Here is a 72089-nt window from a genome sequence, read left to right as displayed (position 1 = left end):
CAATAACACCTTGAAAAGCAGAACACCTGACAACATCGGTTGTCAAGAATGTTTACGTATTCTTTATAGACCTGCTAATGACAATGGATGAGGCCTTCCCATTCACTAAGTGCAAAATCTATAAAAAAAAAAGTAGGAGGGACCATCACAGACAGACAGACACACACACACACACACACAAAGACTGACACAGAATTACACAGACAGACAGCTTGGGACTGGCAAGCTAACAAACACCTAGATTACAAGTTTTGCGCTATAGAGGGTGCGGAACAAACGCAACAAAAGTTGCCCTCCATAGCGCTGCCATTACGAGTTTTGAAAAAGCCGCCTTGTGCGTGCGATATTGCTGCGATGAGCTCCATACCGCACAAAATACAAGCGCTGCTTTGACATGCTCGTGCACACTTTGCCCATAGACATCAGTGGGAAGAAACTCAACCCCATTGATGTCTATAAGGAAAAAAAAGTTAAGTTTAAACCTAACACCCTGACATAAACCCCAAGTCTAAACACCCCAATCTGCCGCCTCTGATATCGTTGCCACTATAATAAAGTTATTAACCCCTATTCCCCCAAATAGCAATATAAAATAACAAACAAAATTATACAAAATAAAAACAATTACACCTAATCTAATAGCCCTATAAAAATAAAAAGATTCCCCAAAATAAAAAAACGTAGCTTACAATACACTACCAATAGCCCTTAAAAGGGCCTTTTGTAGGACATTGCCCTTAAGAAATCAGCTCTTTTCCCTTTAAAAAATACAAAGACCCACCCAACAGTAAAACCCACCACCCAACCAACACCCCAAAATAAAAAAACCTAACGCTAAAAAAAAACTAAGCTACCCATTGCCCTGAAATGGGCATTTGTATGGGCATTACCCTTAAAGGGCATTCATCTCTTTTTCATTGCCCTTAAAAGGGCATTTAGTTCTTTAAAAGTGAATGTAAATTTTGATGCTAAAGTGCCCGGTTTTTAAAAATTTGATTAAAAACAGGGGCACTTTAATTCATCAAAATTTACATTTCACTTGTGTTGTGAAAAAATACTTACCTTTGAATCTTGACAGCAGCTCCAGCTTCCTCTGCCTGTCGCAAAGCCTCTTCCTGGGTCTAAAATGAGGAATCCGGCTTCCTCCAATCACAGTGTTGAATCAGACACTAATTCCCCAGGGGGGGGGGGAGCCGTGATTGGAGGATGACCGATCCATCATTTCTGACGTCAGAAATGGCTAACGACAACCGGGAGATGCTGGAGCGGCTGTGAAGTTTTAAAGGTAAGTATTTTTTCACAACACGAGTGAAATGTAAATTTTGATGAATTAAAGTGCCCCTGTTTTTAATCTAATTTTTAAAAACCGGGCACTTTAGCATCAAAATTTACATTCACTTTAATAAAAACCAAAACCCTAATCTAAAAAAAAAAACACCCAAAAAAAGTTTAAAAAACTTTCAGCCAGATTATGACTTTTGGGTTATGGCTGGCTCACTAATAACTTGTAAGTTATTTTCACCGCTCACCTTTCATAGCGCTGCTTTTACAGGTTTGCAAAAGCCCAGCTTGTGCGGGCGATATGGTTGTGTTGAGCTCCATACCTCACCCAAATACAAACGGTGTTTTGACGTGCTCGTGTACGATTTCCCCATAGACATCAATGGGGAGAGCAGGCTAAAAAAAAGCCTAACACCTGTGATTGCGGAGCGTAAAGCTCCATAAAGCAGCTCCATTGATGTCTATGGGGCAAAAAAATGTATGTTTAAACCTAACACCCTAACATAAACCCTGAGTCTAAACACCCCTAATCTGCAGCCCCTAACACCGCCGCCACCTACATTACACTTATTAACCCCTAATCTGCCGCCCCCAATGTCGCCGCCACCTACCTACACTTATTAACCCCTAATCTGATGCCCCAATGTCACCGCCACCTACCTGCACTTATTAACCCCTAATCTGCCGCCCCAATGTCGTCACAGCCACCTACCTACACTTATTAACCCCTATTCTGTCGCCCCCAATGTCGCCGCCACCACTATACTAAAGTTATTAACCCCTAAACCTCTGGCCTCCCACATCACTAACACTAAATAAATATATTAACCCCTAACGTAACCCTAAGTCTAACCCTAATGTAACCCTAACCCTAACACTCCCTAACTTTAACATAATTAAAATAATTCTAAATAAAACTTACTATTAATAACTAAATAATTCCTATTTAAAACTAAATTCTTACCTGTAAAAAAAACCCTAAGCTAGCTACAATATAACTAATAGTTACATTGTAGTTAGCTTAGGTGTTATTTTTATTTCACAGGTAAGTTTGTATTTATGTTAACTAGGTAGACTAGTTAGTAAATAGTTATTTACTATCTACCTAGTTAAAATAATTACAAATTTACCTGTAATCTAAAACTTAACCAGAGTTACACTAACACCTAACATTACAATAAATTAAATAAATTAAATTAACAAAATACATATATCTAAATTACAAAAAAACAAAACACTAAATTACACAAAATAAAAAAAGAAATGATCAAAAATAAAAACGAATTACTCCAAATCTAATAGCCCTATCAAAATAAAAAAAGCCCCCCCAAAATAAAAAAAAAAACCTTAGCCTAGACTAAACTACCAATAGCTCTTAAAAGGGCCTTTTGTGGGGCATTGCCCCAAAGAAATCAGCTCTTTTACCTGTAAAATAAAATACAAACAACCCCCCAACAGTAAAACCCACCACCCACACAGCCAACCCCCCAAATAAAATCCTAACTAAAACAACCTAAGCTCCCCATTGCCCTATAAAGGGCATTTAGCTCTTTTTCAATTGCCCAAAAGCCCTAATCTAAAACTAAAACCCACCCAATAAACCCTTAAAAAACCTAACACTAACCCCCAAAGATCCACTTACAGTTTTGAAGACCGGACATCCATCCTCAACGAAGCCGGGAGAAGTCCTCAGCAAATCGGCAAGAAGTCCTCAATGAAGCCGGGAGAAGTCTTCATCCAAGCCGGCAGAAGTGGTCCATCTTCTATCTTCATCCATCTGGCGCGGAGCGGGTCCATCTTCAAGACATCCGGTGCGGAGCATCCTCTTCTTCCAACGACACTAACGACGAATGAAGGTTCCTTTAATTTACGTCATCCAAGAAGGCGTCCCTTGAATTCCGAGCTCAATTGATTGATAGGATCAGCCAATTGGATTGAAGCTCAATCCTATTGGCTGATTGCATCAGCCAATAGGATTTTTTCACCTTTAATTCCGATTGGCTGATAGAATTCTATCAGCCAATCGGAATTCAAGGGACGCCATCTTGGATGACGTCATTTAAAGGAACCTTCATTCATAGTTAGTCGTCAGAAGAAGAGGATGCTCCGCGCCGGATGTCTTGAAGATAGACCCGCTCCGCACCGGATGGATGAAGATAGAAGATGCCGTCTGGATGAAGACCGTCTGGAGGACCACTATTGCCGGCTTGGATGAAGAATTCTCCCGGCTTCATTGAGGACTTCTTGCCGCTTCACTGAGGACTTCTCCCGGCTTCGTTGAGGATGGATGTCTGGTCTTCAAAACTGTAAGTGGATCTTCGGGGGTTAGTGTTAGGTTTTTTGTTAAGGGTTTATTGGGTGGGTTTTAGTTTTAGATTAGGGTTTTTGGGCAATTGAAAAAGAGCTAAAGCCACTTTTAAGGGCAATGCCCATCCAAATGCCCTTTTCAGGGCAATGGGGAGCTTAGGTTTTTTTAGTTAGGATTTTATTTGGGGGGTTGGTTGTGTGGTTGGTGGGTTTTACTGTTGGAGGTGTTTGTATTTTTACAGATAAAAGAGCTGATTACTTTGGGGCAATGCCTGCAAAAGGCCCTTTTAAGGGCTATTGATAGTTTAGTTTAGGCTAGGTTTTTTTTATTTTGGTGGGGCTTTTTTATTTTGATAGGGCTATTAGATTAGGTGTAATTAGTTTAAAGATCTGTAATTTGTTTTTTATTTTCTGTAATTTAGTGTTTTTTTGTTGTAATTTAGCTAATTTAATTTAATTTATTTAATTGTTTTTAATTTAGTAAATGTATTTAATTATAGTGTAGTGTTAGGTGTTATTGTAACTTAGGTTAGGTTTTATTGTACAGGTACTTTTGTATTTATTTTAGCTAGGTAGTTATTAAATAGTTAATAACTATTCTACCTAGTTAAAATAAATACAAACTTGCCTGTAAAAAATAAATAAACCCTAAGCTAGATTTAGCGTTTTGCGGCCAAAGGGGTGCGTTAGCTACGCGTGTTTTTTTCCCCCCGCACCTTTTAAATAACGCTGGTATTGAGAGTTCTCTGAAGGGCTGCGTTAGGCTCCAAAAAGGGAGCGTACAGGCATATTTACCGCCACTTCAACTCTCAATACCAGCGTTGCTTACGGTAGCGGCTAGCTTGAAAAACGTGCTTGTGCACGATTCCCCCATAGGAAACAATGGGGCAGTTTGGGCTGAAAAAAAAACACCTGCAAAAAAGCAGCGTTCAGCTCCTAACGCAGCCCCATTGTTTCCTATGGGGAAACAGTTTCTAAGTCTGCACCTAACACTCTAACATGTACCCCGAGTCTAAACACCCCTAACCTTACACTTATTAACCCCTAATCTGCCGCCCCCACTATCGCTGACCCCTGCATATTATTATTAACCCCTAATCTGCCGCTCCGGACACCGCCGCAACCTACATTATACCTATGTACCCCTAATCTGCTGCCCACAACATCGCCGACCCCCATATTATATTTACCTTACCTACACTTATTAACCCCTAATCTGCCGACCGGACCTCGCCGCCACTATAATAAATGTATTAACCCCTAAACCGCCTCACTCCCGCCTCGCAAACCCTATAATAAATTTTATTAACCCCTAATCTGCCCTCCCTAACATCTGCGACACCTAACTTCAAGTATCAACCCCTAATCTGCCGACCGGACCTCGCCGCTACTCTAATAAATGTATTAACCCCTAAAGCTAAGTCTAACCCTAACACCCCCCTAAGTTAAATATAATTTTATTCTAATGAAATAAATTAAATCTTATTAAAAAAATCAATCCTATTTAAAACTAAATTCTTACCTGTAAAATAAACCCTAATATAGCTACAATATAACTAATAATTACATTGTAGCTATTTTAGGATTTATATTTATTTTACAGGCAACTTTGTATTTATTTTAACCAGGTACAATAGCTATTAAATAGTTATTTACTATTTAATAGCTACCTAGTTAAAATAATTACAAAATTACCTGTAAAATAAATCCTAACCTAAGTTACAATTAAACCTAACACTACACTATCAATAAATTAATTAACTAAACTACCTACAATTACCTACAATTAAATCAACTAAACTAAATTACAAAAAAAAAAAACACTAAATTACAAAAAATAAAAAAGATTACAAGAATTTTAAACTAATTACACCTACTCTAAGCGCCCTAAAAAAATAACAAAGCCCCCCAAAATAAAAAATGCCCTACCCTAATCTAAAATAAAAAGTTAACAGTTCTATTACCTTACCAGCCCTTAAAAGGGCTTTTTGCGGGCATGCCCCAAAGAAATCAGCTCTTTTGCCTGTAAAAAAAACATACAATACCCCCCAACATTACAACCCACCACCCACATACCCCTAATCTAACCCACCCACACCCTCCTTAAAAAACCTAACACTAAGCCCCTGAAGATCTTCCTACCTTGTCTTCACCCAGCCGGGTACCATCCGATCCGTCCAGAAGAGGGTCCGAAGTCTTCATCCTATCCGGCCAGAAGAGGTCCTCCAGAGGGTCGGAAGTCTTCATCCAGACGGCATCTTCTATCTTCTTCCATCCGGAGCGGGTCCATCTCGAAGCAGCCGGCGCGGATCCATCCTCTTCTAACGACGTCCTAACACCGAATGAAGGTTCTTTTAAGGGACGTCATCCAAGATGGCGTCCCTCGAATTCCGATTGGCTGATAGGATTCTATCAGCCAATCGGAATTAAGGTAGGAAAAATCTGATTGGCTGATTGAATCAGCCAATCAGATTCAAGTTCAATAGGATTGGCTGATCCAATATATATATATATATATATATATATATATATATATATATATATATACCTGCAGAAGGAAGCATATATATATATATATATATATATACAAAGAACAGGAATAGAAGGCACTCACAGGGTCTTGATAAGCCAAGGTTTTCAAAGTAAAATGACAGTGTAACAAATTCACCATATTTATTTGCATGCTCCCACCACCATTGTGCCGTCTCTGTAAATTTACAATGAGACTGTATAGCGCTCCATATTTGACATTTTGTCGCTGTTTTTATCTTCACGCAGTCGTCCCTGGCAAGGGATGCGGTTGCCATGGAGATCTTGACGTCTGGAACACGTGACGTGGACAACTTCCGGGACGCCTCCAGAGACATCGCAATGGTGGTGGGAGCTGCAAATAAATAGGGTGAGTTTGTTACACCATCTGTTATTTTACTTTGAAAATGGGGGAGACCCCGAAACATTAGTATTAAATTGCCTTGGCTTATCAAGACTCTATGAGTGCCTTCTGTTCCTGCTCTTTGTATATGTACTTTGAAGTGCACCTAGGGCACCTACTGGCAGCTATGCTGCAATATTGCCTGGAGTGCTTTGACCCTGCTGGATATTATATATATTATTATTATTTATATTATATATATTATTATTATTTATATTATATATATTATAGTCATTTGCAGTCAGATATGTGCCCATTTAATACTGTATATTCCTTTGAACCCTTATAAGAAAATGTATTTATATTTATATGAATATTTTTTTATTAGATAGTGTTTATATGAGTGCAACAGTATATTTTAATGTATTTATGTTGTGTTTGGTTATTTTGTTACGCGAGGTCTTGAGCCGTGCTAACCCATGTTATATTCGATTGCACTCAAGCAAAAGTGTTTACTTTCAGCTTTTAATACACACGCAAATTAACGTGCCCGCAATATTCTAATATCACTTGCGTGCGAATGTTAGCACGCCATTTGTAATCTGGCCCTTTATGAGGCTTAATGCTAAGGAATAGTGACAGCTAATATTCTCAATAGAGTGCTCTTAGTTGTGTCACATTGTATAGTAATCTAACTGGGTAGAAGATGCTGGCTCTAAAGCTACTATTTATTTATAGATTACTTTTCAAAGCTCACAAACTATTTAGACAATGGGGCCCATTTATCAAGCTCCGTATGGAGTTTGAGTACCCGTGCTTCTGGACGGACACATAATAAATAGGCCCCAATATCCTGGCTCCATAATTGTCACGCCATGCTAGGGGCGCGGCGTCTCCTTCCCTGCTCGTTGCCAGGGGCTGTGTCGGCTTAAGATGCGTGTGGGGCTGACGTCATTGCCGCACGCTCCTCTCTTCTGATGCCTCTGTGGCACGGATCCTGCACCTATGTAAGCCTAGTCAAACGATCTATCACTGCCCAAGTATAGGCGTTACTTTGTGTGTTCCTGGGTGTGATAGATTGTTACTACTGTATTGCCTTAATGTGTTTGAACCCTGCCTGTCTGACTACTCTGCCTGTTATACCCCTGAATTGCTGGATTGATATACTGCTGCTAAACTCTGCCTGTCTGTCTACTCTGCCTGTTTAACCCCTAAATTGCTGGATTGATATACTGCTGCTGGACTCTGCTTGCCTGACTACTCTGCTTATTAACCCCTGTTGTTCTGTATTGCTTCTTTGTTGCCGAACCCTGCCTGCCTGACCATTCTAGTGGTGTGCCCTTGGACTGCTTTACTGTTGCTAAATCCTGCCTGTCTGACCATTCTAGTGATTTGCCTTGGACTGCTCTGCTGTTACCGCTGGGGACTGTCCTGCCTGTGGTGAGTGCCGCCCTCCTCATCTAACTAACTTTCTCTGCTCTGGGATATTCCCTATCATTCCGGCTCGATGCTAGGATAACAAAACTACTGGCCAAGTTTGGTCTGATAGAGAAGTATCCCACGAGCATTACAATAATGTCCAAATGCTCAGGAGGGAAAAGTCTGTTTCTTTCTCAGAAGAAACTCAAATAAAATAAAAAATTATTTTGAGTATTTTGTCTCATCCAGATTTTTTAGTCTAGAAGCACATTTTGCTCCTATATTTGGAGATCTCAAGTGCAAGTGAGAAGCTGTATTAGAGGTAAACAGTCAATATTCACTCAGGTTAAACGTGATAAAAGGGCCCATTTATCAAGCTCCGAACTGAGCTTGTGGGCCGTGTTTCTGGCGAGTCTTCAGACTCGCCAGAAACACCAGTTATGAAGCAGTGGTCTAAAGACCGCTGCTCCATAACCCTGTCCGTCTGCTCTGATGAGGCGGACAGGAATCGCCGGAAATCAACCCGATCGAGTACGATCGGGTTGATTGACACCTCCCTGCTGGCGGCCGATTGGCCACGAGTCAGCAGGGGGCGGCGTTGCACCAGCAGCTCACAAGAGCTGCTGGTGCAATGTTAAATGTGGAGAGCGTATTGCGCTCCGCATTCAGCAAGGTCTTGCGGACCTGATCCGCACTGTCGGATCAGGTCCGCAAGACCTTTAATAAATAGGCCCCCATGTGTTTATTTTCCGTTTAGAATAAACCTGTCACCTTGTAATAAAATTACACTCTTTGCAAATCCTTGTTTTCTACAGAATAATAAAGAAAAGTTGGTAATTAATATATATGTGTAAATACACTGAAAGCAAAATGCTGGCCTAGTGACAATAAAACCTGTTACTAAAACAAATTAATTTAAAGAAAGTTGTGCCCGCCCCTTGTAACATCTGGGAGTTATGAATCTCAATTAAAATCAATGAAGGAGCATCTATCTCATAACCATTAACCCTTGACATATAGAACTCAAGCTCAACTGTGAAGGATATTGACATCATCAAAATGCTTTCAAAACTTTATGGAACAAATAAAAACGAGGGGGGTAAATTATTGTTTTAACTACTTAGCAATAGGTTCTTGTTTCATGTCTAACATTTCATGTATTGGGCATTTAACACAGCTACAGATGTTACTCAAAGTTTTAACCCCTAACAAATCTTTAAAAATATAGGTAAAGCATTTTAAAGCAATGTTCAATCAATTTAGAAAACAAACTCCATGATCTCTTCTTCTGTAGCTTCTCAGGCATCTATTAGTCTACCCCATTAAATCACTCCATCATTTCCAACTCTTAAGAATGTTTCTTATTACATTTTTCCTCTTAAGGACATGACAAGTCCACTGGTCTGCAGGAGGCAGCAAAGAGCACCACAGCAAAGCTGTTAAATAGCTCCTCCCTTCCCCACCAATCCAATCATTCTCTTTTCCCGCGTTAGTGATAGGAGATGGCAAAGTGAGGTGTTAGAAAAGATTCTTCAATCAAGAGTTTGTTATTTTTAAGTAGTGCCAGAGAGTGCTACTTTGACCTGGGGTGTAGCCTATACCTGATCAGTCTCTACAGCAGGGCTTGTGGTTACTTTAAAGCATTAGGAACTGGTGGGACATAATTCTCACTGCGCCTCCTAAACATGTTGCTGCCCCATTATAGATAGCCTAAGCGCATGGTAAGTCAGGCTGATCTGCTTCCACAGAGCTATGGGAGGGAGAAAAGGACCTCTTACACCTGATGGACTGTCCTGCTGTCGGGCAGCATTGAGGTAAGTGCTATTTTATTCTTTCTGGAGAGGATAGCAGAGTGATTATGGCACTTAACTTTTAGCACTTGTTACAAGTTGCAGCGCAGCTCTGAGACGATACACCCTTTCTTTCTCTTCAAAAGGGGTTTAATATTGGCAGCATTGTACAGGCACTGGGGCTTTTGTGGGGAGACTGCTTACACTTTATTAGGGGATATAGCGTACTTATGGCATCCCTGACGTATTTTTGAGGCAATTAAGATGATGTCCACAATGGTTGGGGCCTATTTTCGTGCGCTTCCATTTCCTGACTACAGCCCATGTTGAGTTAGAGATCGCATGGGGCTCTATTACCGCATGTCTGGTGATTGGAAAAATTAGACAGGTGGTGGTAGCGCTTACTGCAGAAGCGGTTCCTGTTTTCTTCTCCTGCTTACATCTGGCATCAGAGTCCGTTTTTTCTGTGAGAAGATAGGCGGTTGTTGGTGGGCACGTAGGCACCTCAGCAGGCTGCTGAGGTGTAAGTTGTCTGGAATTATGTTTTTGATGTACAAATAATGTAATCTAGCAGACAAAAAGATTAACGTTTAAAATTTAAAGGTACAGGTTCGTTATTTCTAATAACGTTGAAATTTAATTCCTTATATCTCAAATTATTACCCATTGGGAGTGAGTTTTTCTAAGGTATTGTTTTTTTTTATGCTTTAAAGACACAGTAGTGCATTAAAAAGAAAAACAAACAAAACAAAAAAAATACGTTTTTTATTGTGGAATTTTTTTCTGTGATTTGAGATGGACATAGGAGCTAATCAATCTGGTATTTGCTCTATGTGCTTGAATGCTCAGGGGAGGTAAGGGTTTGAACCACCTACTCCTTTTTTTGTCCCTCTTCTGTTGAGAGGGCCTTAAGTTTCAAAGGAAAAGATGTTTCATGAGTGAAGCTCTTCTAAGGCCGTTTTTTTCTCAGGGGTCTCAGGATAAGATTCAGAGCGCCGCAGCTATCTCCCCAAATGTCCCAGGAATTACCGCCTGCTCAAGCAGTGCCCTGTACTCCTGTTCTAGCTTCGGCTGGAATTACTTTAATGGACATAGCTAGGGCTATGTTTTCTACTATTTCAGACGCGTTATCTGCCCTTCCTATGTTTAAAGGCAGGCGTAAAAGAAAGAGTAACCATGGGGTCAGTGAGGTTGCTGACACAATAGTATCATTTTCTGATATACCCTCTCAGGGACCTGAGTTAGAGGGTTCGGAATTTTTATCAGATGGTGAAGTTTCTGATTCTGAAGGTTCAGCACCTTTAACAGATCAGAGGTGGTTTCTTTCAGGTTTAAGTTAGAACACCTCCGTCTTTTACTCAGGGAGGTATTAGCAACTTTAGATGATTGTGACTCTACAGTAGTAGTGGCTCCTGAGAAGTTGTGCAAAATGGATAGATATTTTGAAGTTCCCTCGTATTCAGATATTTTTCCAGTACCTAAGAAAATGTTGGAGATTATTTCTAAGGAATGGGATAGACTAGGTATTCCTTTTTCTCCATCCCCTGTTTTCAAGAAGATGTTTCCTGTAGCGGATGCTATAAAGGAAACTTGTCAGACGGTCCCTAAAGTGAAAGGAGCTGTTTCCACTCTGGCCAATCGTACTACTATTCCTATTGAAAATAGCTGTGCTTTTAAGGATCCTATGGACAAGAAGTTGGAAGGATTACTTAAGAGGGTTATTTTCATCAGGGATTACTGTTGCTGCCTGCTGCATGCATTACTACGGTTACTAGTGCAGCAACTTACTGGTTTGACACTCTGTCTGAGTCCCTCAGAACTGAAACATCTTTTGAGGAAATCCGCCGCCACCTTCATTATACCTATTAACCCCTAATCTGCCGCCCCCTATACCGCCGCCACCTATATTAAAGTTATTAACCCCTATCCTGCGGATCCCGGACCCCGTCGCAACTAAATAAATTGTTTAGCCCCTAAACCACCACTCCCGGACCCCGCCGCAACTAAATTAAATGTTTAACCCCTAAACCGCCGCTCCCATGACCCCGCCGCCATCTATATTAAACTTATTAACCCCTAAACTTAAGTATAACACTAACACCCCCCTAACTTAAATATTATTTAAATAAATCTAAATACACTTTACAATTATTAACCAACGCCTAGATTTGGAGTTTTGTAGGTAAAGACCTGCGGTGCTAACAAGGCTTTTTTTTCCAGCGCACCCTTAAGACAACGCTGGTATTTAGAGTTTCCTGAATGGCTGCGTTAGCCTCAGAAAAAAGAGCGTTGAGCAACATTTAGCTCTACTTCAACCCTCAATACCAGCGTTGCCTACGGTAGCGGTAAGCTGGAAAAACGTGCTTGTGCACGATATCCCCATAGGAAACAATGGGGCTGAGCTGGCTGAAAAAAAACTAACACCTGCAAAAAAGCAGTGTTCAGCTTCTAGCGCAGCCCCATTGTTTCCTATGGGGAAACACTCTCTAAGTCTGCACCTAACACCCTAACATGAACCCTGAGTCTAAACACCCCTAATCTTACACTTATTAACCTCTAATCTGCCTCCCCCGCTATCGCTGACTCCTACATTATAATATTAACCCCTAATCTTCCGCTCCGGACACCGCCGCCACCTACATTATAGCTATGAACCCCTAATCTACTGCCCCTAACATCGCCGACACCTATATTATATTTATTACCCCCTAATCTGCCCCCCCCACGTCGCCGCCACCTACCTACACTTATTAACCCCTAATCTGCTGCCACTATAATAAATGTATTAACCGCTACACCGCCGCACTCTCGCCTCGCAAACACTATAATTGCGGGCGGGAGATTAGGGGTTAATAATTGTAGGTAGGTGGCGGCGATGTTAGGGAGGGCAGATTAGGGGTTAATACAATTTATTATAGGGTTTGCGAGGCGGGAGTGCGGCGGTTTAGTGGTTAATACATTTATTATAGTGGCGGCGAGGTCCGGTCGGCAGATTAGGGGTTAATAAGTGTAGTTAGGTAGCGACGACGTTGGGTGGGGGGCAGATTAGGGGGTAATAAATATAATATAGGTGTCAGCGATGTTAGGGACAGCAGATTAGGGGTTCATAGCTATAATGTAGGTGGCAGCAGTGTCCGGTCGGCAGATTAGGGGTTAAAAAATTGTATTAGAGAGTTTGCGATGTGGGGGGGCCTCGGTTTAGGGGTACATAGGTAGTTTATGGATATTAGTGTACTTTATAGCACAGTAATTAAGAGCTTTATGTTCCGGCGTTAGCCCATAAAGCTCTTAACTACTGACTTTTTTTGGCGGTAGGAGTCTTGTCGGTAGAGGCTCTACCGCTCACTTCTTCCAAGACTCCAAATACCAGCATAAGGCAAATCCCATTGAAAAGATAGGATACGCAATTGACGTAAGGGGATCTGCGGTAGCCTGGAGTCGCGGAAAGAAAGTGAGACCCTTTCCTGGCTGACTCTAAATACCAGCAGGCGGTCAAAAGCAGCTTTAGGACCCCTTAACGCTGCTTTTGACGGCTAACGCCAAACTCTAAATCTAGCTGCAAATTATTCCTATTTAAAACTAAATCAGCTCTTTTACCATCCCTTAAAAGGGCTTTTTGTGGGGCAAAGCTCTTTTACCTGTAAAAAAAAATACAACCCCCCCAACATTACAACCCACCACCCACACATCCCTACTCTAAAACCCACCCAACCCCCCTTAAAAAACCTAACTCTAACCCCCTGAAGATCACCCTACCTTGAGCCGTCTTTACCCAGCCGGGCCGAATTCTTCATCCATGTGGGGCAGAAGAGGTCCTCCATCCGGCCGAAGTCTTCATCCAAGCGGCATCTTGTATCTTCAATCATCCGGAGCAGAGCGGAGCCATCCAGCCGACACGGAGCCATCTTCTTCCAACGACGTCCTAACACTGAATGCCTGGTCCTTTAAATGACGTCATCCAAGATGGCGTCCCTCGAATTCCGATTGGCTGATAGGATTCTATTAGTCAATCGGAATTAAGGTAGGAAAAATCTGATTGGTTGATGTAATCAGCCAATCGGATTGAAGTTCAATCCAATTGGCTTATTGGATCAGCCAATAGAATTGACCTCGCATTCTATTGGCTGATCCAATCTGTTGGCAGTCCTGAGACCATGGGGCATTGCGGTAGCACCTTACTTAGACAATATTCTAATCCAGGCACCGTCTTGTCTTCAAGTCTCATACCGACATTGTCATATCCTTCCTGAGGGCTCACGAGTGGAAGGTAAATCTGGAAAAGAGTTCTTTAGTTCCAAGGACAAGGGTGTCCTTCTTGGGAACTCTAAGGCATTCTGTTCTAATGAAGATTTTTTTGACAGAAGTCAGGCAATCAAGGATTATAAATACCTGTCGAATACTCCAATCCACTCTGAGGCCGTTAGTGGCTCAGTGTATGGAGGTACTCGGACTGATGGTGAGGACGATGGACATCATTCCATTTGCTCGGTTCCATCTCAGACCTCTGCAGCTAAACATGCTCAGACAGTGGAATGGAGATTATGCGGACTTGTCTCCTCAAATAATCATGGAAGAGGAGACGAGGGACCCTCTTCAATGGTGGTTGTCTCTGGATCATCTCTCTAAGGGAACCTACTTTCGCAGACCACCCTGGGTGATTGTAACAACAGACGCTAGTCTTTTAGGATGGTGAACCGTCTGGGGTTCTTTGAAGGCTCAGGGAGTGTGGACTCGTTCTGAGTTTCTCCTTTCTATCAATATTCTGGAATTGAGAGCAATTTTCAAGGCTCTTCTGGCCGGGCCTCAGTTAGCCTTGGCCCAGTTCATCGGATTCCAGTCGGACAATATAATGACTGTAGCTTACATCAATCATCAGACAGTGGGCGGAGACTCGCTCTTGTCACCTGTCAGCAATCCACATCCCAGGGGTGGACAACTGGGAGGCGGAATTTCTGAGCAGACAGGCTTTCTATCCGGGCGAGTGGGAACTTCATTTGGAAGTGTTCTCAAGTCTGATCCTCAAATGGGGTCAACCGGAGTTGGACCTTATGGCATCTTGGCAGAATGCCAAGCTCCCGAGGTACGGGTCGAGGTCCAGGGATCTGCAGGCGGAACTGATAGATGCTCTGACGGTCCCTTGGTTCTTTAAGCTTGCATTCCTGTTTTCCTCCGTTTGCACTTTTTCCTAGGGTCATTGCTCAAATTAAACAGGAGAGGGCTCCAGTGATCCTCAATGTTCCTGCCTGGCCTCGCAGGACTTGGTATGCGGACCTGGTAGACATGTCGTCTCTGACACCCTGGAGACTTCCATTGAGGAAGGACCTTCTCTTTCAAAGTTCATTTCGTCACCCAAATCTAGTTTCTCTGAAGCTGACTGCTTGGAGATTGAACGTTTAATTTTGTCAAAACGAGGTTTTTCTGATGCGGTCATAGATATGGCGTATATATCTTTATTGGTGCGAATCTAAGGGCTACTCATGGAGTAGAGTTAGGATTCCAAGAATTTTGCCTTTCTTCAAGAGGGTTTGGAAAAGCTTTTCTCAACAAGTTCCTTAAAGGGTCAGATTTCGTCCGTGTCTATTTTGTTACATAAACGTCTGACAGATGTTCCAGATGTTCAGTCTTTTTGTCAGGCTCTGGTCAGGATTAGGCCTATGTTTAAGCCTATTGCTCCTCCATGGAGTCTTAATTTGGCTATCAATGTTCTTCAAGGGGTTCCGTTTGAACCTAGGCATTCCTTAGATACTAAGTTACTATCTTGGAAAGTTTTATTTCTTGTAGCTATTTCTTCTGTTCGCAGAGTGTCCGAACTCTCGGCTTTGCAGTGCTCTTCTCCTTATTTTATTTTTCATGCTGATAAGGTAGTTTTGCGTACTAACTTAGGTTTTATTCCTAAAGTAGTTTCTGATCGAAACATTAATAAGGAAATTGTGGTACCTTCTTTATGTCCTAATCCTTCTTCTCAGAAGGAACGTCTTCTGCACAATCTTGATGTGGTTCGTGCTTTAAGGTTTTATTTGCAGACGACGAAGGATTTTCGTCAGTCATCTTCTTTGTTTGTTGTTTTCTTCGGAAATCGAAGGGGTCAGAAGGCTACAGCTACTTTGTATTCTATTTGGCTGAAGAGTGTCATTCGTTTTGCTTATGAGACCACTGGGAAGCAGCCTCCTGAGGGGATTACGGCTCATTCTACTTGGGCCGTGGCTTCTTCATGGGCATCCAAGAATGAAGCATCTGTTGAACAGATTTATAAGGCTGTTACTTGGTCCTCTCTGCACATTTTTTCTACATTCTATAAATTTGATATTTTTGCCTCAGCTGAGGCGGCTTTTAGGAGAAAGGTTCTTCAAGCAGTGGTGCCTTCTGTTTAGGTATCCTGTCTTGTCCCTCCCGTATCATCTGTGTCCTCAAAGCTTGGGTATTGTATCCCATAAGTAATGAAGATGATCCGTGGACTCGTCATATCCTTAAGAGGAAAAGAAAATGTATGCTTACCTGATAAATTTGTTTCCTCTTGGACATGACGAGTCCACGGCCTGCCCTGTTTTTTTTTCAGACAGGATGTTTCTTTTTCTAAACTTCAGACACCTCTGCACCTTTAGTTTTTCCTTTCTCTTACTAACTTCGGTCGTATGACTGGATTGGTGGGGAAGGGAGGAGCTATTTAACAGCTTTGCTGTGGTGCTCTTTGCCGCCTCCTGCAGACCAGGAGGTGAATATCCAATAAGTAATGAAGATGATACGTGGACTCGTCATGTCCAAGAGGAAACAAATTTATCAAGTAAGCATAAATTTTCTTTTTTTAGCAATCACCTCATAATTTTCACCCATTAGTAAAATTAGATTGATAACTCACAGACAATATTAAGAATATTACAGTATCAAGCGCTCACTGAATGCAGTGACAAGTGAAACAAAGTTTTTTTTGTTTAGGAGGTCTTTATTTCAAGTGGTCATAAATGTACATACAAAATTGTAATTTTTTACAATATAAACACAAGGCCATAGAATGCCAGTTTGTGATTTTCACTCTAACCAATGAAAAACAAGTATTAATAACACTAAAAAATATACAATGATATGTATCAGTTTAAAGGGACATTGTATTAAAATGTTAGTTAAGCTATTTCAATTTAAACTAATACTGCAGTATTGTTTTTGTAATTTGCAATAATCCTTACTGGCTGATAAGGACAACGGCTTATGCTATACTGAAAGGGATGGACCAGTCTCTGCAAGTGCAACAAGAAAACATTGATTTATTCAGGAGAGGAACACAATTTTTTTTTTTTTTCAAAAAGCACTTAAATGCATTTTAAATGATTTATTTTAAAATAAACAAAATGATTACAATGTCCCTTTAAAAAAAATAAAGAAAATAAAAAGCTTTTGAGGAGGTATAGTAAACCTTGAGAGGTTTCAGTGGTTCTTTATATAAAGGATAATAGTAAACATAAAAAGGAAACCATGATACAGCTATGACATATGAGGTAATAAAATTCCATCTTTAGGTACTTGTAACATATTGCTTATTCAACCTTTTGATATCCTTTTGACCATAACTGGAAAATTACTGATATGTTTACATTTTCTACTTATCAACTTTATTTACATTGTACAATTTCCATAATAGTAAAATGCTACATTAAAAAGGACCTCAGGCTGAAGTAAGCATAGTTATTTCACTGGGAAAGCATTTAAATGTCACTTTACGGTTAGTGATATGTAAAGATGTAGGGTTAGGATCAAAGCTAGCACTCCTTGACTGTCAGAAAGACATGTAGAACATTGCTAAGCAAGGCATTTCAGACTCTCTGATAGTAAAGGGGTTAAATGAATGCCGGAACACTTTAATTGTTTCACTAAAGTCCCATGACCTAAAATAATTGAATAGATCTTACAGGGACAGACTTCACTGAATTCACTAAAAAAAGGTTGGAACCTGGAAACCACAGGGAAATGTGAGTTGCCTCCAATATAAAGTTTTGAGGCAATCTGGGATCAGTTATCTCACAGGGGAGAGTAGGAGCAGTAACATGAGCACCTTGTTTAGTATAGTTTAGAGTTTAGTTTAGTATACATTAATTTTCTCCAGCATACAGCTAGTAAGATAAATCAGTGAGACATGAAGGTGCAGCATGCTTAGAGATTATAATAAAAATGGTATAGAATGTCACACACACACCAAAAGAACACATCTTTCTATTCCAAGGAATACCTCCCTGAAGCCACATATTAATGTACCTAGAGACAATAGAAAGTACAATGCAATTTGTAAAAGACACACAGAAAAATACAAAGTATGATCCTAATTTGTTAACTTTATACAAACATATTCTACAACTTTAGAGAATTGAGCCCTTACACTTTACATTTTGAAAAGTTACCATGAAATCAATAGGGTTAGATTACAAGTAGAGCTTAAGTGAAAAAGCTAAGTGTGTTCATTAAAAGATAAATTAGGGTTGCCACTTTTAGTTCAGGCCAAACACTTTTGTGGTGTACATAGAACAGCAAAACAATGTTTGCAGGGTATACACTACGCATATATTTTGTGATTAAGTAACATTAGAATGTATGGAGTTAATTACAGCTTTCTAAATTATTTTGACTATAGAAAGACTATATTTGTGCTTTGAAGAACTGCTTGATATAGAAAAAGTATTGGGGCTGATCACAATCTATCAGTCATTTGTTCTCAAAATGGCTATTGTCTTTCTGACCAAATTGGCGAGTTCCTCACATATTAAACAGAAACATTTTCAAAACTGCCTTTTTGTGTGGTAAGTACCTGTTTTAGAAATAGAAACTGGGAGGTCACCTGAAACTGACACATGCAATAGCCAATTCAAACCTCTTAAGGTTACAGGAATGTTCTAGTCTTTTAGCCCCTTTGTTCACTGTGCAAAGAAAATACTCGTTCACATGTATCATATTAACCTTATGTTATCAGAATAAACTTTAAAGGGACATTAAACCCAAATTTTTTCTTTCATGATTTAGAAAAAGCATGCCATTCTAAACAACTTTCTAATGTGCTTCTATTGTCTAATTTGCTTCATTCTCTTGATATACTTAGCTGAAAAGCATATCTAGATAGGCTCAGTAGCTGCTGATTGGTTGCTGCACATAGATGCCTCGTCTGATTGGCTCACCCATGTGCAATGCTATTTCTTCAACAAAGGATATCTAAATAATGAAGCAAATTAGATAATAGAAGTAAATTGGAATGTTGTTTAAAATTGTATTATCTATCTGAATCATGAAATACATTTTTGGGGTTTAGTGTCCCTTTAACACTGATCCTGGCATGATGGCCATACATCTACAGTCACTTCAGAACTACAAACTGTACAAATTGTGTGATTTCATGTTTAATTTTAATAATTGACTAACAGTACTGGTATCTTTTAAATCAGGATTTAAAAGGGGATAGCAGAACTGCAACTTTGAAAGGAACCTATTGTTATCAGTTTCCTTTTGGACCTTATGTTATCAGTAGGGGCAGATTGTACACCATTTTCTATCACTATATGATCACTTTTCAAATTTGACAAGTATTTTTTTTTAATAATATTTAATTCTATTGTTTGCTAAAGAACAGTTTACATTTTGGCGTGAAAAGATGCAAGATGGCAACTGTGGGTTTTTACATCTTCTTATACTGTATTTTAACATACCTGAACTGCAAATCGTGAACCTTCTGCCTTGCAACATTGTATCTGCCTAAAAGACCCTTAAACAAGATTGTGCCTTTGTGCCTCCTGTGGCCATTTCAGAGAGTTTTACACATGTGCAAGATAGTTGTTTCCAAATAGGCATGAAATAGTTGTAAAGACGTCCAAAATGTCCTTTAGAGGATGAATCGAGTGCCTGGAGGTGTTGAATTCAAAAAGCCAAAACTGGCATAAAGAAAGTGCTGAAACGTGGCTCAAAAATGGACTATGATTGGCGAGAACTTTTCAGCCCCATAAAAGAAATAGTACTTTAATTTAAGATCTGAAAATACATTTGCGTGTGTGGGAAAGAGACAAAACCGTGATATTCTGATTGCATTGAATCTAGAGCCTTTTTTTGCCAGAAAAAAAGAGCTGGAAAATCCTCAGCTGATAGATTGTGATTGAGGCCCTTATTACCTGTATGAAAGCAAATTAAGCATTTCTAAGTGAGCAATTGCTCATACATTTATACTCTGCAAATGGTATAACTTCTGAGGAAGGGGATGCATTATCCCCGAAACGTTGCACTTTGTATTACAGTAAAGATATTTTAAAATAGAACCAGAGAGTGCAAGTTTCTTAAATTTTCTATAATATCCACTAGCACCCTGGCAGACGATTTGGAAGTGAGAGTGCACATCTCTGCTACACACACACACACATATATATATATCCCTATCAAATTAATAAATATGTTAGATGCATAAAAGTCATTTTATTTTTCTTTGTTGCATCTAAATTAGGGAATACTCTAATAGACCATTTGTGCACAAACATGCTCTACATGTTAGTCTCAAAAGCTAAATAAACTATTTTTACATGTCAATTATGTCTTCCACGTACAGTGCAACATTTTTGGGGGGAGGATTTTACATGTAAAATTGATCTTGAAACTAACAAGAAATAGATGGTTTAAACACAACCTTTCCTCAGTGATAAATTGCACTGCTTAATGAAAAAAAAACAGATTTCAAAAGTAAAAATTTTTTTTTTTTAAAAATACTGCAATGTTTTAAACATAAACTCTTTTTGATATATTACAATTTTTTTTAAATCTTGATGTCCAATCACTGATCCCAAATCAGACCATTTTTAAAGTATTTCATAGCACACTAATACTTCAAAATAGCTCTTGTAAGGAAAATGTATTAGGGCTACATTATGAGTGGAGTTCTATTTATCACTCCCATTTGCGTGCTAACTGGCCTTGACTTCAGCTTTTTGCGTGCGTTGTTTACCGCGCATATTACGAGTTAAAAGTAAAATGTTTTTGCTTGTGCACTAACCCAACACGCACAAAAAGTCGAAGTTACAATATCGCAACCACGTTAAGTATTGTTCCATTACCTTCAATGGAGAGCGAAAAGTGGAAAAAAAACACCCAAGTCACGGAAACCCGATCACAAATATAAACATACATACATATCCATCTTTAGACATGTATATCAATGTTAAAGCCCTATGCAGCCTTTTTTTTCTATTACCTGAGATCTCATATCTTTGAGCCCTTAAAAAAATTTTGTGCAATATTTTTTATAAATATTTTTTATTAGATGGTGTTATAATGAGTGAGCTGTACTTTTAAACATATTTTTAATGTATTTTATGCAACTTTACTCGAGCGTAACAGTTAACCACAGTTCTGAGGTTGCTATCCCGACAAGTTAAATTCAATTGTGCTTGAGCAAATGTGTTTTCTTTTAACTTGTAATACGCCATACTTCGATGCAGCAAACAGCTGTGATAAATCCGATATCGCTCGTATGCAACAGTTAGTGCTCCACTTGTAATCTGGCCCTTAGTGAGGAATCATGTGATGCAAAAGATAAAACAACCAGCCAACCACATAACACCACTGGTGTCACTTAAACATGATATTTAACAGATAACCAGATTACAATACTTTTCATTAACCAGAAAATGGGAAGAAAAATATTTACAAAAATTATCACTTAATTCTTCATTGAAAAAAACAAACTTGTTTCAGGAAGTTAATAATTAATATTATCTAATAGATACCTGACAGGCATGTATGCCATGAATACAAATAAAGTACATAAAGGGAACATGTAATGACAGTTTTATATAATCTGAAAGAACCTAAAACATTACACTATTTATAGTGGCTTAAAGGGACATTAAACACAAAATTTTATTTCATGATTTAGAAAGAGCATGCAGTTTTAAACAACTTTCTAATTTACTTCTATTATCTAATTTGCTTCATTCTCTTGATATTCTTTGCTGAAAAGCATATCTAGATAGGCTCAGTAGCTGCTGATTGGTTGCTGCACATAGATGCCTGATGTGATTGGCTCTCCCATGTGCATTGCTCTTTTTTCAACAAAGGATATCTAAAAATGTAAGCAAATTAGATAATAGAAGTAAATTGGAAAGTTGTTTAAAATTGTATTCTCTATCTGAATCATGAAAGAAAAAATGTGGGTTTAGTGTCCCTTTAAAGGGACAGTATACACCAATTTTCATTTAACTGCATGTAATAGACACTACCATAAATAATAATAATAATAATATGCACAGATGCTGTTATAAAAATCCAGTATTAAACCTTTTAAAACTTACTTAGAAGCTCCCAATTTAGCACTGTTTATGAGGTTAGGGTTGGATACACACTGACAGGGGCTTGCATATGAAAAGACCCATTATAAGAACAGAAGCAATCTAATGTCTGTAGACATCAGTTTACATCTAAACTGCTTAGGAGTCTGAAAAATCAGCACAATGTTATTTGACAAAAGCAAACCCAGATGGGCAATATAAATGGATCATCTACAAAACATTTATGCAAAGAAAAATCTAGTGTACACTGTCCCTTTAAAGATGTAAAAAGAGTGCACTTAGTGCAATCAGCCATTACATAAGCACAGAGGAGAAGTGCCATGAAACTCTTACTCCCAGCAACACAACTGTAAGTGCACGATTAGTCTACAGGGGTATTGCTTTTTGTAGTAAGGCCAGCTCTGTAGGTCGGTCACTATTACAAATACAGATACAGTTAGCTCTGTCAGGGAATGGTTTGGCATCCTTGGTATTCACCTGCTGGTGTAATTATTATGAAGAACTGGCAAAAAAATGTTTTTTACTTTGATGAGGAGATGAATAAAAGATATTGTGGACTTAGGAGTCTTTTCTGGTGTAAGCATTTAAATCGGGCACCCAGTTTGAATCCCATAGTACAGGGGGCTAAATGAAGAACTCCACTACTTGAGCAGATTTTTGACCTTTCGCCAGCTTTGTGCTTGAGCGATATCTAACATGAATTTTACTGCTTGGCTTCATTGAAGTCTTATTATGTGAGGGATTTAACCCACATGTGCTATCCAACATGCAGATGTTAGTACGCACTAGACCAGAGATCGAGTGATAACAAATAACTTTGGAATTGGAATATGAAAGCAAAAATAAAAGCAATATTGAATGTACTTGAGAGCAGTTAACGCACAATAGCGATAATATTTTTTCTCTCCACTTGTAATGTAGCCCATAATATTTAGCCTAAGGGGCTGACTTATCAAGGGCAGAATGGCCCCTGATGCCCATGTTTCTTAAGACCACTGCTCCGTAACTTGTCTGCCTGCTCTGAGGCTTCAGATATCAATCTGCCCGATCCTATACGATTGGGTTTATTGACACCCCCTGCAAATCTGCAGGGGGTGGCATTGCACAAGCAGTTCACCAGAACTGCTTGTGCAATGTTAAATGCTGATAGCGTATGCTGTTGGCATTCAGCGATGTCTGGCGGACATGATACGCTACATCGTATTATGTCTGCAAGACATTGGTAAATCGGCCCCTATGGGGCATATTTATCAAGTTCCGTATGGAGCTTGATGCCCTGTGTTTCTGTCGAGCCTTCAGGGTCGCCAGAAACACAAGTTATGAAGCAGCGGTCTAAAGACCGCTGCTCCATAACCTGTTCGCCTGCTCTGAGGCAGCAGACAGAAATCGCCGAAAATCAACCCGATCCAATACGATCGCATTGATTGACACCCCCTGTTGGTGGCCGATTGGCCACAAATCTGCAGATGGCGGCGTCGCACCAGCAGTTCACAAGAACTGCTGGTTTAATGATAAATTGCCGACAGCGTATGCTGTCAGCATTTATCGATGTTCGGCGGACAATATCGGATCATGTCTGCTCGCACATTAATAAATAAGCCCCTATGTGTTGTCATCCCTGTTTATAAATTAAGAGCCATTCTGTCTGCATTATTTCAACAGAAAATACTTTTAGACTGTATTTTGTGTGCTTAATTTACCGCCTCCCCTAGTAGAAAGTAAAACTACTGAGCTAAAATTCATGATGTTCCGTTTTTTATAATTCTGTATGTTGATGCATTTGTTTGCAGTATATTGTAAAGATTATTTATCATTACACTCTAACAAAAAGCATATCTGTTGCAGGCTATTGGCATTACACTAGTTACTGAAGTAGTTTTCTTGTCCCCTATTGATTCTTGTTTAATTTGTGTAGCAATCATGCTATATTCATTTAATACAATTCAATACTTATGTTATATTACAAATTGCATTTTGGAGATGTATTTATACAAAACGTATTATGCTGGTGTAACTTTATTTCCTGCTCCTTCAGAAACTGAATTAACGTCTGTACGATTGGTTGTCCCACTGGCTGCAGTGGTGTCTTCTTCACCAGCAAATGGGTTGCGTCCACAACATAAAAGCGTAAGTAGACAGTTTCGGAACTGCAAAGTAAAATGAAACATATTTTTTATCGAAGAAGTACAATGAAAAACCAACCAAACAAAAAAACATGAATAAAATATGAAGTATAGCACTAGAACCAAGATCTCAAGTTGAAGGGTAGTAGGTAATGCCTGACATAAGAATAACAATGGATATAAAATAAATTTCAACAAGAGTGAATTATTATTGCTGTCGGAAACAGGATCTAAATTATTACATCAGCCATTTAAATTGGTTTATTCTTTCAGATATCTTGGTATAGTTTTACATAGAAACCCAGAAAAATGGTACAGTCCGAATTTTGTTCCGATGCTCCAGAAAATTAAAACGGATCTTGAAACTTGGTCTTCGTTGCTAATTTCTCTTTCGGCAAGAGTCAATTTGATAAAAACGATTATTTTTCCTCGATTATTGTATGTGTTGCAAAATCTTCCATTATTATTATCTAATAAAGATATCTCTGATCTTTACGGTTGGCAGTCCAAATTTATCTGGGGCAAACAAAAGCCCCGTATTGCCCTTAAAAAGTTAATGCAAAATCGGTTGACAGCCGGGTTGGCATTACCAGATATAAGATTATATAACTGGGCATCCCTGGCCAAGATTGCTTTGGAGTGGATCACTGAATTAAATCGGTTCATATCATATGATCTGGAGTCATATCTTGTAATACCATTTTCTTTAAAGGCTATTTTACACTGTCCGTTAAAGAAATTGCCTGTGAATATTGTTAAATTGATAACTATAAAAAATATTATTATTGCATGGCATAAAATCTGCAATGTTCTCAAGGTGTCTCCGATGTTTTCGGAGTTTCTCCCTATAATTCATCATCCAGAATTCATTCCTGGTATATCCCAAGATGTATTTAGTGGTTGAGTGGACCATGGATTACTCTTTGTTCACCAAATTTTTTCTTCAAATCAATTAATGACCTCAGAGTCTGTCTTTCAAAAGTTTAGTCTTCCAAGGTCTAATCTATGCCTACTTCCAGTTGCGTCATTATGTTTTTTCTCAGAAATGGGACACTGAAGCCTTGTCTGACTGGTCCGATATCATGAATATAATTCGTAGATTTTCATTAGGTATTACCTCAATATCCTTGTTATATAATATCATGCTGGCCAAACAGGAGGAACTATATGTAAATAAATTATTTAACTTTTGGGGGGAGTATTTCCCCGCCTTAGAAAAGGACAGGATAAAACAAAGTTTCTAAGCAGTAGACAAATTACAGACTTCGGGGTCATGGAGAGAATCACACATAAAATTAATTAATAATTATTATTTATCACCAGATAAAATGGCTAGATTTTATCCTTCACAAACTTTTGGATGTCCACGTTGCTCATTTATTAAAGCCGATATTCTGCACTTATTCTGGTCTTGTCCTAAAATTCAGCAATTTTGGCAAAAGATTTGGTATTGGTACAGCAAACTATATAAAGATCTGAGACAGTTTACAGCTGATTATATATTCTTTTTAAGTTCTGAGCTCAGACCTAAAAGATTGCCTAAAGTTTTAAATACTATTATTCTTACGGCAAGACATCTGATACTAAAAAACTGGAAAGATCACTCAGCTCCAAGCTTTTTATTTTTCTTGAAAGAAATCCAGCATCAGATCTTGTTCGAATCCTATCATATGAAATTTGTAGCTGAAACTAGGATAAGAAGCTTCCTTCTGAATTGGCTTCCACTAATTAAAGCCTGCCCACTCCCAATACAGAGATGTATACTTTCCCCATTTTTTAATTTATCCCATTTGCAGAGCTTGTTATATCCAACGTATTCCCCCCAGCTTGGCTGGTACGACCCAGGGAGATTGGTCCATGAGATTAGTAATTTAGGGTGGTTTGTAATGTTAGAGATTGATTGCATGTACCAGAGCTAGTGGCCAGCTTGTAAGAAAATAGCTCAAAGTATGGGTTGCGGGACGGGACGGGGGAGGAGAGGGGAAGTGTATGTTTTTTTTGTGTTGTTTTGTTTTGTCTTGTTTTGTTTTGTCTTGTTTTGTTTTTGTTTTGTTTCGTTTGTGTGCTGTTTTCCATTCTTAAAAAAAAGAAAAAAAAAAGAAAACAGTGTATAGTTAGTATTCTTGGAATTAAGCTAGTTAAATTGATTATAGGATATGTATTAAAGGTACCTCAGAGCAAAATATGAGGCTGTGAATTATAGTTTATTTTGTGTAGAGATTATCTTATAACGATTATTTATGGGTTTATGTATAAGACAGAACTGATGTCATTTTTTTTGTCCTCAAATCTTTTCTTTTTTTTGCATCCTGCGTGTTGCAAAGGAAAACAACTGGCTTATGATTTACACTGTTGGATTATAAATAAAAGATTAAAAAAAAAAGAATAACATTGTCTCTGATAGTCTATTAAACTTGAGGGATGGGCCATCTGGTTTTTATTTCCTGTAAAAATTCATGTTTTTGCTTTTCTATTTTTAAAATGGTTTCATCTTCTATTTCCACAAATTATACTGTAACGTTTGAAAAGTGTAAGTTAAACAAATAAAGTTTCAGAAATTAAATTCTAAAGCAAAAATGGCAAGCATATGATAAACATACCTGCTTATTCATGAAAATGTATATAATTGGGTTGTAGACTGTAGCTGTTTTTGAAAAATATGAAGGCATTGAGGCTAAAGTGGGATGGATTACTATGTCCTTGTTTGTGGCCACTACCATAGCAAATGTAGCATATGGCAACCAGCAGATTAAAAAGGCCAAAACCATTGCAATGACCATTCTTGTCACCTCACGTTCAGCTCGTTGAGTAGTCTCCGACTCTTTTTGTTGAGCGGCAACCTACACAAAATATTAGAAAGAAGCTATTAATCATAAATAAACAGATCATTCTTATTGTGCAGGTATTCTGTCCTGCTGAAGATTCGGTTACAACATGAGAGAATACAAGGAATTGTTATCCTCAAAGCATTCTTATACTAGGTAGCAATGAAAGGCTTGGAATTAAGCAATAGTATTCCATTCTCAGAGGACTTGGCTGGAAATGTCAAGATTTAATAACATACCACAGCTTAGAGACATTGATTGGTTTAGGAAAGTTTTATTAGATAAATCTGATTAATCATGTAAATTCCCTACTAGCTCCAGTTGATATTTAAAGTTAACTGACAGCATATTGCTATGTAAGCTTACTCTATAAGGAATTAAGACATATTTTACTATTAGAAGTCAGGACCATTATATTTGTCAATATACGGTGCATGCATGATTTTTGTGCAGAAAACCTACAGCTTATATACAGATGGTCATAAATTATCATTTCTTTATGCATTAATGTAAACTATCAGTTACTAAAAGGTCTAATTTTGTTTGAAGATTTAAATGTCAAATTCATAATTAATTAAAATTTGGAAAGTGATTTATGTTGAAGCATATTGCTGGACTGCTTGCAAAAACAGTGCTATAAAAAGTTTACTGGCAAAATTACATTTTTAAATGTGTTGAAAACATTTAAGACTGGACTATGGAATCCACTACAGGTGGCCCTCGGTTTACGCCGGTTCAAATTGCGCCGTTTCAGAATAAAAACAACCTTTTTTTAAGTCATGTGACTGCTATTGAAAAGCTTTGGAAATCAATGCACTAATTAAAATAGCCAGTAGATGGAGCTGTCCGCTTGTTTTGCAGCAAAGTTATGCAATTTAATATCCTTAAAGGGACAGTAAACCTTAAAAATAATGTTATATAATTCTGCACATAGTAAAATGTAACATTCCCTTTGAATTTTTTTAAAAAAACGGCTGTTTTACAGACCCGCTCTTGCTCCTCTGAGCGGGTCTGTTTTATTCACGCAGCGCATCGGGCCAGCTGTATAGTCACAGCCCGGCCTGACCCCGCCATAACACTAAGTGCAGCTTGCTCCTGCTCTGTATGTATAATGGCGCGGTCGGGCCGGGCTGTGACTATACAGCTGACCCGATGCGCTGTGTGAATAAAACAGACCCGCTCAGAAGAGCACAGAGAACGGGTCTGTAAAACAGACGGGGTTTTTTTAAATTCAAAGGGAATATTACGTTTTACAAAGTTTGGCTAATATAATGTTATATAATTCTGCACTATGTGCAGAATTATATAACATTATTTTTAAGGTTTACTGACACTTTAAATTGATCTGTGTACACAGATCAGACCAGATCTATCGAGCAAAATTTAGCAGGCACTTCCCTATTATCTTCCTGTCCAGCAACTTGAGGTGAAGGTGCCTAACTGCCTATTAATCACTGCAGATTAAAATGCATAGAATAGGTGCAGACTCAATATCATCTAACATGCTAACAATGCAGAGAACTGATTGCAGAAAAATGCAAGTAAAAAAACATTTTTGTTCATTAAACTTAGTTTGATGATGATGCAGTCTGTTATGTAATTATTTTATTAGGTGATGTTTAGCAAATGTTTTTGTTCATTAAATTTAGTTTGATGATGATACAATCTATATTATTAGGTTTATAATGCTGTTTAGCATTTACAGTCTTAATTTCAAAGCTTTAAAAATAATGTATTAGGTGTTACTTATGACAATTTTGAGAGGGGCCTGGAACCTAACTCCCTCACTTCCCATTGACTTACATTATAAACTGGGTTTCAATTTACAATGGTTTCGATTTACAACCATTCCTCCTGGAACCTAACCCCGGCGTAAACTGAGGGCTACCTGTACTAATATTAATAGTTTTACCAGCAGGTTGTGAACCAAAAATACTTAAGCAGCTCATAAGTTGTAGTAATGAATAGAGCTTTCTATGATATGAAATAATTGCAGCAATATCATATTAGTATTGCTATTATGCAAAGTGGCTTGCATATCTACTTAAATTAAAAATTCTTATTGTAAAATAAAAAAACAAGTTTTATTAACTAATTGTACTGACTAATATGAAATTCGTTATTAATAATGACACTACAATAGAGTGGCACGTGTGTACTTACAGCTCTCAGTGCCATTAACAAGCTTGTGTATGAGAAGATAATCATGCTCAGAGGCATCGCAAAACATGTGACAAACAAAGTCATGATATAGCTGTTGTTATTGGCGCCTCCAGTGTACCAGTTGGGTCCACAAGATGTCCCCAAACCTAGATAGAAGACAAACAACTGGTCTGTAGAACAAGTATAAGTTTATAACACACAATGTTTTGAAAATCATACAATAATGTTAAACCAGCCCTCTTGCTTTCTATTGCACAGAAGGGATATCCATCTCTTTTCATTAAAGGGACATAAAACTCACATTTTTTCTTTCATGATTCAGAAGAGAATACAGTTTTTTAAAAGCTTCCAGTTTTCTTATATTATCAAATTTGCTTTGTTCTCTTGTTAGTCTTTGTTGAAGAGATATCTAGATAGGTAGCGTGCACATATCTGGATCACTACATGACAGGAAATAGTGCTGCCATCTAGTGCTCTTACTAATGTATAACATTGTTGCAAAACTGCTGCCATATTGTGCTGTAGACATGTGCACACTCCTGAACTAACCATCGTGCTTTTCAACAAAGGATAACAAGAAAACAAAGAATATTTGATAAAAGAAGTAAAGTGAAAAGTTGTTTAAAATGATATGCTCTGTCTGATTCATGAAAACATGTGGGTTTCATGTCCATTTAAGGGTTGCATGCCAGACATATAAATTTACACCATATTAACTGAACTTAGGGCACTCTCATTGGTCATTAATTCGATTTATGCGCAGCACTTGACTTTCCCCATTGTACAGAAATAATATGAAAACGAGTTTCCAAATCCAGGCTACATTTGGATTCAGTTGCACTGTGTAAAAGATGCATTTTAGCCTTTTACCCTTTGAGTACATCCACTTATCTATGATCGATTTATGCTTTTTGAATATATTTTTAATGTCTTAAAGGAACATTACACTCAAAATTCCCTCCCCTATTTTTAAAAATGTTTTATTAATGTTAGTAAAATAACTATGCAATGTACATTCAATATTTATTTTGGCTGCTTGTTTGTGCTTCCAGAGAAGCTGCAGTACATGCTACTGACTTTAAACCTCTAACCTTGGAACATAGTAATTGCTTGATCAGCGCAGGATCTCATTTCTATCTTGCCCAAGGTTGCCACACAAGAAGGAGATAAAATAAGATAGGGGATTCTGCAGATCTTTTATTTCTGTGCTACTGTAGCATATAATAAAAAAAACATTTATATCAAAATACTTTACAACTTTATCAAACCTTCAGGGACATAACTGCACCATCCAATGAGAGGTGGAGATGTCCACATGAGGGCCCAGATCCAAGTGAATGCGCAGCCCATTACTGCATGTTTCTGCTGAAAACGAAACTCTCCCATGGGTTTGCAGATCACTATATATCTCTCAAAAGCTAAGATTGCCAACGACCAGAGGCCAACGATACCTGCAAAGCACAGAGCGTATGTTTTACAGTTGTTTCACTTGTACATATTACACATAGCAGATGCTCTTTCTATCTAAGCATATGGCCTATTAAAGAGCAAACAAAGAAAATGCTCTATGTTAGAGCTGCATTTTATTATTACACTTTTGACTATTGTATATACATACTATGTATATAACTATGTGTTTAAAGGACCACTTAAAGGGACAGTCTAGGCCAAAATAAACTTTCATGATTCAGATAACGCATGTAATTTTAAAAAAATTTCCAATTTACTTTTATCACCAATTTTGTTTTGTTCTCTACAATCATTACACAAATGTTTCTTTCATGATTCAGATTAGGCATGTGCATTTGTTCATATGAGAAACTAATGCCAAATACGTCCACAGGAGTAGCAGCATACGGCTATTTTCAGCACCAGTAGACGACACAGACAGAGATCTGTCCAAATCCAGATCTTTTTGTAATTCGCTATTACACAAATAAATCCGCTGCTGAAAATACCCAAATGCTGTGGCCATATTCAGCATTCGTTTCACATACGAAGCAAGAAATGCATATAAATAATCCAGATAGAGTGTACAGTTTGCACAATGTTTCCAGTTTACTTTTATTATTAAATTTACTTCACTCTCTTGGTATCGTTTGTTAAAAAGCAGGTAGGGCACATGTTTGGAGTAGTATATGGGAGCATATTTACAAAATGACTCCTACCAATGTTATACATTTGCAGGGGCACTAAATGGCAGCAGTATTTCCTGCCATGAAGTGCTCCAGACACATGAACACTGTCTACCTAGTATGCTCTTCAACAAAGGATACCATGAGAATGAAGTCCATTTGATAGTAGAAGTAAATTGGAACCTTTTTAAAAATTGTATGCTCTCTTTGAATCATTAAAGAAAAAATGGGGGTTTATGCCCAAGTAGTCAATTATTTGTTTAATGTCTCGTATACACTTAACCAAATTCATATTAAAGAGTAAATAAGTTACAGTTATAATGTGATGTATTCAAAATAAACAGCAGGTCTATCCCTTACAATACATTTGTTTGCTTTTTTTTTAAAAAAAACATTTTTTATTCAGTTTTTAGTACATAACAATATTTCAAACTGTAAGTATATCAGATGACAGATACAAATAGACATTTTCGTTAATCATACATAAGTTATTAATGTTAACAGATAGGAAATAAGTGACCATACATATGTAATATCTGGTAAATTACTGACAGTTTTGTTTGTTTGTTTTCCTCTTTTTAGTTTGTTAACAACTGGTGTTGTAATATGTATTTAGGTAGCCATCTCAATTGGTGTCTATCCCATCATTAAAGTTGGAGGGTGGTGGGGAGAGGGGAGAAAAGTGAGAGGAAAAAAAAGAAAAGGGAAGAGAGGGAAGGAATGGATAGGGAAGGAGTGTGGGTAAAGCTAACGGGTATGTGTTGTTAGGAGTGTTATCTTAAATTTCAAGTGGTGGACTGGGGTTTGTCTGGTGTCTAGGTTTGATTTTGTCTATGGATCCATGTGTCCCAAATGGACCAGTAGGTTTCCATTTGGTCTATTGAGTTGTAAAAGTATTTCTCCATTGTGGACATATATTAAATTGTTGCAGTGATTTCTGTCAATCGGGAAGGGTCTATTCGTTTCCAAGCTCGGGCAATGCACAGTTTGGTAGCTGTTAGTATATGAATTATCATTCTCTTTGACGTGTTGAGGGGGTTATAGCGGAGATTAGACATAGGGAGTCTAGTAGCGATACAACTTCTTCCCACATCTGGGCCAGTTTTGGGCAGGTCCACCAGATGTGCATATCTGTTCAAGTAAGTCTGCAATCTTGCTGGCGTCCTATACCACTTTAGGAGTCGTTTAATATAGACTTTTAATGTGGTGACATTGTGTATGGTTTTTTTTTGTTAACAAAATAGCTTTTTCAAAGTCTCTGTCCGAGAATGCTTCACCCAATTCACAGCTCAATGCTTTAAGTTGCCACGGGAAGCCAATGGTAAGATCTGTAAGAAAAAGATTATAGTGAATTGTGAGGGGTCTATGTGGCTTAGAGCCACTATGCCATCTATTTTCCCATGGGGTGTTTTCTCTGAGTGGATATTTAGTGAAGCCCCATGATCTAATAAAACTAAGGACTCTAAAGCTTTCAAAATGGAACCAGGAGGGTATTGGTTTAAAACGCTGCGTTAGAGCTGTAACGGAGGATAATGTAGCCCTTTCATACAGATTAGCTATGATCACTAGTTCTTTTGCCTTCCACTTATCAGTATGTATATTAGTTAAGTTCCAAAATAAGCCCTGCAAGTGCTGGAGACGGGTGAGGGGCTATCATGTTGCCAAATTGTAAGATTATGTTTGATGATGATGTTGGAGGTGTAAAGGGATAATTTTTGGTAGTTAGGGATCCATATAAAATCATCTAGCCCCATTTCTGAAGGTATAGCTGCTTCTTCTATATAGTACCATCCTGGTTTGTCCTCTTTAAAGCTCCATACAGAAATATGGGATAGTTGAGCTGCTTCATAATAAGTGAAAATGTTTGGGAGCGCTACAGCTCCTCTTGAATAGTTTCTATGAAGTGTATTAAACGCTATTCTGGTTTTTTTGTTTTGCCAGATGAAGTTAGAGAATAATTTATGTATTTGGTGAAGGGTAGAGTGCTGAATATTAAGTGGGATACATTGAAATAAGTATAGTGTGGCAATTGAGGCTACTCTTCCTAGCCATGAGAGCTCCTTGAAATCCCACTTTGCTAGTAGGAATTTGAAGTCCATAATAAGGACTTCATAGTTGCTGCGGATAATATGGTCTATATCTGAACTTAGTAGAATCCCTAAGTGTTTTAAATAATGCAAAGACTAAGTAAAAGGGTATTGGGACTGTCATTTTTCCAGATTATGTGGATTTATGTTGATGACATATGTTTCTGTTTTATTAAAATTAATTTTGTAGTAGCTGATCTCACTAAAGTAGTCAATAAGATGAATTGTAGCAGGCATAGAAATGAATGGATTGGTGAGTAATATCATCAGCAAACTGGACTATTTTTTTGATTTGGGTTGCAATAAGTACTCCCGATATTAATGGAGATTGCCGAACTGCTTGGGAGAAAGGTTCCATCGCAAATATAAGTGGTGACAGAGGACACCCCTGTCTAGTGCCATTACAGATCTGGAACGTAGGAGAAAAAAATCCCAAGCCTAGTACTCTGGCAAAAGAAGTAGAATATAGAGCTTTTATGGCCACAATGAAAGGTTCAGAAAAGTCAAAGATGCGAAGAACTTCCCATATGTAGTCCCGTCTGACCCTGTCAAATGCTTTTTCAGCATCTAGTGACAGGGCCAGCATTGGGATCCCTCTTAACTGAGCCTCAGTGAGTACCGCAATCAATCTCCTCGTATTATCTGGCCCTTGATGTCCTGCTGTAAAGCCAACCTGGTCCAGATGGATCAGGGAGGGTATAAGATGAACAATCCTATTGGCTATAAATTTGGAGTAAAGTTTGGTTTCTAGATTAATAAGTGAAATTGTCCTATAATTCCCACACTCAGTAGGATCTTTACCTGGCTTGGGGATAGGAATGATCGAAGCTTCTAAGAATTCTTTGAGAATGTAACCTCCATTTGCTATCTCATTAAAAAGGTTTCTTAATGGGGCTGCCAATATTGATTTAAAATTTTTCTAAAAGTACCCGTAAAAACCATCCAGACCAGCGGCCTTGTTGTTTTGTATCTGTTTCTGTTTCAAATTAATCTCTTCAGTAGAGAAGGGTTGAGTCAAAGCAGTCTTATCTTTCTCAGAGAGGGTGGGTAAGTTAAGTTGTCGAAGGAAGTTAGAAATATCAGTTCATGATAGCTCAATTGGTTTTCCACTGTTTGCTATATCATATAAATTTGCGGAATATGAGGCAAATAATTTGCCTATCTCCGCGGGTATATGAGCTATTTGACCTTTATGAGTAAAAAGTGGGATTCTAGCTGCCGCTGTTCTCTGTCTCAATGTTTTTCGCCAGAATGGTATCTGCTTTATTGCTTTTAGCATACATCAACTGTTTAAATCTTAAGGCGGTTTCCTGAACTCTTTGAAGTTCTCAAGTTTTAATGAGATTTTTAAGCTGGACTATTTCGGCTGTCAGGGCTGGGGTCGGCTTAGTTTTATTAAGTCGTTCTGCTAGCCTCAAATTGCATGCTAGTTTCCCCAGGGGTCCTCCTCTTTCTTTTTTTAAATGGACAGTCTACACCAGAATTGTTATTGTTTTAAAAGATAGATAATCCCTTTGTTAACCATTCCCCAGTTTTGCATAACCAACACAGTTATATTTAAATACGTTTTACCTCTGTGATTATCTTGTATCTAAGCCTCTGCAAACTGCCCCTTTATTTTAGTTCTTTTGACAGACTTGCAGTTTAGCCAATCAGTGCTGGCTCCCAGGTAACTTCACGTGCATGGGCACAGTGTTATCTATATGAAACACATGAACTAACACCCTCTAGTGGTGAAAAACTGTTAAAATGCATTCTGAAAAGAGGCGGCTTTCAAGGTCTAAGAAATTAGCATATGAACCTCCTAGGTTAAGCTTTCAACTAAGAATATCAAGAGAACAAAGCAAAATTGGTGATAAAAGTAAATTGTTTAAAATTACATGCCCTATCTGAATCATGAAAGTTTATTTTGGACTAGACTGCCCCTTTAAGCTTGCGACCTTGCCGATACAGAAGCCTCTAACACATGATTTTAATGCTGCCCATCTGATTTGATGGGATGTCATGTCTATTGGATTGTTTTGGATATAGTAACCATTTCTTGAATTGAATCAAAGAACAGTGGGTCAGACCACAAGAATTGGGGAAATTTCCATGATGACCTAGTTGAAATTGTGGTGTTCCCTGGTATAGTTATAGATAGTGCGTCATGGTCTGACCAACATTTGTTTGCTTTGATACCACTGTACAGTGTTAACTAGCAATAGTAATTTACATTTGGGAAATTAAATAGAAACTTTTTACTTTCAAAATAGCAAAACTTGTAAATTAATTATTTACACATTTGAGCTGAGGCATTATGGGTACACAGTACATGTGTGTAGGATATTTGATTTATATGTATTATATTGTAAAAATGTTAAATTCTAAATTTTTACAAACATACGGCTAGATTACGAGTCTGGCGTTAGGGTTAAAAAGCAGCGTTGAGAGGTCCCAACGCTGCTTTTTAATGCCCACTGGTATTACGAGTCTGGCAGGTACAGGTGTACCGCTCACTTTTCTTCCGCGACTCGAGCTTACCGCAAATCCCCTTACGTCAATTGCGTATCCTATCTTTTCAATGGGACTTGCATAACGCCGGTATTACGAGTCTTGGAAGAAGTGAGCGGTAGACCCTCTCCTGTCAAGACTCCTAACGCATTTAAAAGCCAGTAGTTAAGAGTTTTATGGGCTAACGCCGTAACATAAAACTCTTAACTAAAGTGCTAAAAAGTACACTAACACTCATAAACTACCTATTAACCCCTAAACCGAGCCCCCCCCCACATTGGAAACACTTAAATTAAAAGTTTAACCCCTAATCTGCCGACCGGACATTGCCGCCACTGTAATAAATATATTAACCCCTAAACCCCCGCACTCCCGCCTCGCAAACACTAGTTAAATTTTATTAACCCCTAATCTACCGTCCCTAACATCGCCGACACCTATCTACATTTATTAACCCCTAATCTGCCGCCCCCAACGTCGCCGCTACTATTTATTAACCCCTAAACCTAAGTCTTACCCTAAGTCTAACCCCCCCTAACTTAAATATAATTTAAATAAAACAAAATAAAATTACTACAATTAAATAAATTAATCCTATTTAAAACTAAATACTTACCTATAAAATAAACCATAAGATAGCTACAATATAACTTATAGTTACATTGTAGCTAGCTTAGGGTTTATATTTATTTTACAGGCAACTTTGTATTTATTTTAACTAGGTACAATAGTTATTAAATAGATATTAACTATTTAATAACTACCTAGTTAAAATAAGTACAAATTTACCTGTAAAATAAATCCTAACCTAAGTTACAATTACACCTAAGACTACACTATCATTAAATTAATTACATAAATTAACTACAATTAAATTAAATAAACTAAAGTACAAGAAAACCAAAACACTAAATTACAGAAAATAAAAAATAATTACAAGAATTTTAAACTAATTAAACCTACTCTAATCCCCCTAATAAAATAAAAAGTCCCCCAAAATAAAAAAATTCCCTACCCTATACTAAATTACAAATAGCCCTTATGAGGGCCTTTTACGGGGCATTGCCCCAAAGTAATCAGCTCTTTTACCTGTAAAAAAAATACAATACCCCCCCAACATTAAAACCCACCACCCACACACCCAACCCTACTCTAAAACCCACCCAATCCCCCCTTAAAAAACCTAACACTAACCCCTTGAAGATCACCCTACCTTGAGATGTCTTCACTCAGCCGGGCACAAGTGGACCTCCAGAGGGGCAGAAGTCTTCATCCGATCTGGGCAGAAGAGTTCCTCCAAGCGGCAGAAGTCTTCATCCAGACGGCATCTTCTATCTTCATCCATCCGGAGCGGAGCGGGTCCATCTTCAAGCCAGCCGACGTGGAGTAATCCTCTTAAAACGAAGTCCAAGCGAAGAATGAAGGTTCCTTTAAATGACGTCATCCAAGATGGCGTCCCTTAAATTCCGATTGGCTGATATAATCCTATCAGCCAATCGGAATTTAAGGGACGCCATCTTGGATGAAGTCATTTAAAGGAACCGTCATTCTTCGCTTGAGCTTCGTTTGAAGAGGATGCTCCGCGACGGCTGGATTGAAGATGGACCCGCTCCGCTCCGGATGGATGAAGATAGAAGATGCCGTCTGGATGAAGACTTCTGCCGCTTGGTGGACCTCTTCTGCCCGGATCATATGAAGACTTCTGCCCCTCTGGATGTCCACTTGTGCCCGGCTGGGTGAAGACGTCTCACGGTAGGGTGATCTTCAAGGGGTTAGTGTTAGGTTTTTTTAAGGGGGGATTGGGTGGGTTTTAGAGTAGGGTTGGGTGTGTGGGTGGTGGGTTTTAATGTTGGGGGGGTATTGTATTTTCTTTACAAGTAAAAGAGCTGATAACTTTGGGGCAATGCCCCGCAAAGGCCCTTTTAAGGGCTATTTGTAATTTAGTATACGGTAGGGATTTTTATTATTTTGGGGGGCTTTTTTATTTTATTAGGGGGATTAGAGTAGGTGTAATTAGTTTAAAAAAATTGTAATTATTTTTTTATTTTCTGTAATTTAGTGTTTGTTGTTTTTCGTGTTGTTTTATTTAATTTAATTGTAATTAATTGTAGTTAATTTAGTTAATGTATTTAATGATAGTGTAGTGTTAGGTGTAATTGTAACTTAGGTTAGGATTTATTTTACAGGTAAAATTGTCTTTATTTTAGCTAGGTAGTTATTAAATAGTTAATAACTATTTAATAACTATTGTACCTAGTTAAAATAAATACAAAGTTGCCTGTTAAATAAATATAAACCCTAAGATAGATACAAATGTAACTATTAGTTATATTGTAGCTATCTTAAGGTTTATTTTATAGGTAAGTATTTAGTTTTAAATAGGAATAATTTATTTAATTGTAGTTATTTTATTTAGATTTATTTAAATTATATTTAAGTTAGGGGGGTGTTAGACTTAGCTTTTGGCGGCGATGTTGGGGGCAGCAGATTAGGGGTTCATAGGAATAATGTAGGTGGCAGCGGTGTCCGGAGCGGCAGATTAGGGGTTAATAATATAATGCAGGTGTCGGCAATGTCGGGGACGGCAGATTAGGGGTTAATAAGTGTAAGATTAGGGGTGTTTAGACTCGGGGTTCACGTTGGGGTGTTAGTTGTAGACATAAATTTTATTTCCCCATAGGAATCAATGGGGCTGCGTTAGAAGCTGAACGCTGCTTTTTTGCAGGTGTTAGGTTTTTTTTTCAGCCGGCTCTGCCCCATTGTTTCCTATGGGGAAATCGTGCATGAGCACCTTTAGCCAGCTTACTGCTACCGTAAGCAACGCTGGTATTGAGGTGAGATGTGGAGCTAAATTTTGCTCTACGCTCACCATTTTGCGGCTAACGCCAGGTTAAAAAAACCCTGTAATACCAGCGTTGTCTTAAGGGAGCGGTGAAAAAAAAAGGCTCGTTAGCAACGCACACCTGTTACCGCAAAACTCGTAATCTAGCCGTTAATTTATTGTAAAAAAACCCCTGCTTTTTTAATTTTGCAAGGTTTTGCTCTAGAATCAAAATGAACAGCATGGGATATTAATAATATCTAAGATAAGACATTGCTACGACAACAGTGGGCTTGTAAACATCTCTCACACTGTAAAACATGTTTTGTAAAACTGTAAGTTCTTACTGTGCAGAACTATTTGCACTACTCTTGATAATGATTGTGCTCCACTTGTAATCTAGTTCTATATATGTAATAATAACAATTAAATAAGAGCTCAAATCACATGGAGCCCCATTTATTAAATACTGGATGGAAAAAGTTCAGTCTTGAGAACCTCACCCCCGGCGCCTCATTTAATTTCAGCCGCACCCCCTGCTTTAGCACAACTAATTGCACTAAAAGAGGGCTTGTCAGTCATCCTGATTGGATCAGATGGAGATGATTTTATTCTGCAAGCATTAAGGTGGTAGATTCATAAATGGAGCTTACAGTGTTTTTTAAATTATACATAAACATTTTAAATTAAATGGGCATAGTTAATAATTTAAAATTGCATGCATAATAGTTTAAATAATTTTAAGCAGGTTGAAAGTAAAATATTTGACATAACATTGTATATAAAATTGTAAAAAAGCCAACTGACCCTCAAATTCCTCAGATCTACTGTGATCACTGCCTTTCTATTTAAACATTTACCAGTAGTAAATTCCAATGGCTACCATTTTATCAATAGCTATCTTTTAAACGCGGTTAGTATTTTTAGCAAATAATTGATCTAAGCCCTTCTGAAAACTTATCATGTGATGTGTTTGGTATATTGGTTTTGTCTTTTTAATTACTTTATTAAATGAACTGTTAACATTGTTTGGTAATTCACACATTCTAGAGTACCCTCTAGTGTAAAAGAATGCAATTAAACATATCTGCATTAAGAAGTATACAAAATAGTAATTAAACTGCCTCTCTTGTGACAATGGAACAATGTCATTATCGTTATCAGAAAGCTTTTCTATTCTGTTTATTTCTCATTATTTTCCAGATACTGCAGTCACCTTGCCGTCCTGTCTTTGTTAATCTGCTCTTGTGCATATAGGTCAAGGTGGTGCCTCTTACTAGTCTGTGTGACTATTTGTAGGATAATATAAAACAACTGAATATCATGTTTGCGGCTCCAAATATTCAGCTAATACTCACTGCACAAGCCATTCATTGTCCCTTCCAATGGTAGTAAATGAGGCAGTTAAACAGGCCTGCCTATGGAAGCTTACGCTTCTACAATATCTAGACTTTGAGCTAGATGCCCTCCTTTAATTAGTGCAACACTTTTCTTTCTCCTTTGCACCTCCAGTTATGGCTTACATAGAAGATGAACTCACTGCTTCCAAGGAAGAACTCTCCCACTTACCATTCCTGAAACTATAGCAATGTCTGTTCAAAATGGCCAGATGAGAACTAGTAAGTTTATTTACTGCCAAAGTTTATTTAGATGAAAATTGGGCTACAGTTGGCTGTACAAATCATTAATTAACTAATCTAAATCAGTAAAAGTAATTTTTGGGTTGACTGTCCCTTTCAGTCTGTAAGATCCCTAGTATAGGTACTCCTGGGTTATATTGTTTGCTGTTTACTATTGTGCTTTATTAGACTGCCTGCTTATTACTGAAACCTGCATTACCAATTGACTATTCCTTTGCTTAACCCTTTAATTCTCAGAAACAACGGACTGCCTCTTCTCACTGAACTCTGCACTGTCTGGTAAATATTTCTTTTATTTTTGTGTTTCTCAGGAGCATAGTACTGTTTGCTTACTTGTAAAACTTACTCAGGCCTGTAACCTGCCCCTCATTAACCCTTGCAGCTTGTGATGTCAATTGATCCTGAACTTCCTCATACCTTCAAACTGTTATACTTAGTTCTGGGATTTTTCTTATCTTTCCACTTGATGCTGGGATAAGAAGACCACTAGCCAAATTGTTTAATTAATTTATTTTTTTATTTTAATTTCACAGTTAAATATTTGAGTACTTTGTATATATGAATCATCTATTTAAGATACTATATTCAACCTTTGTTTAGGTTCAGCACAGCTTTTCCTGGCACAAAATACATCATGTCAGTTAAGACAAGACAGCTTAAATAGCACATCAAATGCTAGAAGATTAATAACTACTATATTCAGAATCAATGAACTATTTCTTCTCATACTGGACAATTTGGTACAAGATAGCGTGATAATTTGACATGAATTCCAATCAAAAGGTCAGTTTAAGGTCTGAAAGTGTACTTCAACTATAATTACTTTCTAAACCACTCATGCAACAGGAAGGAGATATATTTAGTCCAATTGATTTTTTTATTTATTTTTTAAACTTTGATCATCATTTTTCTAGCCATGGCTGCACTTCTGATTAATTAGCTGACTTCTCTATGACATTGGAATCCACCATTTATATAAATTATGTTACTGGAATTACATTTATGGTAAAACAGGAAAATATGTTTTTATAATACTCAAAATTATGTGAACCCAGAACAAAACCTCCAAAACTTTAAGATTATGGCCTCTATTTATCAAAGTCTAGCGGACCTGATCCGACAGTGTGGATCAGGTCCGCCAGACCTCGCTGAATACGGAGAGCAATACGCTCTCCGTATTCAGCATTGCACCAGCAGCTCACAAGAGCTGCTGGTGCAACGCCGCCCCTGCAGAATCGCAGCCAATCGGCCGCCAGCAGGGGGTGTCAATCAACCCGATCGTACTCGATCGTGTTGAATTGCGGTGATGTTTGTCCGCCTGCTCAGAGTAGGCGGACAGGATATGGAGCAGCGGTCTTTAGACCGCTTCTTCATAACTGGTGTTTCTGGCGAGCCTGCAGGCTCGCCAGAAACACAAAGCCTCAAGCTCTATCCGGAGCTTGATAGATAGGCCCCAAAGGCTTTCCTCAGAGTTGAAAGTAAAATCGTTCTTTCGAGCCAAAATTGCCTCATTGTCATTTAAGAAAAAAACCTCAATTCTTCGGGGGTTAAAACAATATACAGTAAACATTTAGTAATGTTTATAATTTGTTTTATTAATACATATATGTATTTGCTCAAATTTATGTTCAAAACATTTTTTTTCATTCTTTTTAAGGTACTTTGAATATTTTTACATGAAACATAGTTTCACATGAATTAATGTATATTAACATACATTGGGCTAGATTACAAGTGGCACCCTATTTTCTTTTTGCGCAAAGGAAAATTCTGCTAAGATTTAAATGTTTGCGCTTTTTGGATTGCGTTCATATTACAAGTTTCATAAAAACTTATTTTGTGCTAGCATTAACTTGAATAGCATGAAAAACCAAACAAGTGTTTGCGTGTGTGTGTCTGTATTCTCCCTTAGAGATCAATGGAAAAAAAAACAAAAACTAACACCCGAGATCCCGCAAACGCCATCGCCTTTTCGCATTACCCATAGATGTCAATGGAAAAAAATGTGTTGAAAAAACAAACACCCATTGTGCAAACAACATAGCATATTTGCATTAGCAAATGTAAAATATTTACAGTAAATGCATAGTTAAAATATTTATTAAATATGAATATTGCATAAATATGCTTTATCATGGTTTTATCTGCTTAATGGCAAATATATATATGTCTATATGTGTATATATAACTGTAAATATATATATATATATATATATATATATATATACACATATAAATACATTAATATATATGAAAAAGTGAAAAGAACACTGTAAAGGAGAACTAATCCAGCACAAGCTCATATAGGGTCTGTAAGTAAAATAGTAACCAGCGTACATTGAAACAGAAGCCTAAATGTTGCAGTTTAAGTATTTATTGATACACCCATTAGATATTACTCAAAAAATAAACTGTCAGCAAATCTAAACACCGGAGATAGGGAGAAGGAGTATCAAAAGAAATGTTGAAAAGGGGCAGGTGCCCCGAAACGTTGCTGTCTACCTAATAAAGGTTTATTCACTTTCCACGCTTGAGAGTGCAACATTTCTTTTGATACTTAGATACTTTGGAGCAAGGGGTTTTGCTCTGAACCTTTGCACCCACCTTGAAACTTGCTGGACATTTACATTTAAAGGTGTGCTGGTCCTACTTTTCTGTTTATAGTGAGGTGGAGGGGTAGTCCAAGGGAGATCAATGCCCCCAAGATGTGAATGTTCCACAACTATAAGGCTTCAGGGACCAGGGTACCCTTAAAGGGACACTGAACCCAATTGTTTTCTTTTGTGATTCAGATAGAACATGCAATTTTAAGCAACTTTGTAATTTACTCCTATTATCATTTTTTCTTTGTTATCTTGCTATCTTTATTTGAAAAAGAAGTCATCTAAGCTTTTTTTTTTTTCAGTACTCTGAACAGCACTTTTTCTTATTGGTGTATGAATGTATCCACCACTCAGCAAAAACAACCCAGGTTATGTACCAAAAAATGGGCTGGCATCTAAACTTACATTCTTGCATTTCAAATAAACATACTAAAAGAATTAAGAACATTTGATAATAGGAGTAAATTAGAAATTTGCTTAAAATTGCATGCTCTATCTGAATCACGAAAGAAAACATTTGGGTTCAGTGTCCTTTTAAGCAAATTGCACCATCCGAAAAAGTATTGAACTTGAATTCAAAGTGGCAGCAAAATAAATGGCTAATTCAGTACAGAGTCAAGCAAGCATAGCAAAGCAACGGTCAGCATGAATCCTCCTCCTACAGTGATGTAATCCCGGGGAAAAGGGGAAAGTGGTTGTCACCCACAGCTCACCAGACCCGTGTGGCTTTATAAGTAGTGGTTCCTTTGGTCCTTTTAACGTCTAAAAGGACCTAAGGAACTACCACGGATATCCTCGAAAAAGCCAAACTCCCATTGGCAATATGTACGTTTTAACGTGGTGACGTCACTAAACAGGCGGAGTTTGTCCTACTGAACCAAATAACCGCACCTTACAGATACTTTGACTATACCGTCTGTAATTGCGGTGGTTTTGCATTGGTACGTTCTCATGTATGTTGCCTGGTGACTTCACTTGTTATTATTCAATAAAATTGTTAACGTTTATCCACTTCTGAGTTTCCATTCAGAGTTTGAATTTCCCCATCTCCATTTGGAGCAGGGGCGTATTTAGGTTTTGCGCTGCCCTAGGCACTCAATATTCTGCTGCCCCCCCACCCCAGGTTTAAGGCCTTTTTTTAGACATAATATTTTTGGGGCAGGGTGTAAAATTAAAAAAATAATGTCTTTTTAAATAGATGTTAACCAGGGCTTGCATTCACTCTGGTCAGACACACACACACACACACACACACACACACACACATATATATATATATATTAAGACATTATTTTGCAAGTCAGATGATTAAAGTGTTTATATCAGAAAAAAATATCCTTCACTGTTTGATAGTTTGTCAGTAGGTAGTTGTTTAACCTTAAACATCTTCTTTGGTGATTGACAGTTATTTAAGCAAAATATCTGCTTGGATAAATATGTAATGAATATACAAACTGGCCTTTAAAAGTACTTAAAAAATACAACAGTAGTTATGAAAGGTTTAGGAATTGTATCCTAGGGGATAAAGTCACATGATACAATTATAATAAAGTATATACTTGTATTGTTTCTGAATGTATTAAATGCATACAACATATTTTCAGTTGTGTTTTAAGTCACATAGTTGTATAGATTCAGCAATAAATACTTATTCTTTGCATGTATGACAGATAGATAAACAGTAAATGTACAAGTATTTAGTGACTAATCCGTTTAAGTATTTTAATGCCTAATGAATATGTATTGAAGGGAGAATATGCTGTTTCACAGTGGTCACGGTGTAGTGCACACTGCACTGTGTAGTCTGTGTGAGTCTCAATCACGCGGTGGAGCCAGGAAGAATACCGCATTCCCTCTCAGTCCAGGCCAGGCTGCGCAAGTGAGCTCCGCCTCCACTGTCACCACGTCATGCACACCCACATACAATCCCATAGGATAGCAATAGCCGGGCCCTGGTTGATTTAGCCACCCGGCCCTGAGTTCAGTAGAGTGGCCCTAGGGACTCAAAATTCTGCTGCCCCTTAAAAATCTGCTGTCCTAGGCACCGGCCTTGTTGGCCTATGCCTTAATACGCCCCTGATTTGGAGTCTTCCTGTGCCTTTATATCTAGAGCTTGATTTTGAAGCTCTAGAGTATGGGAGTCCCCTCTTCCATTTTTCTTACCTGTTAATTATTTACAGGACTTCACTATATACATGTTTTTCCTTTTCCTGAGGTACCCTCCGGCCCCAACAGCAATATCAGCAACATCTGGGACTTTAATATATCCTTTTGTGCACTATCACGTTGTTTTTTTGTTTGTATTGGTTATCTGATTGTGATTTGACAAGTTTATATATTGTTTTGCAATATATATTCTATTTACTAAAGCAAAACTGGCCCCAAAGTGACATGACATATCAAGCAAAGTGACATGACATATCAAGCAAAGTGACATGACATATCAAGCAAAGTGACATGACATATCAAGCAAAGTGACATGACATATCAAGCAAAGTGACATGACATATCAAGCAAAGTGACATATCAGGTTGCATACTTGATCATGGATAAGCTTATACAAAATATTTCAGTCCTCTAGGGGTAATACTTTACAACTGAAGATTAATATTTTTCTGAAAAAAATGATGACTGAAAGGGAAATTTTAAACTACAAAACTTATGTGTTTTTTTTAAATTTTATTTAGAAGTGAATATGTCAACCAGTAGTAATTTTGCACAATACCTAATCTTCCATACATATGGAAAACACTCTCAAACAACCAGGAGAAAACATTATTTTCTGTAACTACTCAGACTCTTTGATTATATTGTTTCAAGCACACCTCAGAGATATTGTGGGTTCAGTTACAGACCACTGAAATAAAGTGAATATAGCAACAAAGTGAGTCACACATTTTTTTGTTTGTTTACCAGTGCATACACTATATTGTAGTCTATGAAGTGTGCAATAGCATTATGTCTAAAAAAAACCCAGTGTTCATACCTTTAATTGAAAAATATTTTATTGCTAAAAAATGCTAACCGTCATCTTAGCCTTTAATGAGTCATAATCTTTTTGCTTGTGTGTATATATATATATGTGTGTGTGTATATGTTGGAAAAGTGTTGCGAATAGACTTGTTTGAATAAGGGTTGCAACAAACCTTCAATTTGTTGAAAACGCAATGTATGTGAAGCGCAATAAAGTGAGGCACAATAAAACGATGTGCGCCTGTATATAGCAGGGATCAAAAATAAAAACGTAGCGCACAACTTATACCCCTATCAAGACACTCTCACAACCTACCCCCTTCCTAGATAGGAAATAAACCAAATGGAAATAGGGAACAATAGAGAAGGCGCAAAAAATGGTAATAGGTGGAATATCAGGAGTTCAATACAAATATAATTTAACAATTATCACATTTATTGAAAATATAAAAGTGGATGCGCATATAAAATAAGTAAGTTGATAAAATCAATTAAATAAAACAATTATAAAACTCATGAGATGTTTTTAAAAAATAAATAAATGATAGTCTTTAAAAAGTCATTCGGAATGAAGATATATTCTATAGTTTCCGTTAGTTAACAGTATTGCCAAAGTTGCTGTAGAATGAACCAGTGGGAATGGTCCTTTATAGTATCAGTTAGCCAACAGTGTAGCTGAAATTGTTGCAGGCTTAGTTACAATTATTCCATAAGTCTTACAAATCACTCAGCCTTCCTTCTTGCTATGTATATTTATGGAAGTAAGTTTTATGTCTACAAACCTTCTTCTACTTTATCAGGTAAGAAAATATTTGTATTCATAATGGCAGTGCAACACTTAATAAGCATCAGCGTTATCAGTAGCAGCATCTCTTTTAAATATAAAACAAAGTTGAATAATTAAACCACAGGATCCATCAGCATAATATCATCACAACAGCGCTGTTTCATATATTTACAGCTCTTATTTAGCTCTAATGTATTGTTTTATACAATGCATAACTGCAAAACAAACAGCGCAATTTATAGTCTCTTTGGTCTCCAAATTTAATTTTAGATGTAGTTTAAAACAGTTTAGAAAACACTGGGCTTGTAGGTTATGTGTGATTCTCATCATAAGTATTATTTTTTTACATCTCCTAAATTACTTAAAGGGACATAATACTCATATGCTAAATCACTTCAAACTGATGCAGTATAACTGTAAAATGCTGACAGGAAAATATCACCTGAGCATCTCTATGTAAGTGCAGTGTAAAAAGTTATACTTCAGCTGTTGTCCAGCTGCAGGTAAAATAAAAATGAAGTGCAGCCAATTAGCATCAACAGTGCTGAGGTCATGAACTCTTTAATTGTGATCTCATGAGATTTCATAGTAAACTTCCTTAAACTGAATAGGGAAATTACAGGAGTGAGCATGAGGCTCACTTCCTTGCCTGTCCCGGGACAGACACACTGATTTGCTGCTTAAAGTCCTTTGCAATGGGGTTTGAATACTTAGGACATTTTGAGGTAAAATATCTTTCTTTTTTACATAGAGATGTGCAGGTGATATTTTTTGGTCAGCTTTTAACAGCTATGCTGCATCACTTTCAAGTGTTTCAACATTTGGGTATCATGGCCCTTTAAGGTAACATTATGAGTATAGGGTTCTACTGAGGGATAGGTTGTGATAGGGTGACGTTTTAATAATTTACCTGGCTATACAGAAAATTAAATTTATTTAAGAGATGGACTTGCCAACTATAAAGTACATTTTATTGGGGGGTGTTCTAAATTTTGTTTTGACGCATAAAAATTCCGGACCCGCGTCACTTCAAGTGACGTGACATCAAGTCGTTCGAGAATACTGCGCATGCTCACACCTCCCAAATCCTCACAATCAGCTTAATAAGCTGCATCAGAGGGTCCAGGATTTGTATAGGTGAGTTGCCTTCAGTGCGCATGCGCACGCTGCTGTGAAATGAAAAAAACAAACAAACATACAATTTGAAAAAATATAATAAGATATGTGAAGCCCAAATTTTCAAATGTTACAGTATAGGACGCATTCCATTAAACAACCATGTAACAGTTTCATGTGGCCCCACGAAATGTAACGGTTGTGTAGACTCAGGGGGTACACAGGCTGTATTGTACAATACACAACCGGTGGCCACATGACACTGTTACATGAAGTTGTTTAATGGAATACGTCTTATACTGTAACATTTGAACATTTGGGCTTCACATATTTTATTATATTTTTAAAAGTTGTATGTTTGTTTGTTTTTCCCATTTTACAGCAGCACGCGCATGCACACTGAAGGCAACGTGCCTGTAGAAATCATGGACCCTCTGATGCAGCTTATGCTGATCGTGAGGGGTCGGGCCTTGTGCGCATGCGCGGTATTCTACGCGCATTCGCAATTAAGTCTAATGCTCATAGAATTTCTCTACCCTTTGCTTAAACTTAAACAGCTGATTTTGCAAAGTTGGACCTGCATGCGCAGTGAGTGCCACATGCCTCCAACAGCTGATGTGACCGGGGTCCGAAATTTTTATGCGTCGAGACAAAATTTAGAACACGGGTCTATAAATTTAAGATGTTTTATATTGTGTCCCTAAAAATCTCCTTCCAAGTAAAACCATGTGTTTTCTTTTCAAGACCATCATTTGAAAGAGCAGGTGTTATTCTTTCAAATGAAGTATCTTTGCCATCTGTAGGTGCTAAGGGAGCTGAGATTGATGTTGTTGAGTAACCTCCCATATCCAGTTCCCTTGACTTCCTGGTTCGTTCCCTTTACAAAATTACAGCACATTTGTGGTTGACATCACTGAGAATGCCGCTGAAGCATTATGAATGCTGCCCACTATGCCATCAAAGATCACAGATCACAGCCTGTAGTGTGGGGGGATTGCTGAAAACAGCTTTGGACCAGCAATACTTATTTGTGACGGGTTGTCACTAGCATGACGACAACAGATTGTCATGAGAATCAAAGAAGTTCATAAGGCTGTACAGGGCCTCAGTTAGGTTAGTGGCAGATCTAAAACATAACTAAAACATCCCTCCTGGAACTTGTAATAGGAAATTCCCAGCTCATATATTACTTGACGTCCATTAGTATATTAAAACTAATTAATGAATTAGTATATGAATAAGTAAAATGTATATACTGTATTAATATTACTTATGCAGCATTAAAACTGTGAGGAATGCCATGTTAGTATATTAGTGACATTAATATGACTTCAAGAGCACACTTGTCCTACTTTTGTCACTTAAAATGTTTGGAGGAATAAGTTTCATAAAAAAAACAAACATAAATCATGGTGGTTTAAATCATGTATAGCAATGTAGTTACATTCAAACTATTATAAAAGCGTGATATAATAGAAACTTCCCATATGGGTAAAACAATTCTATTTTAGTAATGGTAACTTCAAAGCAAAGGCTAAGCATTGTCAGTATCTCCAGTTACTTCTAAGTCTTCTCAAGACCTCAAGAGAAAAAAAAACAATAGTCAAAATGTAAAACTGTAGGCAAAGAAGTGGTTATTTACATTATACTGACCTACCAGAGCTTTAAGATAAGTTTGGTAGTCCCCAGAGAAATAGGAACTTTACACATTGTGAACAAGTATGTTGTACAGATATATATATATATATATATATATATATATATATATATATATATATATATATATATATATATATACAAGCTATGCATAAAGGGAAAGTGTGGCCATTTTCCCACATACAAAAAATAAATCAAGATAACTAATGAGTTTATTTCTTCTAAAGTAATATCTTACAAAAATGTTCATAAAAACAAATCCTACCTGTTAGGGACACCATGAAGCCTTCAACCTCACACATTGACTTGCCTAGTGTGAAGTAACCATTGACGTTGTTGGTGAAGCTAACAGTGCTCCCAAAGATAGTGACCAGCAAGTCTGCGACTGCCAAGTTTACCAAGATATAATTCAAAGGGGACCTCAGTTTCTTGTACCTGATAGTAACAATAATAACCATACCATTGACAACAAAAGCCAAGGCCACCACAATACCCATGAGCATGGCTACTAACATGTACGTGGTATAAGGGGCCACGTGAGGCCACTGAGGTCCATCAAAAGGTCCGAGGGACTCATGTACTGCATGATCCACAGATAAGTTTGCTTCCTGCATTTTACTATTGTCTTTCTCAGCAAAGGTAAAGTGGACAAAGGTATAAAAACCTGCAACTTTTAATTCCAGAGGTCTCTTTATAAAGTACAAGAGGTTTAATGTTTTAAAGAGGATCATTTTATTAAAACACTCTAATCTATTTTACATCAGTGGCTTTGTAATCCAATCTCGTTTTCTTTCCAGAGAAGCAGTAGCCATTTAACAAGGTGACCTACCTAAAATGCATATAACGTATTTAACAAAGTTGGCATTTCTAAATGTGTCTTAATTAACAAGATTATTGTGCATGCAGGGATTAGGATGCACCATAAAGAAGTGTATAAAAGCCCCTACACTTGATACTGGTATTGTTATGTGTAGCTGATATTCTTAACACCTTTTAATAGCACTTACTAGATTGAGATGTGTTTTAGGAGACCAAAATAATCTGCTACTTACACATTTAATTAAAAGTGCTTTTAAACTCATGAACACATTGGCAAGGCAAATATTGCTTCTAAGATTAACTCCCTCTTCTGCTGTGTGATAATCTTAATGTATTAAAGGAAACACATTTCTTAGGAACACTGGTAAAAGAAGAGATGAATACATGTAATGTATTGAAAACATTTAACACACTTTGCTACCTTTTAAGATTTGCTTTATTAATGATTGCTTAACATTTGTACATTTGTAAGTGTAAGCTGCCATTTGAAATGAAAAAAATAAATAATAGTATTATATAGAAAGGAGACTAAAAATTGCCTTAAAGGGATATTAAACCCAATTTTTCTTTCATGATTCAGACAGAGCATGTAATTTTAAGCAACTTTCTAATTTACTCCTATTATCAAATTTTCTTCGTTCTCTTGGTATATTTATTTGAAAAGCCAGAATGTAAGCTTAGGAGCCAGCCCACTTTTGGTTCAGCACCTGGGTAGGGCTTGCTGATTGGTGGCTATATGTAGAGTTCCGGGGAGGAGCCAGATGGTAAGTCACGCTTAGGTGCTCATCTGAAGATCGCTCCAGCTTGCTTCCGAGGCGGAGGATGCCAAGACTCATGCCAGAGACTCAGGCAGGCAGACAGGGAAAGGAAAGGAGGACCCATCCGGAGCTCTCGGTAGCACTCTTGGACATCACGCTGCCTTCGTGGAAGAAGCCCGGTTAGTATCTTCATCTGCCTCTGACTCGCTACCTTCATGATGATCAACCGTAACGTTATAGCCTCGTAGTAAGCCCTTGAAATTTGATATTTTAAAAATACATATACATAATAACAAAAAGTCCATAAATGAGAAAATATAAACATATAATTAGCCCCATAGGGGTTAATGGTGTGATACATTCAAACATATAAAACCCCATACATACAAAGTTGTCTTATTCCACTCTCTTTACTGGGATCAATGCCTTGATGGTTAAGTTAATAAATTAATATGACTATACAAACCTTTAAACTTGTAATAGAAGGTACATAGTGTGTTTTAAATTGCAACATTTACGTGCCGTTTTTACCGTGTTTTGTTTATAGCACTCAAAATACATTACAAGGAAGCACCGCATAGTGTTTCATATTGCGACCAAAAACTTATAGCCTATTTTATAAAAGTACCTTATTGACAAACTTAGTGTAAGATTAGTAGCCGATTGCTGCTCCGTTTGTTTATGCAGTGTAGCCTTACACAGATCTATAGCGTGTCAAGGGTGTGTGTGTCGGTCGATGGTAGGGAATGCGTGATTGGGAGATTGCTAGGAGAGGTGTGTACTAGTGAATGATTGGGAGTGCGTGATTGGATATATATCCATGAAAGATGTGTGCATCTTGTGAGGGTGTGTAGACACATCATCGTGACGTGGTAGACAGTGTAAATATATGTGTATGTAAATAAAATCTTTAAAACAATGATCGTGGGTATAATTATTATTAATGGATCCGTATGAAAGTATCTTGTTGGTGACTATAACTGGCTGTTCTTGATGTGTACCATAATTGTATAACTGTTTGGTTATTATTGATGTGTTTCACAATTGTCTGGTTGATCTCCATGTGATTATAAGCTTTTGCATGAGACCACTTTATGAAATATTGTGAAAATACTTATTATAACTATATCATATATACATCTTTGTCTATATTAGATAGATTAACATATCCCATAATTTCCTAATCTTTTGGTATAACTATAGCGCCTCCTAGGGTTGGACACGTTGGTGTCACAACAGTCGAATATATCTGGAAAGGAGTCCTGCCTTCAGGCTTAAATGGGCCTTCAGATATCTTTTTGCTTATAAAGAGAAGAAAGGAGGAAGGAGGGGGGGGGTAGGAAAGACTCTTAAATAAAATGGACTTCATAAGCTGCCGTATACCTAGAGGATTATCTGCTTCCACAGACTCTGACTCTACCTTTGCAAGTTAAGGACGCTCTGCTGTTGTTTTTTCAAAACCTTTCCCCTTATATATATAAAACCACATTCTGGTGTATGTGTTATTCTGCTTGGTCTGTTAGTAGAATCTTAAATTGGTTCTCATTGAGAGCGGTGATATACATATCTATGCCTACGATTTGACTCACTCTATTATGAAAGTATTTGCTTAAAAGTTGAAATTACTATATGATCAGGTGGTAATTAACTCTAAATCAATTAAAGGGACACTGAATCCAAATTTTTTCTTTCATGATTTAGATAGAGCATGCAATTTTAAGCAACTTTCTAATTTACTCCTATTATCAATTTTTCTTCGTTCTCTTGCTATCTTTATTTGAAAAAGAAGGCATCTAAGCTTTTTTTGGGTTCAGAACTCTGGACAGTACTTTTTTATTGGTGGATGAATTTATCCACCAATCAGCAAGGACAACCCAGGTTGTTCACAAAAAATGGGCCGGCATCTAAACTTACATTCTTGCGTTTCAATTAAAGATACTAATAGAATGAAGAAAATTTTATAATAGGAGTAAATTAGAAAGTTGCTTAAAATGTCATACTTTATCTGAATCACAAAAGAAAAATTTGGTTTCAGTGTCCCTTTAAGGTAAAGAGGCTCTATTCCTTGCAATATATTAGGTCACGCAGTATATTTGACTGGGACTTTTTTTTTTGTATAGGGGTTTCTAAACCTGATCTAAAACATATCAATCCTGTTACATATAGGAAAAACTTTTTTTTTCTATTCTTTCCTCTTAGGTATAGACCAGTGTCCTAAGGTAACATCTTCCCTTGAGTCTTAGTGCTGGGGATAAGGCTTTTTGTCGCCTTGGTTGGGGCCTCTGATTCAATGGCAAGATTGGTCACACAGTATTCATTTTTTATTGCTGTCGATAACCTTGAGTTTGTTTGGGTTTGATATCCAAATAGGGGCCACTAAAAATATATAAACTATCTTCATTATTTTCTTATTGTATTCAACACGTGCGCCTTCCCAATTTGAATTCTCAAATGGGTGGGGCGCCATCAGGTAAAAGGGAGGAAGTCTAATCACTCTACATGAGTTCTTGTAATTCTCTCGGATCCTGAACCTTTGGCTGGTCTTAGTACACCCCCTGATAAAATATATATATATTTTTTGTAAGCACTTTTCCCCTTTTTCACCTTCCTTCAGCCCCCCCCTTTTTTTTCTTCTCTCCTTCCCCTCCCCACTGGTTCACTTAAAGGGACACTGTACCCAAATTGTACCTTTCATGATTCAGATAGAGCAGGCAATTTTAATTAACTTTCTAATTTACTCCTATTATCAAATTTTCTTCATTTTCTTGGTATCTTTATTTGAAATGCAAGAATGTAAGTTTAGATGCCGGCCCATTTTTTGGTGAACAACCTCGGTTGTTCTTGCTGATTGGTGGAAAAATTCATCCACCAATAAAAAAGTGCTGTCCAGAGTACTGAAGCAAAAAAAAAGCTTAGATGCCTTCTTTTTCAAATACAGATAGCAAGAGAATGAAGAAAAATTGATAATAGGAGTAAATTAGAAAGTTGCTTCAAATTTCATGCTGTATCTGAATCACAAAAGAAAAAATGTGGGTTCAGTGTCCCTTTAATCACTTGTGGCACTCCTTCAACTCTTTTTGTTTGGTTTTCCGTCCTTCTATGCACACTACGTAGGAAACTTAACGCAGACATTTCCTTTCTCCAGGAAACTCACCTTAATGCTGAAGAATCTTTGAAATTGAAATTTTCCTGGGTTAAGGAGGTTTTATTTACGCCCAGTGTGGGTAGGAAAAGAGGGGTGGCCATTTTACTAGGCAATTATCATTGTCAGGACACATAGCACTGTTTAAAATGGTCCTCCTCCCAAAAATTCTTTATGCCCTGCAAAATGTACCAGTTATTCTCAAAACCAGGGACTGGAGGAGCCTGAACGCTACACTCAGATATTTAATCTGGAGATGCGAAAGACCACAAATTTCTATTAACAAACTTTATCTTCCTAGAAGGTTCGGTGGACTGGTTCTCCCAGATCTCAACAAGTATTGCTTGTTTTTTCTATCACGCATTGTGATAGACTGGATATTGAGCAAGGATTACTTTATGAACAATAAACTAGAAGCAAATATACTTTATCCTTTTCACCCTGTAGCTCTTATACATTGCCCGGCGGGCATAATCCCGAAACAAGTAAAAATTTTCAGCTCCATATATACTATAATTCAGGCCTGGAAAAAGTCTGGTCAAAAACTTGATATTAACATATCTATCCCAAAATTCCAAGGTCTGCGGTGTAATCCAGAATTCCAAGATGGCATCCAATCTCAAATCTTTCAAAAATGGCATGAAGCAGGTTTAACCTTTCTCACCCAGCTTGTTGCCCAAGATTGTTGCCCAAGATTCTCAATCTATAAAAACTTTTGATAATCTAAGACAGGAATTTAACCTTAATAATAAGAATTTCTTTGCATATCTTCAAGCTAGGCATTATCTCTTTACACTAATCAAAAAATTTGGTTGGACCTGGTCATGGGGGAAGCTGGACAGTTGGCCTATATTAGCCCGAAACAATTTATTTTCCATTTCAATTTAGTATAATCTCTTGGCTACCCAATCTGGTGAAACCAATCTTTCGACTATCGCACAAAAATTGAATCTTCTGTCTCCTGAGTTAAACATTAACACAGAGCGGGTGAGTCGCTCTATAGTTCTATTAGAGAAATCCAACTTATCTACAAGCTGGAGGGAATCTCATATTAAGTTGCTTTATAGAACCTTCTACACTCCTTTAAAAGGATTTAGCTGGCACAACTCCAAATTTAATAGATGTCCTAAATGTGCATTTCCGGCAGCAGATTTAATCCATATGCTTTGGTCCTGTCCTCGGATAAAGCAGCTCTGGCGGAAAATAGAGTTCTGGCTCACTAATGTATTAAAAATACCAATTCTCTCTCTCTCTCTGACAGAGGTTGTCTTTTTCAGACGGCACTCTATCTTTTGAACATAAAAAGACCACGAACATGACACTTCTAGCAGCGAGAAGTTTAATTTTCTCTAAATGGCGAGATAATTCCGTACCCAGTATCTCAGAAATTAAAAATTAGATTAAAAAACCAATGTGTCATAGAGCAATTAGACACCAACTTTAATTCTGAATATGAAATTTTTTTATTTTTTTTTAAGAATGGTCTACATTTATTAGAATATTTACACCTGAGGAAATAGATTATCTAATATATCCTTTTAGATACTCAGAGATAGTTCTGCTTGATCTTTGGTAATATAGGGCTGAGTGTTTTTTGTTTTTTTTCTCGCCCCCTCCTCCCCCCCTCCTTCAGAACCTGTGGTTATAAATTCTTCTTTCCTTGAGCTCATATAAATGAGGCACTAGGTAATATTAATTCTCGTTTCTCTTTATTTTTCTCTGTCATTTAGAGTAATAGTTTCTTTCTGTGCCTGGAACTGAGAGGTTCATCGTTAATCTTATTTTTTTATTACTATGAAAAAAACTGAAATTTTCTTGAACATTTGTTAAATGTTACTGCTGCTCATTTTCTTTTGCATTCTGCATTTATATTTAAAAAAATAATACATTTTTGCAATATACTACCATTAGCAAAAATTCTTGTTAAATTCTTCACTGCTTTTCCAGCTGCATACGCACATATGCTATGAGAGCCCATGCACCCGTATTTAAACACTGCACCTTCTCAGAGATTCATCAATATCTTGTTTGACACTAATTAAAGTGAAGGTTAAGTTTTCATGTTTTGAAGACATTAATGCATCCTTGACTAACATAAGAAGCTGATCGCTAAGTTTATTTCATTTTCTATCACATATTTACTTTTTTTTTAAATTTAGTAAGCTGCCTACCGTTAGCATATAAACTCCTCCCCACCACAGCTTCCGGATTTTTTATGCTGTTACGTATAGAGCGGGTGGGACGTAACAGCATCTCCAAAGCGTGTGCACGCTTGCATGCGCAAATCTCCGATTTCTAGAACTAATGCACATGCAATACTCTTCAACCTCAACCAACAATGCGCCTGCGCTAATTGCCGTTTGCAACATAATCTTGAAAGAATAACTATACAGTATTCATTGTACTATGTTGTGCAATCGAGAGAGCAGCAGTTTTTTTTTAGACGTGACCCGTTTGCAACGATATTTACGGTGGGTGGTCCGACTGAAAGCTATTACGCATGCGTGAAACGGGAGAGCACGTTGGAGTACAAGATGTAGACTAGGACAGTAGCGCATGCGCTTTTTGAATAGTAGGCGGGTGACGTAGATCCACGGCCGCCTAATGGCCAGAATTTCAATTGGTAGTTTGGAGAACGTGATCAAGAAGAACCACCCCCCCCCCCAAAAAAAAAACGGGTTGATTGTGATAATCTTAAAATAATGATTTTATACGGCGATAACTTTATTTCAACATGATTTCATACAGGTTGATGAATGAAACTCATATTAATTTGCGACAGAGAATTTAATTCTATTTCGACATACAGGTAAGTTAACCTTCACTTTAAGCATTCACTGAAGCAATGCACACCACTGCCAGCTCTTTGAACAGTGACTTTGACAAGGGTCAAATAGTGATGATTAGACGGCTGGGTCAGAGCATTTCCAAAACGGCAAGTCTTGTGGGATGTTCCTAGTCAGCTGTGGTTAGCACCTACCAAAAGTGATGCAAGGAAGGACAAAGGGTTAACCGGTGTCAGGGTCATGGGCGCCCAAGACTCATTGATGCATGTGTGGAGCAAAGGCTAGCCCGTCTGGTCCGATCACACAGAAGAGCTACTGTAGCTGAAATTGCTGAAAAAAATGAATGCTGGCCATGATAGAAAGGTGTCAGAACACACAGTGCATCACAGTTTTCTGAGTATGGGGTTGCGTAGCCGCAGACCGGACAGAGTGTCCATGGTGACCCTGTCCCCCGTCAAAAACACCTTAAGATTAGAAAAACAGATTTTCCATCTAAAAGGGAGGAGAGTCCATGGCTTCATTCATTACTGTTGGGAATTAAGAACCTGGCCACCAGGAGGAGGCAAAGACACCCCGGCCAAAGGCTTAAATACCTCCCCCACTTGCCTCATCCCCCAGTCATTTTTTGCCTTTTGTCACAGGAGGACGGCAGAGAAGTGCTGAAGATTGGATTAGTCTCTTATGGAGGGTAGTACTCTTCGCATTGGGACTGGAGTTTTAAGTAGTCCTGTCAGCCTCTCATTGAGAGCCTGTGCGAAAGTTAGAGTCCAGAGATGCAGGGAGAGTCTTTCTACGAAACTATCCCGACTCATATTAACAGCTCCACAAGCAATCAGCGGTGCTGACTGCTTTTTACACTCAAGTCCATGTCAGGAGGGAGGCTACTAACCCGTTACACTTGAAGGGCCGTGTTCCTGTTCCACGGCATAGATTCTGATAAGATTGTTTCATTTTTTATTACATAATGATAACACAGAAGGCAGGGTCACAGTGTGACGCCTTTTAATCTTTATAGAATCAAGGGTTAATATTCCAAGTAAAGTGATTATTGAACAGGGGGGTTTATACATGATATTGTTTATTGTGTCATTGCTGTGTTATGTGCGAGATGAGGCTCTGGCAATGTGTGGAACTTTCAGGTAAATTATGGCAGTATGGTGCAACCGTTTTTTGGTGCATTTTCTCCATAGGCAGGTGCGGTCCTGCCGGGCATTCCATGTGACCGGGTGTGGCCATCTATCTTCCTCTGTTGATCAGCGGTGCAGTAGACTAAACGGTTTCTGTAGTCTGGGTAATTGGAGGTGGTGAGTGCCCCAGCCATTGGATGTTATAAAGGTGCCTGTTTATTAAGTTAATCTAGTCCGTAATAAAGGCGCAAGCTATGGAGGACTCTGACGCGTTAGAGGGTTCTCCCTCTTTAACAAGATCTCATTCCTGTGTTTATTGTGAGGAGGTTCTGGTAGATCAGCCTGCTCAACTATATTCCACATGCCTTAATAAAGTTACGACATCTAAAGGTAAACGGATGTCTAGTACTACTGAGCCATCCATCTCTGAGGGTTCCCCGTCCCATGAGGTGCGTTCCCTGCATTCATCTCCAATTGCACATGCAGCCCCCCAGGGTTCAACCGTTACTCCTGCGGGAGAGATTCATTGGCCATCAGATTTTGCGGATCAACTGCTAAGTGCAAGCGTAGGGTGCATCAGGGCGGCCCGGCCCAGGGATTGTCTACGTCTGTGGAAATTTCTGAGGCCCCTTCTGGGTCAGAGTCCATGTCATCTAAACCTCCGGCTGCGGAGAAGCCTGACTTTAGGTTTAGGATGGAAATTTTGCGCTTTTTGCTGAAACAGATGCTTGCTACTCTGGAGGATCCGGAACTGAAACTTCCAGAAGAACCTGTGATTCCTAAGCTTGATAAGGTATATGAGGACAGGGTGGTGCCTCAGGACTTCTCGGTTCCTGTTAAGATGTCAAATATTATTAAGAATAATTGGGAGCGATTAGGTTCTTCCTTTTCTCCTTCTTCTTCCTTTAAGAAGCTGTTCCCCATCCCGAACTCTCAGCTGAAGCTGTGGGGTACTGTCCCTAAGGTGGATAGTGCTATCTCCACGCTCACAAAGTGGACAACTATTGCCCTCGAGGATAGTTCGTCATTTAAAGAACCCATGGATAAAAAGTTGGAAAATATGTTAAGGAAAATATTTCAACACACAGGGTTTGTTCTGCAGCCAGCAGCGGCTGTAGCCGCGGTCGCCGGTGCTGCAACATATTGGTGTGAATCCCTGTGTGAATTGGTCGAGGGGGAAACTTCCATCAACGAGAAATTATTCGCCTGAACGCTAAGGTGTCAGGTTTTCCCGTTTTAGCTTGCAGGGCTCTGTGGCAAAAAGTCTTGTTCTGCGGACATGACCTCTAAGTCGAGGTTGTTCTCCCTGACTTTTCAAGGAAAGATTCTGTTCGGTCAAGGATTGGATTTGATCATATCCACGGTTACGGGAGGCAAGGGAGCTTTCCTACCACAGGATAAGAAGGTTAAGCCTAAAGGATCTACTTTTCGCCTCTTTCGTGCAGAAAGCCAGCCATGAAAGCGGACCAGTCCAAGGGAACTTGGAAACCAGCTCATTCTTGGAACAAGTCTAAGCAATGGAAGAAGCCCGCCGAGACAAAATTGACATGAAGGGGCGGCCCCCGACCGGTCTCCGAACCAAGTAGGGGGCAGATTATCTCTTTTCTCAGAAGTCTGGTTGCACAACGTTCAGGATCCTATTTGGACGTTGTCGCCCAGGGTTACAGGATAGGGTTCTGATCCCATCCACCCAGGGGCAGATTCCTCCTATCAAACCTCTCTTCGAGACCGGGAAAGAGAGAAGCCTTTCTAGAATGTGTGAGAGATCTCTCCTCTCTATGTGTTATCGTACCAATACCCCAAGAAGTAAGGGGTCTAGGGTATTATTGAAATCCTTTTGTGGTTCCAAAGAAGGAGGGCACGTTCCATCCTATTCTAGACCTAAAGTATTTAAACAAGTTTCTGAGTGTTCCATCGTTCAAAATGGAAACGATCAGATCTATTCTGCCCCTAGTTCAAGAGGGACAGGTCATGACAACCATAGACTTGAAGGATGCTTACCTTCATGTGCCAATCCACAGGGACCACTTCAAGTTCCTGAGATTTGCATTTCTGGACCAACACTTCCAGTTTGTGGCCCTTCCCTTTGGTTTGGGGATGGCCGAGAGTCTTCACGAAGGTTCTGGGGGCGCTACTTATGGTGGCCAGAGCCCGAGACATTGATGTGGTGCCCTATCTGGATGACACCCTTGTCTAGGCGCCATCGCTCAGTCTAGCAGAGGATTATTCGAGGGCTCTTCTTCTTTTACTCCAATCTCACGGTTGGAAGATCAACTCAGGAAAGAGTTCCCTGGTTCCTGGCAACAGGGTGGAGTTCCTGTTTACTATAATAGACTTTATGTCCATGAAAATATTTCTCACAGACCATTGACGCAGGAAGATTGCGTCCTCTTGTCTTGCCCTTCAGTCCTCCTCAAGCCCATCAGTCATTCCATTCGCAAGGTTCCATCTCAGACCTCTTCAGTTGTACATGTTGAGACAGTGGAACATCAATCATTCAGATCTATCACAGCAGATATCCATGGATGCTCGGACTCAGATCTCCCTCTCTTGGTGGATCCATCCGGAGCAACTGTCCAAGGGGACATCCTTCTTGAGACCGTCCTGGGAGATTGTGACCACGGACGTGAGTCTGGCAGGATGGGGAGCTGTTTGGGGTGCCAAGATGGCACAAGGAAAATGGTCCCGGGAGGAGTCTCTCCTTCAGATAAATATTCTGGAACTTCGAGCAATCTACAATGCTCTGGAGGCATGGCCTCTTCTGGGGTCATTCAGCTTCATCAGATTCCAGACCAACAACATTACCTCTGTGGCTTACATCAACCATCAGGGGGGTACAAGGAGCTCCCTAGCTATGAGGGAGGTGTCTCAGATCTTGGTGTGGGTGGAGTTCCACAACTGCTCGATCACAGTGATTCACATTCCAGGTGTGGACAACTGGGAAGCAGACCTTCTCAGCAGACAATCCTTCCATCCGGGGGAATGGTCCCTTCACCCTGAAGTGTTTGCTGAGATTTGTCTCAGGTGGGGAACGTCGGAGATAGATCTCATGGCATCCAGACCTAATTGCAAGCTACCCTGACACAGGTTGAGGTCCAGGGATCCCCAGGTAGAGCTAATAGATGCCTTAGCGGTGCCATGAGGGTTCAGCCTAGCTTACATTTTTCCACCGTTACCACTTCTACCTCATGTTGTGGCATGAATCAAACAGGAGCAGGCTTCGGCCATTCTAATTGCTCTGTTGTGGCCGCGGAGGATGTGGTTTCCAGACCTGGTGGTGATGCTCTCCGCCGTGGAGGTTACCCTGTTGCAGGGATCTGCTGGAACAGGGCCCCTTTCAACATCAAAATCTCGATTCTCTGAGGCTGACTGCATGGATATTGAATGTCTAGTCTTGGCCAAGAGAGGCTTTTCGGAAAGTGTGATTGATACTCTAATTCAGGCAAGGAAGCCAGTCACTTGTCGCATCTACCATAAGGTGTGGAGGACTTACTTGTCCTGGTGTGAGAAGCATGGATATCCTTGGCATAAGATGAAGGTACCCAGGATTCTGTCCTTTCTCCAGGACGAAACCCAAGATATAGTGCGCTCCAACTCAGCCCAAAAAAGGGATCAATCCACAAGGTATATAAAATTCAAAAAGTTTATTATGTTACAGGTAAAAACATGAGTCTGGGTGAAGTAAAAACAACACAGGTAAGCGTGGTTTAGTCAGCAGACTAGTTTCGTGCGCACTTGGTCACTGCATGTTTGTGACAAGACCACACGCCTTTAAATACCCTTATACTTAAAGGGATATACATAATTATTTTGTAATAACCATGTGTCTTTTAGATAACATTAATGGATTATACACAGGTTATACATAATATCCATTGTCATATATTTGTTGATATATGTATATTACATTTGTTTTGAAAAGCAATATAAAGAAATTATCCTTTAGAAACAGTCTTAAGTACTTATATATTTTCATATTCAATTATTTTTAAAGCATCTATCTTCATATGTCCACAGAATAAATATAAAGGTAATATATTTTATTTTTTCAAAAGGATTTTTATCCATAATTTACCTGCCTCCCTGGCTACTTATTCTATTAGGTCAAGTTTATAACTATATGAAAAGATCTAAGTCTCTCTTCATATTTATTCCCTGTGGACTTATAGGGGCATATGTATCAAGCTCCGGATGGAGCTTGATGGCCCCTGTTTCTGGCGAGTCATCAGACTCGCCAGAAACAGCAGTTATGAAGCAGCGGTCACAAAGACCGCTGCTCCATAACCTGTCCGCCTGCTCTGAGCAGGCGGACAGACATCGCAGGAAATCAACCCGATCGAGTACGATCGGGTTGATTGACACCCGATTGGCCACGAGTCTGCAGGGGGCGGCGTTGCACCAGCAGCTTTTGTGAGCTGCTGGTGCAATGCTGAATACGGCGAGCGTATTGCTCGCCGTATTCAGCGAGGTCTGGCGGACCTGATCAGCAGTGTCAGATCAGGTCCGCCAGACCTTGATAAAAAGAGGCCATAGTCTTTAAGGAAAACATCCAAAAGACCTCTCTCTTGTTGAGCTTGCTTTCCCTATCTCCCCCTCTCTTCCATGTGGGGATATGATCAATAGCTTGTAGAGTTAATGAGGATGGATCTGAATTGTGTATGTCTTTAAAGTGCCTCGAAACAGGGGTATCTGAATCTGGATCTTCTATAGACCTTAGATGTTCCAGAAATCTATCTTTGATAGGTCTCTTGGTTTTTCCTGTTTATTGTATCTGACATTGATTACAAGTTAATAGGTAAACTACATGTGTAGTGTAACAGTTGATAAAATATTTGATTTCATATTCATGTTCTGTTGTACTTGACTTGAACGTGTCTCCTTCAGTGATAAATTTACAAGTTTTGCATGCAAGCCTTCTATATTTGAAAAAACCTTTCTTGCTCTATAGCCATGTCAATTTGGTATTATTAGATACTTAAGAGGGAGGCAAGTAATTTGCTAGAGTTTTCGCCCTTTTAGATACAAATTCAAACCCTGTTTTTGTTATTTGTTTAGTAACAGTATTGGCATGTAGAATAGGTATATTCTCCTTAATTATATTACAGATTTTACTAAATTCTGTACTATAAGTTGTGATAAATTTTACTTTTTCATGTCTATTAGTGGTTTTAGATTGATTGTATTTTAAAAGTTGATCTCTAGTCATTATGTCTGTACTTGCCTTTGCCTGGTTTAATAACATCTCTGAATATCCTCAAACTTTTAGTCTGTCTGTAATGATTTGTGCTTGTTTAGCATATTCCTCATCAGTTGAGCAATTTCTTTTTGCTCTTATGAATTCTCCTTTGGGAATTCCTCTTATTACATGTTTAGGATGGCACGAGTTAGATTGAAGTATAGTATTACCTGCCGTAGATATTCTATACAATTTAGTTTCCACTGTCTGTTGTTCTTTATTTACATACATAGTAATGTCTAAAAAATGTATAGATATATTATTGTGCTATCCTACCAATTTTATTCCACATTGATTATCATTCAGATATTCGCAGAAGAGATCTGTCTTCTCATTATCCCCCTCAAAGATGAAAAACAAATCAGCAATGTATCTGTAAAAGTATTTTATATCTTTTTTGAAAGGATTTCTATCACAAAAAACGTGGGACAGCTCCCACTAACCCATAAAAAGGTTGGCGTACGAGGGGGCAAATTTTGCTCCCATAGCTGTCCCACATTTCTGTAGAAAGAAATACCTTCCAAACATAAAGAAATTATGTGTCAGCAGATACTCTACTGCACTTATTAAAAAGCACTTAGTAGCTGGTTCATAGTTGCTGTATGTGTCTAGAAAGAACTCCACAGCTATAATGCCCTTTGTGTGTTGTATACAGAGATGCTACATCTATAACTAAGAATCTATTTGATGATTCCCATTTGACTTTATTTAGTTTACATAAAAGAGATGTAGTATCCTGTATATAGCTCAGGAGATATTTTACCATCGGTTGAAGGAAAGTATTTATCAAATCAGAGAGAGGTTCATTAAGGGAGTCAATTCCAGCAATGATAGGGCGACCCAGGGTTTGTAGAGGGTCCTTATGTAATTTAGCAAAGTAGGGGAAAATGGGAGTGACTGGAAATGATGGTATAAGGGAATCTTTAATTTGTTGATTTATTACACCATTGTGTTTTGCTAACAGAATTATTCCGACCATTTCATTTTTGAATTGCTGAGTCAGATTTGGTTTTAATTTCATATAAACCTCTGTGTCACTAAGTTGTTTCTGTGATGTAATCTGATTTATTTAAAATGACCACATTGCCTCCTTTATCAGAAGGCCTAATCACAATCTCCTTATTTTCACTTAGATCTTGTAAAGCTTGTTTCTCTTTAGCTGTAATGTTACGCTGCCTCATTTTAGATTTTTTAATTTTATCATCAAGATTTCTTCATTTGTCTTCAATCGTTTTCTGAAAGACATCTAGCACCTTAGGTCTAGTGTGAACAGGATAAAATTTACTTTTTGATTTTTTGTATTGATGTTTTACATCTTTGTCTTCAATTAGGTCAATAGCCTCATTTGCGTTTTCTTTAGCCAGATGTTGTAAATCCTGTACTGCACACCAATCAGAAAACGTTAGTATTTCATCATTGTTGTTACAACCTGTAGTTTCAATGTTATTAGTTTGTGTCATCTGTTCATTCATACCAAAAAAGTCTTTTTTTAAAGTAATTTTTCGGACAAATCTGTTAACATCCAATATTGTTTCAAATAGATTAAAATGAGTAGATGGCACGAAGTTTAACCCTTTGGATAATAGACATAATTCTGATTCTTTTAATGTAGTTGTTGGTAATAAGTTGATCACATTCTTGTCTAAATGTGCTTTTGATATGTTTGGCCTTGCGACCTGGTTGGATATTTTTTCTGTGTCCCTTGTAATATGATTGTTGGAGGCAAGGTATTTCTGAGTGTTGAAACTGCTTTTGTTTTTGTTTTTGTTTGAGCTTACTGCTTTTTCCCCTGCTTCCTCTGTGTGTTTTTTTCTTGTTGATAATGTCTGAGGATCCTCGTTTTTTGACTGTTGGTTTGCTGTAGTTTGTATATCTATATTTTCTGGCATTTGTAATACTGCAGGAATTACAGCCTCATTGTTATATTCGTTAACAGATGAATCAATATCATACTCTGTGTCTGAGAATGTTACTGTTTTGTCACTTTTTTTATTTCTTATTCTCCTTACATTTCTAAAGTGTCTAGACTTTCCCTGCTCCTCAAAAGTCCATCCTTATACTTGCTTTGAATCATAGTCTCTCTTGTCTCTCTGCATTTTTCTAGATTTAAAAAGCCACATTTCTTTTTTAAAGGTATTCATCTTTGTTTCAAATTTTTATCATAACTCTGAAACTCTGTATCTTTTTGGTAAGTTTTTAGTTTTTCTTGCACTTCTCTCATTTCATTGAGTAAGTCTGACCTTTGCTTTTTTATTGTATTCAACCAATAGGTCCATTAAAGCAAAATAACACATATCTAAGATGTTGTTCCATTTTATAATAAAGTCAGAATCACTCCAGGCACTGTTTGGAGAAGGGTCTTGTCGCTAGTTCCTTAAAGGGACAGATTTCGGCATTGTCAGTCTTGTTGCACAGGAGACTCGCTGAGCTCCCTGACATCCAATCCTTTGTTCAGGCCCTGTCTAGAATCAGACAGTCTACATCTCTTTTTGTGGTGTATTCAGGGAAGCGCAAGGGGCAGAGAGCCTCTTCTACTTCTTTGTCATTTTGGTTGAGGAGCTTGATTCGTTTGGCCTATGAGACAGCGGGACATAAGCCTCCTCAGAGTATCACGGCTTATTCAACTAGAGCTGCGGCTTCGTCTTGGGCCTTCAAGAATGAGGCCTCTATGGAGCAGATTTGTAAGGCGGCTACTTGGTCCTCCTTATACACTTTTACAAAGTTTTACAAATTTGACATTTTTGCTTCTGAAGAAGCTGTTTTTGGGAGAAAGGTTTTGCAGGCGGTGGTGCCCTCAGATTAGGGTCCGCTTTTTCCCTCCCGGTTTCATTCAGTGTCCTCTAGAGCTTGGGTATATGTTCCCAACAGTAATGAATGAAGCCGTGGATTCTCCTCCCTTTTAGATAGAAACATAAATTATGCTTACCTGATAATTTCATTTCCATCAAGGGGAGGAGAGTCCACGGCTCCCGCCCATGTCTCCGATGGGCGGACCTAAATTTAATTTATCTTCTGGCACCGTTTATAGCCTTATATTTCTCCTACTGTTCCTTGTTCCCTCTGCAGAATGAGTGGGGGAGGTATTTAAGCCTTTGGCTGGGGTGTCTGTGCCTCCTCCTGGTGGCCAGGTTCTTAATTCCCAACAGTAATGAATAAAGCCGTGGACTCTCCTCCCCTCGATGGAAATGAAATTATCAGGTAAGCATAATTGATGTTTTTAAACTTAAAACTAGGTTGCAACATGGAAACTAAAACTTTACACCTATTTCTTGAATATTTAAATAGTTTATATAATATAAAATTAAATCTGAATATTATTCTCTCTAATCTAATATACATTTTAGAATTTATTTAGTGTTCATTATTCCTTTAAATAGTTGATTTACAAGGCATTGTGGAACTACTACAAAATTTAATTCTTTGAAGTAATAGGTATTTTTATCATATACATCACATAGAAATACAGAAATCTAGATTTGGACAGCAGATAAGAACCATAGCTAACAAGTCTGTCTATATTTTATATAACGTGCAGGATTAATTCGTTTGTAGGACAGCCTTATTCTTGTTTCAGGCATTCCCCATAGTGTTTATCTTTACCACCTCTAAAGGAAGTTTATTCCATAAAAGTTCTTTAAATTATTCATAATCAACATGAGATCATGACCCCTTGTTCTGTTGTTGTTCTTTTTGTGAAAAACACTTTCAATGTCAGCTTTATTAAGTCCCTAGATCAGAGCTTTCCAAACTTTTCATGTTGGTGACACACTTTTTAGACCTACATCATTTTGTGACACAGTAATTCAGTTGTACTAGCAAACAGGAGGTTAAACTAACCTGTTTTAAGAGATACGACACATACAAAAAATATATAATAACTAAATGTATTTACAAGTAACAGTATGTATGTGCAAGAATTAAAAAAAGTTTAATAACACCAATAGCTACTTACTAATTTAATGGGATGTATCAGGTGGATGGGATGAGCACAGTTTCTGAATATTTGCTGGAATATTAAAGACACTCGCATTTCATCATCAAGCATTTTTAAGCTTCCCCTTCCTATCCATATATCAAGAGCAGGAGCAGCAGTGCACTACTGGGAGCTAGTTGCAAAAAAAAAAAAACCCCACTGACTTCAGCTCAGTGTTTAAGCTGCCGCCCTCAGAGCTCGGTGAGTCCGACTGACTACTGCCCACCCTGCAAACACACTGCTGGTCCCACTCACTGACTACACGTGCAGTCACGAGCCAATTAAGGAGACAACACATGCAGTCAGGAGCCAATGTGCCAATGGGAATAGTTTCAGTTCCCACTGAGCTGCGCCAATAGGTTAAGATGATCTGTGACCCCCTAGGTATCAATCACATGTCAACCATGTGATATGCGTAGCAAACAGGCAGAAAGTCAGAAACCAAAAAAAAAATGTAAAAAAAAAATTAAAAAAAAATTTGTGCTGAAGCAGGGACACACCTACACACTGCTGCCGACACACTAGTGTGTCCCGACACACAGTTTGGAAAGCACTGCCCTAGATCATACACAAAGATTTCTATCATATTGTCTAGCTCCCTTCTCTCCGCTAAGCTGTACGTGTTTAGGTCATCAAGTCTTTCTTTGTAAGTTTTATTTGTCAGATCATGAACTATTTCAGTAACCCTCATTTGAACATATTCCATATCATTATATTAAAAGAGCTATGCCCTTCTTTAAAGGGACATGAAACCCCATTTTTTATATTTCATTATTTAGATAGAGAATACAATATAAAAAAAGTTTCCAATTTACTTCTATTATCAAGTTTGCTTCATTTTCTTTTATTCCTTGTTGAAGAGATATCCAGATAGGTAGTGTGCCATCTAGTGTTCTTGTCAATGTATAACATTGTTGCAAAACTTCTGCCATATAGTAATGAAGACACATGCACACTCCTGAGCTTACATCCCTGCTTTTCAACAAAGGATAACAAGAAACTAAGAAAATTGATAATAGCAGTATGAAAGACAAATTTTGGGTTTTATGTCCATTTAAATTAAGACTTTATTGTCTCTGTATGGGGTGGAGTTAACTGAAGATGTGAGTGGTCACATGCACGGAGAGCTCTTGGGCCCAAAGTGTTAAACACAGCATCTAAGCCTTATAATACTATTTATAGAGGGGGCACAGGGGCAATAAAAGTATTAACAGGCTCTAAGTGTAGCGCGACAAGATCTGGTGGTAGTCTGAGGCTCCAGGATTGGCAGGTTCAGGATAAGGAGAGCGGCTTGAAGCTTAGAGAGTGAGCTTATAGCTGTACCCGGGAGCGGGTGCTCTAAGTGGAACTTACCTACTATAGAGGAGCGGGGAGCAGTGATTCTGAGAAACTTGCTGAACAGAGCACGACCAGCCGGCATACTCACAGAATCAGCCCAGGTCAGTGCCGACACACAGAACAGAGGAGGACATCACAGTGAGGGGGTACAAAGTCACTGACACAAGCTGAGAAAGAGGCAGAGGTCAGTGGCACTGTAATCTTAAGTGCAAAGCATACTAGACCCACTGAGGTGCTGACATTTTTTGGCACGAACAGCTGCCATTTTATAATGGCTTGTACAGTATAGAACTAAAGGCACACACAATACAGACGTACTGAGCCTTAAAAGAGAGAGGTGTACAGACTGTCAATTTAATATACCCCAGACAAACAAAGCTGGCCAAATGGAGACTGACTATTGATCTTGTCACCAGTCCCCCCTCAAACAGGAGAATTTAAAACAACAAGAGGGCCCGGATCTCACGAGCGTAGCTTTATGCTCTATCCGCACCAGTATTATCTGACATCAAACACTGTTTGTGTAGCGTACACTGCATTTATAGAAAAGCTGAAATAAAGCAACACTAGATATCTGAAAACCACAGAGATATTTATTGACCATTTAACACTTTCCCCCTCCATTTCCTGCTGATCATGTGTCAGTAGGTCATACCCACATTCCCTTTTCCGTCTCTGTCCAGTTTGGACACATGCCCCAGGCGGAAGTGTTATAAGTCTCATATAGTGGACTTATTCAAAAAAGGTGCTGAAGGACACTGCTTAGGTTGCACCTTGATAATAAGTTCATTTGGTCTACATCCACTGAAGGAAAATGAGAGCTTGTAGATAAATGTAGGCTAGGGGGCATAGATTGGGGAACCTCCTACACAGTTACAGTGGAGAAACGAAATGCAATTTCCAATTCTCTGCTGAAAACAGATTAACACATCCTCCCTGTTTTTATTAAGTATACGTAAGCTAACCAAAGCTTCTTTTTATACTGAGCAGGTAGACAAATTGCCTACGCAACCTTTTGCAGTTATGGCTCACTCAAATAAAAAGAAACAGCGGCAACCAGAGGGCCTTAAACGTACTGTTGCTGACCATTTTAACAGCAAGACGTCTAACGACAGAGACTGCTCTGATGAGGATTCTAGAGATCCACATTTCACCTATAGAGAGAATGCTGAGATAGAGCTTTCTGCACCAGGGAGACATAATTAAGGAGATAATACAGTCTTGGAATCCATCAAGGCTCTTTCATCATAGATGGACTCTCACTACTCTTCTTTAAAAAGAGAAATTAAGAGCTCTGTGACAGAACTTAAAAGAGATCTGAATGCACTGGGAGAGAGAACAGAAATAATAGAAATAAAACAGGAGGATCTATCAGTGGATCATGCCAATTTAATGTCCTACACTCAAAATTGAGCAGAGATGATAGCTGACTTAGAGAACAAAATGGCGGACCTAGAAGATAGGTCTTGACGTAAAATTATTCGAGTAAGAGGTATACCAGAGGAAGTGAACACAGCGGATCTACCAACATATCTACTGGGTTTCTTCAAGGCACTACGAGGAACCTTTCAAGAGGATGACCCATTAAATGATCGAGCCCATAGGGCACTGAGACCAAGAGCAGCTGCAGCAGATCAACCAAGGGATGTGATAATTCTGTTAGATTGTTTCACCTTTAAGGAAAAATTGATGATAGTTGCATTTAATTCCAAGACACTTACAGATCGACATAAAGGAATTCAAATATTTTCTGACTTATCGTCTAATACATTGGCTAAGAGAAGATCATTCATACCAGTTACATCAATTCTTAGGAAAGCAGGAATAAAATACAGATGGGGGTTTCCTATCAAACTGTTCTTTCAATATGATAACAAGTCATTCACTATCTCTAACCTCGACCAGGGTCTGAAATTGGGAGAATCACCTTCTCATACCACTTCTGCTGATGATCCAAAAGGATTACGAGCAGCGGCTCCAGAATGGAATCCCTTACCACAGAGGCAGCACACCCTTCAAAAGAAAAGGAGCGGCCATAGGGAATGATTGATTGGAGAAAGGTTAGCGGTGGTACCAAATAGCTGAGTTCACTTTTTGGCTTTTTTTTCCTTAGATTCATGTTCATGTGAAAGACACCTGATTGATGTGATATACTTCCTTTTCTCCTCCTTAATTTCTTCGCCTTTTTGGTGAACATTCTCTCCTCAAGATACCACATCAATTATGATCATTGGTTCCTGTTTATAAGGCCTTGTTAGGTCACAGTTATCTAATAGAATAAGATCTAAGTTTGTAATGGTTGAGTGTTAAATGTATTATGCTTAATACATTTATTAGATGACAGTGATAGTCTATGCAGGGAAACTAGTAATGAACAGGTCTATATAAAAGTAGAGACACGCTACATAGATGTCCAGATCTTTGTTCCTACAGCTAGGAAGTATATTAATCACAATAGAGTCTTTGCATAATTTAGGAAAGATTATTACTGCAATATTTGTTCTTTAGAGAGGATGGGTTAACTTGAGGTAATATGTTACATGATTTTGCTACCTTAATGTTTATAAAGGACTTGACTGGCTTTCCTCATCTGTAATATCTATATATTAATACTAGGATGTTCCCCCTCTACCCCCCCCCTCATCCCATTACACAAAGTTACAAGAGTATAAAGATTATAACTCAAAACATCTACACTTACAATCATTGACTACCCTAGATAGCATTGAGCTACATTCCCCTCCCCCCATATAGTAGTTCACCTACTAGATCCACAGACACTTAGTGAACTATTCTTGTTGGTGGACTCAAGCCCACCCAGATCTATATCTGGGTATTTCATCTAGCGGCTATTGCCCGCTATAAACGTATTACTTAATTGACAGATTTTAATTGAAGGAATTTACTCTTTACCCTGGCAGTGGAACCTCTAGCACAGGGCATTAAAAGAGAACATGGTATCAAAGGTGTTGAGATAGGCGATTCTCAGCACAAAATCGCTCTGTTTGTCAATGACATTACACTCCTACTTACATCCCCTGAACACTCTTTAGAGAAAGTAATGGAACTCCTTACATACTTTGATGACCTTAGTTTTTATAAACTAAATGTCTCTAAGACAGAAGCCCTGCACATCAATTTAGATAAAAATAATTTATCCCATCTCCAAGCCAGATACAATTTAAATTGGTCTGGGGACTGCATCAAACAATTAGGAGTCCAGATTTATCATTAGTGATTACTAAAAATTTAGCTATTAAACTTTCTGGATTCAGGGCCCTATTAGAATCCTGGGAGTTTACGGAAATCTCGTGGACAGGTAGGATAGCAGCAATTAAAATGTAATTTCTCCCAAAGATTACTTATTTGTTTCGATGTATCCCATTGCAAGTTCCAAGAACAATTCTTAACAAGTTACAAGGTGTTATTTTTATGTATGTTTGGTGAGGGAATAAAACACATACATCCAGACATATTTGACAAAAAACGATAAGACAGGGAGGACTTGCCCTACCGAACG

General features: G+C 38.3%; 1 protein-coding gene across 1 annotated transcript; it reads right to left on the bottom strand.

Moving 5' to 3' along the window:
* Nucleotides 1–23968: 23968 nt before the first annotated feature.
* On the bottom strand, nucleotides 23969–68651 carry LOC128652469 (pinopsin-like). Its single transcript, XM_053705408.1, has 8 exons — nucleotides 68585–68651; nucleotides 64544–65218; nucleotides 54582–54632; nucleotides 49656–49967; nucleotides 30348–30530; nucleotides 29080–29225; nucleotides 26692–26931; nucleotides 23969–24115 (listed from the first exon to the last, which is right to left on the bottom strand). Exons 1-8 carry the CDS (start codon nucleotides 68649–68651, stop codon nucleotides 23969–23971), a joined length of 1821 nt encoding a protein of 606 aa, XP_053561383.1.
* Between the last annotated feature and the right edge of the window lie 3438 nt (nucleotides 68652–72089).

Source organism: Bombina bombina, chromosome 3 (genome assembly GCF_027579735.1).
Source record: "Bombina bombina isolate aBomBom1 chromosome 3, aBomBom1.pri, whole genome shotgun sequence".
NCBI classification, from domain to species: domain Eukaryota; kingdom Metazoa; phylum Chordata; class Amphibia; order Anura; family Bombinatoridae; genus Bombina; species Bombina bombina.
The sequence above is the reverse complement of the archived record's forward strand: the minus strand, read 5'-3'. Positions and strand labels throughout refer to the sequence as shown.

Coding starts and splice junctions, on each gene's coding strand:
- LOC128652469 (XM_053705408.1), bottom strand. CDS start 68,651: ATGCCGGCTGGTCGTGCTCTGTTCAGCAAGTTTCTCAGAATCACTGCT. Junction 30,531..49,655: donor CTTCATGGTGTCCCTAACAG/GTAGGATTTGTT, acceptor TGTGCTTTGCAG/GTATCGTTGGCCTCTGGTCG. Junction 24,116..26,691: donor ACATTTTCATGAATAAGCAG/GTATGTTTATCA, acceptor TTTACTTTGCAG/TTCCGAAACTGTCTACTTAC.